The 72,089-nt window shown below is 38.3% G+C and overlaps 1 protein-coding gene across 8 annotated transcripts; it reads left to right on the top strand.

The window, feature by feature from the left end:
* Window positions 1-26,102: 26,102 nt before the first annotated feature.
* Window positions 26,103-71,830, top strand: LOC138165097 (DBIRD complex subunit ZNF326-like). Of its 8 annotated transcripts, XM_069093252.1 has the most exons (12): window positions 26,103-26,309; window positions 36,356-36,429; window positions 44,878-44,913; window positions 45,006-45,132; window positions 47,316-47,721; window positions 50,654-50,852; window positions 57,374-57,482; window positions 59,223-59,370; window positions 63,352-63,451; window positions 66,558-66,688; window positions 68,033-68,128; window positions 70,739-71,830. In XM_069093252.1, the coding sequence occupies exons 4-12, from the start codon at window positions 45,053-45,055 to the stop codon at window positions 70,916-70,918; spliced, it is 1,449 nt and encodes a 482-aa protein (XP_068949353.1). In that variant the 5' UTR covers window positions 26,103-26,309; window positions 36,356-36,429; window positions 44,878-44,913; window positions 45,006-45,052; the 3' UTR covers window positions 70,919-71,830. The 8 variants fall into 8 exon arrangements, with proteins under 8 accessions (XP_068949353.1, XP_068949352.1, XP_068949357.1 ...); XM_069093251.1 differs by lacking the exon at window positions 36,356-36,429; XM_069093256.1 differs by lacking the exon at window positions 47,316-47,721.
* The last annotated feature ends 259 nt before the right edge of the window (window positions 71,831-72,089 follow it).

Raw genomic sequence — 72,089 nt, 5'->3', positions numbered from 1 at the left:
TTTTGGCGGGTAGACTCCTAAATGTTTTATAATGTCTACAGTAACTTTAAATAGAATTTCTCTTTCTATTTCTTACTGTTGGACTTCATTGGAAATATATAGGAATGCCAAGGATTTATGTGGGTTTATTTTATATCCTGCAACTTTGCTAAAGTTATTTATTATTTCAAGTAGTTTTTTTACTTGATTCTCCAGGATTATCTAAGTATATCATCATATCATCTGCAAAGAGTGATAACTTAGTCTTTTCTTTGCCTATTCTAAATCCTTCAATTTCTTTTTCTTCTCTTATTGTTAAAGCTAACATTTCTAGTACCAAATTGAATAATGGGCGATAGCGGACATCCTTGTTTCACCCCTGATCTTATTGGAAGAGCATCTAACTTATAATAATAACATATAATACTTGCTAATGGTTTTAGGTAGATGCTACTTATCATTTTAAGGAAGACTTCATTTATTCCTGTGTTTTCTAGTGTTTTGAATAGAAATGGGTGTTGTACTTTGTCGGAAGCTTTTTCTGTACCTATTGAGATAATCATATGGTTTCTACTAGCTATGTTGTTGATATGATTAATTAAGCTGATAGTTTTCCTAATATTGAACCATCCTTGCATTCCTGGAATAAATCCTACCTGATCAAAATGTATTATTATCATGTTAAGTTGCTGTAATCTTTTTGCTAATATTTTATTTGAAAATTTTGCATCCATATTCATTAGAGAAATTGGTCTATAATTTTCTTTCTCTGTTTTGGCTTTTCCTGATTTAGGTATCAGTACCATATTTGTATTATAAAAAGAATTTGGTAGGATTCCTTCACCAGTTTTCCCAGATAGTCTATATAGTATTGGAATTAATTGTTCTTTAAATGTTTAATAGAATTCACTTGTAAATCCACCTGGCCCTGGAGATTTTTTCCTAGGAAGTTCATTGATGGCTTGTTCAATTTCTTTTTCTGAGATAGGGTTATTTAAGTATTTTACTTCCTATTCTGTTAATCTGGGCAATTTGTAGTTTTGTAAATATTCACCCATTTCCCTAAGATTGTCATATTTATGGGCATACAATTGGCAAAAGTAATTTCTAATTATTGTTTTAATTTCCTTTTTATTGAAGGTGAATTCGCCCTTTATATTTTTGATACTGGTAATTTGGTTTTCTTCTTTCTTTTTTAAATCAAAATGACTAAAGGTTTATCAATTTTACTGATTTTTTCACTGATATATCTTTTAGAAACCATAGACAGGTGCCACATTAAACATTTCTTATCATTGTATTGTATCTGATCATTGTTAGTGTAATGTATTAGTGGAGTGAGTGGTGGGGTAAGTTCTTATATTGGTAAAGCAGATAGCATCATATTTTTGTTTTTAATAGATGTTATTTTTTTTATTATAAGGCTGCTGGCTCTGTTATAGTCTATTCCAGGTCCTGGGTGGAAAGTTCTGTGCATTTGGAGATATTAGGGATGCATTAGGAGTCCTATGGTCAACCTTTTGCTTGAAATGGCTTTCCTTAGAATTATCTAGCTAGCTTATTTTTAAATGTTTCCTAATTTAGGCCTCTTCAGTTCCTGAATTTCAGACATTGGTAATAGCATTTTGTTAAGAAGCAAAAGAAAAATGACTGTGGTCAAAGTTTAAGTGATTTAAAAATGAAGAGACCCCGTTTCAGAATGCTGTCTCATTGACTTGATTCCCAAAGCAAATTCAGCAGATTTCTTTTCTTTCCTCTATTAAAATAGTGCTCAGTTTATTTTCTCTCCCTCTCACTCCAATCCAATTTAAAAGAAAAACAAAACAAAACTCTTGAAACAAATATGCAGTCAAGCAAAAAAATTCCCGTCATCATCTATATCCAAAAATGTCTCTTTCTGTAGCTTGAGTCTATCACTTCTTTCAGAAGGTACATATCATGTACCATCCTAGATCCTCTGACTGATCCATTGCATTGATAAGAGATCCCAATCTTTCAAAATTGTTTGTCTTCATAATATTGTCATTGTATACTTCACTCTGCATCAGTTCATTCAAGTTTTTCCAGGTTTCTCTGAACTTGTCCCTTTCATCTTTTCTTATGGCACAATGACATTCCACTCTATTCAGATACAATTATAATAAAACTTTGGAGCATGCCCAGAGTATCTAACATGGAGGCACCTTCTCTTTTTTCCCTATCTTATGAGTGGGAAAGTCTATTCAAACTCCTTTGATTGGCTGCATAGTCAGAACAGGCCACATCTTTAAAAGCTGCTAAACTGGAACAGGCTCTTTCTTTCCTGTGTGTTCTTTTCCTAATGCATCCCAGAGGGTAAAGATCACACTGTTTACCCACAGTGCAGAAGACATGAAATGAACTAGGAAGAGTTAAATAACTTCACTGCTTTTTAGGCTCTGTGGCTTCATGTGTTTCAGTTTTTGTTGTTTTCTTTGTCCTCAGTTTCAGGTGCCAGCAGTGATTCCCAGTGGATCCAAAAAAGTGAGCTATGACAACCTTGGAGCCAAGATTCCAGGTGGGATGCTATTGCCAGCCAGCCCAGCTGGGTACCTAGGAGTCAAAAACAAGGGTGTCTTTGCACTTGGAACTGTGCTATCTAGGAACCAAAGTAAGCTTTAAACATAATTCCCTTCCCCTCCCCAGAGACAGGTATATATAGAGAGATCCCACATGTTGGGGAGTAAGCTTGTGTATATTTTATTATACCTTTGAAGTAATTTTTTTTTGTAAAAGCTAATCTGGCTTTTAGAGATTAAATAAAACTGAGGTACAGGGGATTTATGCCCTATACTTGAGGGAAGACCATCTGTGGGGTCTGGAGCCATTAGTAGAGAGTAGATTCCCCTAAACCTCTTTAAAAGAAACAGAGAACCATATAGAAGGGGTGAGATGTAACATGTCTGGTCTTTAGGCAGTGGGGGCTAGAGTAATAAGGATTAGACCATAATTTGTCTGGTCATTTCCTACTCAGTGGGCATCTCCTTATTTTCCAGTTTGTTGCAACCACAAAAGGGATGCTATAATTATCTTTCCTAACATGGGTAATTTTCCTCCATCTATAATCTCTTTGGGGCATATGTCTAGTAGTGGTATTGCTGGGTCATTAGTATTGCTGGGTCACCCAGCAGATCAGCTGCTATTTCTGTTGTCAGGGAATAGATAGGTCACCAGAAGGAAAGCTGGAGAGCAAAGAAAGCTATTGCCTCCATACCTTAGTGAATCAGTAGTTCGTCCTTTTCCTATAAATTGTCAGAGGTGATAGGCCTGATTGACAGGATAATTCTCTGCCTGAGACAAATGTCTCCGCCAACTCAAACTCTCTCAAAGTGTATGGACGGCTAAGGAAATGTGTATTGACAAATCTCAAAATTTATAAAACATAAAATGTATTTAAATTGCAAGTCACAGAGCCTAAAACAAAGTTGCCCATCTAAATTTTCATATAGTTTGATTTTACTTATGCAAACAGATATATTTAAAAATTTTTATTAATGTATTTTGTTTCTAAATCACCTTCATTGTAGCAAAGAATAAAAAAGAAGGAAGGAGAGAGGGATTCAGGTGGGAAGGGGAGGAATTTTGCAAAATCAGGAATTATGAACTAAAACTGACAGTTTGCAATGCTTTTTTTTTTAAATTAAATCTATTTTTAAAAAATAATGGTTCTCCCTATCTCAACCAGGCTGGAAGATCAGCAGCTATTCACAAGGTAGTCTCATTCTAATCAACATGGAAGCTTTGATAGGCTCCATTTTGGACCAATTTATGCTTCCTTAGACAACCTGGTAGCTTGTATTTTCCCTTCTGGGCTCACTCTATTAATGCTGAATTTAGTGTGGACACCTGATCAACATAACCTACTGCATCTCAGAACTCCCAACTCAAGAAATCTGTCAGTGTCAGCCTCCCAGTGAGAGGGATTACAGGAATGAGCCACCATCTCTGGTGTATGCCTTATTCCATAACCATATTCTCCCACCTCTGCAAAGAAGGGAGGGTGATGCATTCTCTTCTCTCTTATTTGGGGCCAAGCTTATTCATCGTAATTACACAGCAGTTTCAATTTTTAAAAAGCTCTTGTTGCATTTTCCATTTACATTATTGTAGTCTTTGAATATATTATTTTCTGGATTCTGCTTACTTCACTTTGATAAGTACATACACGCTTTCTCATGGTGAAATAATAATCTATGAACACTGGTATACCACAGTTTATTTGTTTATTAACCTCTCCTTTTTTATATTTGTTGTTGCCCTTTTCTTTGTACAAAAAGAACAATTATGAATATTTGCATATGGATAGTTGATCTTTTCTTTTTTCTTTTCTTTCCTTCGCTCATCTCTTTTCCTTCTTTTTTATTTTTAACCTTAGAACATAATCCTAGCACTGCTATCAGTTTTATGAAATCTCATCTCTTCTCTCATAATAATATTAGTAATTAGATAATAATAATAATAACTAACATTTATATAGGACCTCTTATGTGCCACAGGCACTGTACTAATTGCTTTACAAATATCCCATTTATTCCTCATTACGATCCTAGGAAGTAGCTGTTATTATTATGCCCATTTTATGGATGAAGAAACTAAGACAAATGGAGGTTAGGTGACTTGCTCCGAATTGCACAGTAGCTGTTTGAGGACAGAATTTGAATTTGGGGATTCTTTTCTTGTCACCTAGTTTCATCTCTTTTCCCTTCTCCTCTGCCTTTTCCTCCTTCATACTGGGTTAGAGGGCATGATCAATTTTGTAACATTATGACAGTTCTAATAACAGTGTAATGGGATGCTTATTTCCCCATGGCCCTGTCAGTGTGCACAGTGATTTTGATGTTTGTGCAGCAATTATATCACACTCTGACCACTTCTGACTAAAGATGATGTATTCTTTCATTTTCTCAATCTGCCATCAAATTGTTTTCAAACCACCCCAAGGGTTCAACATTTAAGTGCAAACTGATCTATAACAGATGATCAGATGCATGCTTTTATTCTCTTTTTTGTTCTGTTCACAGCATTAAAGTAGCCCCTTCATTCTCCTGCTATTCCATATTCATATTTAATTAGCTGTAAAATCAAATGATTGGGATCTTATTTACATAGGTTCTTAACAGTGTAAATGTAAGACTGAAAACCAATTGCTGGGCGTTACAAGTGCCATCTTGAAGCCATTTTAAGCCATTGTGTACCATTATAAATGTTCTCTAGAAAGAAATTTTATATTGCCTCTCATTATACTATCAAGGCTGTTTTCTGATTGAAACTTATCCTCTGTTTCTGTTACAGTTCTTTTGTCTAGCAGTTTTTCAAACAAACTAATTGGCAACACTGGTCAGTCCTTCAGTAGAGTTTCTGTAAGAGTATAGTCAATATGTCAGTGGTAGAAGAAAATCATATTTGAAGAGATTATTTCCTTATAAAGATTAGTTTAATATATAAATATTATTCAATATGAAGTAGTCAGTAAGTCAGTAAACATTTATTAAGCATTTACTATGTTCTGGTCACAAGGGTAACCTTTTGAGGTACAGAGAAAGGTAAAAGAAAGCCCCTTCCCTTGAGAAGCTCACAATGTAATGGGTGGACAACATGCATATAATTATGAACAAACAAGTTGTATACACAATGTGGAAATATACAAGATAAATTGGAAGCAATATATGCAATTGAACTTTAAGTACATTTATCATTTAATATAAAACTTGTCATTAGCCAATAGAAAAGTAAATATTTTATATCATAACTAGCTGATCATTTTACATTATTAGGTGGTTAAAATTTTTTAAAATGAATTTCCATCTCAGCAAAAGATTCCTTTGCCATTTTTTTTACTGTGTATCGGTGTGAATGAGCATTTTCAATTTTTTTTCTTATTTTAAATGAAAATACAGCAATAAACCTGATACAGAACCAGATTAAAGACTGTCTTTGTCTGGTGTTGAGATAAATATTGCAGACCTTTGTTCAAATGAAAAGGACAAATATGAAAATTAAATTTGCACATGATTATTATAGTTATAATATGTTGAACATCTTCCAAGTTGTAAGTTTTTAAATTAAAATGTTATTTATGTTCAACAAAATTTTAAAACAAAGAAAATTTAAAATAAAATCTTGCACAGAATAAAAAATATATGAGGCCTTTCTGGATTACTTTTAATTCTTACAGAATGGTCCATATAAAATATATTTTTTTACTGAGTTTTATAATTTTATGTTTAGAGTTTTCATAATTATAGGTAAAATAAGATTTTATATATTAGAGTCATAATTACATAATGTAGATTTTATTTTTAAGCTTTTGGGGGCCCATAAGGGAAACATTGGATAGACTAGGAAATTGAGTAGACAGGATATAGTCAGTCATTGGGTTCCTGAGGATTACAGTGATTAAGTCACTTGTCCATAGTCACAGTGGCAGAAGCAAGATTTTAACCTAGGTAATCCAATTCCAATTCTAGCACAATTTTTGTCAATATGACTATGAGGCTCTGAGCATGTCAAAGGGACCAACATTCTCCTGGTTATACAAATTTAGGGAAGACCAGGAAGAGGAACAGGTTTTGAGGAAAATGTGATAATAGCCAACATCCTCACAGCTAGAGATAGGAATGTGCCAGGAAGTGTAATTTAATTGCTATAAGTGCCTTTTGTAGTCAATTCCATTATGTTAGAGTGGGGACTGATTTTCAATATGTATAACTGGAGACCCAGCATCTGAGGGCTGCTAATGATAAGAATGAGTCCCCTTTTCCTCAGGAAAAGGTGGGATGGGACACTATTGTAGGCCAGACCTAAGTCAGGTTGGTGCAGTAGGTTCAAGGTTTAAAATGAAATAATTACTCATGGACCAGAAATTCCAATTAAAACCCAACTTAATTAAAAACACAATGCTGGAATTTAAAAGGATATAATATACTCCTCCCCTATTCAGTCATCATCACAAACAATCAACTGGGTCAGGAAAGATTCCTCTAGAGAACAGTAAGAGCTAAGATAAAACTTCCAACAAAATTTTCCCCAGTCTAAGTCTCTTATTTTTCAACCAGTAGAACAGTTCCTTTCTTAAGTACTAACTACCTGAAGTTAGATACAGGTGTTTTTAACCTTTAACCTTTTTGGTATGTCATGGACCCCCTTGCCCATCTATTGAAACCTATGAACATGTACTCAGGATAGTTTTTAAATGAGTAAAAGAAATCACATGAGATCATAAAGGGAACCAGTTTTTGAAATACAGCTGCATCGTTTTTTTATGGTAACATGTCTTAGCACTAGAATATAGAATATAGGGCTATTCATAGAAGATCAAAGAGGTAGGGACAAAAGGAAAAATGGGAAAGGGTTTTATTCAAGACTGGGGCTGAGAAGGAAGCACAGATGTAAGCTGCCCTTGACTATGGCGGCCACATAACCTGGTGACAGTCATCAGTATAAAACAAACACATCTCCTACCACTGGAGCTCACAGTGGAACTCTGGGGCTGGGGAGAAGTGAAAAGAATTTACTTAGCTGACAGCTAGGAATAAGAACCTGGGAGCCATCTGTGAGGGGGATGGGAGTCAAATAATTGAGGTCTTGACAGTTGCTTTTATTTCCCATCCAGATGTGCAGGAAGACCTAACTAACAAAGTGTTGATTAGCTCCAGGTATATTGGCCTGAGGCAAAAATAGTCCTTCCAGAAGAAGAAGCAACCTTACCAGTAGACCAAACCTTTCATAGATGGCGGAAGTAGCTCAGGGCAGAAAAAGAGAAGGATTAAGGAGGTAGAAATGAGATATTACTAGGCACAGCTGATTGTGAAGAGATGGAAAAGTGAAAGTCACAACAACCTTCCCTCTGTGTCAGAGCAAGACCTTCCAAAGGAGGTGCTCCCTTCCTGCCTTCCCCACCCCCATGGGAATCTGATCAAACTTGCTCCTGTTTTAGAGGAGGAACAGGTTAGCTTGATCCTTTTGATAGTTTTTTTTTTCTGTTACTGACAGTAGGCTGACAATTAAACTTCATCAGAATATAAAGCAGTTTGTAGACTTGTCAAATAGGCATGGCTGAATTTTACCTCCTTTTACCAAACAACTCCCACTTTCTAGCCAGCGATCACTTTCTCTGTTCTAATTAACTGCTGTTATTGATTTAGGGCTTCTGCTTGTTCTGTTAGTGGAGTTTTCTAGGTATTCCTATCCCTGGAATACTTTCCCTCCTCCTCTTTTCCTCTTAGAATTTCTGATATTTTTCCAGGTTCAATTCAAGCATTACCATCCACAGGAAGCTTTTACTGCTCTTCCCAGATGCTATGGTCCTTTCCTTCCAAAAGCTACTTTCTTTTCTTTCTTTTTTTTTTTTAAAGCAATTGGGGTTAAGTAACTTGCTCAAGGTTACATGGCCAGTTATTTCTGGGTGTGGTGCTAAGTATCTGAGCCCGGATTCGATCCCCAGGTCATCCTGACACTGGGGCTGGTGCTCCTACTCACTGTGCCACCTGGCCTCCCCCAAAGGCTACTTTGTATTACTACAATTAAGAAACCAACTTCTGGGTTCAGAGGGCTGGGGAACATTGTGCCCACTCCTTTCTCTGCTAAGAAGCATGAGGTCCATACTAAGTTCAATCATTGGGGAGTCTAGCCTCCAATAAGAAAAGAGTCAGGTGTTCCCTCTTAAATAATCTTTGGCTTGTTTTGTCTACCATCCCAATCCCCTGGGGACAAATTATTTAAAGTTCATATTTTGGTTCATGTATAGATCTCCCCAGAAAAGGCAGCAGAAAGAAGTATTTACTTTCTATCTGTGGAGGGGAAAGGGAGGGGGAAGTGCTTATAGACACAAAGGACTCTACACTCATTGATAGTGTTATAGGAATATTTTATTATTTAGGACTCAGGGCCATCCCTCCTGCAAATTTTGTTTAACTAAAAGCCTGTCTTCATATTAACCTCATCTGATCAAAGCCTGACTCACAGAGTGATAATGATAAGGGGAGATTTGGGCCATTTCTCCTAGTTGAGACATATTGAGTTGACCAGAACCTGTCCTGTGGGGTGTGACAATTTTCTTGAGGCCTTAAACATTCCTTAGGTTAGAAGTCAGAAGAAGAATCTGAACTGTCCATGACTTCTTGGAAACATGTAAATTTTTCTTAATTAGACTATTTGTGAACCTTCTAAATGTCATGTCATTTGTAACTTGACTTAGTTTGCCCATAGAGTTTGTTTGATGAGGTTTGTTTCCTTAGGGAATGTGTGAGATTATATCTATTTAAGATTGTTCAACATTTATGACATCGAAGGAACTATGCTTGCAAGGAACTTAAGCTTAAAATTATTGATCACTCAGTCAACATACTAATAAATACTTAATAAGTCTAGGCACTGAGCACAGCATTCCCAGTACAAACAAAAATTGAAAATAGTTCCTGCCCTCAAGCGTCTTTACTTTTATTCAAATACAAAATGCTAGATACACTAGATAGCATGTCTGCATATGGTTTTATATCACAATTTAAAAATTAAATGAATACTTAAAAACTTTAATGTGGTATTTAAAAATGAAATCCACAAGAAATATAGTCTTCTCTTTGAGAGAGCACATGATAGGGACTCCACTAACATTGTCGTCCATAAATGGAGACAAGCCCACTTCAAATCTTCCTCTATATCAGTATCCCCTGGTAATCAATCAGTCAATTAATCAACAAGCATTTGAGCACTTATTACTTTTGAGGCACCACAACACTAAACAGCAGGATACAAAATGAATTGGAAAAAAAGATCCCTGCCCTCAAGGTGCTTTCATTCTAATGGGTCAGACAAGCTGTGCATTAAAAGGCACATACCAGATGCATGGAGAAGTAACCATACATGCATACAAGTACACAAGGAAATCGGGAGGGGAAGACACTAGCAGCAGGAGGGTCCGGGAAAGGCCAAGAGCCTGCAGAAATGAGAACTAGAGAAGCAAACCAGACACTGGGTTCTTGGCCTTAACTCCATGTGGTGTCTGCTGCCCTCTACCGGCTTTTTGTTGAACTATTTTGTTTGTAAGTGTTAAAGGGGTTTGGGGACATCCTAGATTTGGGGCCAAATGGGGTCCTTATAGGTAGTTTGAAAATGAAATTAAGGTCCACAAAGGTTAATAGACTCGCTAAAGGTCACACAGAAGACTCAGGATTTAAACCCAACTTCTTTAAAGACCACCATATGAAGGAGTGTGTGTATGTATGTGTTTGTGTGTGTACAAACTTGTTAAAAATCCTTCACAATCTTCCTCCTCTGCTGCCCCACCCTCATTTCCTTTGCCAGGTTCATTTTAGGTTATTTTACTTTTCCAGGTCTGTGTTTCAGCCAGACTATAGCTATTCTGTTTCAGAATAGATTATAGCTGTTCTTTGAACTCTACACTCCATCTTCCTTGTATTGGCAGAAGCCACTCCCATCCTACCATGATTGACATGCTTTCTTTCCTTGTTTTCACTTCTCAGAATTCATTGGCATGTATAGTTTGTGGGTCAGGTGAACCAGGGAGTATGAGAAAAACCTAATGCCCTTCTTTTAGGGCTCAGGCTTCCCACAAGGTATAAACCCAGTCCATTTGAGCCACTTAGTATCTTAGGAACCCAGTCCCATGCCACTTAGTAAATCAATAAAACTATTTATAGTAATCAATAAAATTAATCACAATAATTCAGGCTCTAGTGAAATCCAATGAAGGAATTAACTCTGAGTTGCTCAATCTCTACATACTTTATGTGATAGGGAGTGGACCTGTGATTATATGTACTCATATAATGAAACAATAATAATAATTCACATTAAAAAAGCTTTCAAGTTTGCAAAAGTGATTTTGCTCACCAGAACTCTGCAAATTTAAAATATGAGACCATATGTAGGAAGTTTTGCATAAACTTTAAAGCATTATATAAATGAAAGCTATGACCACAATGGATTATGATTTCCACACTGGATTCCATTCATCCATGTTTCATTTTGAAACCTCTAATTCATCATCTTGCTACTTCATGGTTTTTTTTTCTTTGTGAAGGAAGGCCTTGCAACACAAGCCTCCTTACCAGGTTAATGTAAAGGAGATTCCTACATGGGGAGAGGAGTCTAGATGAGGGGATTGCTACAATCTGTTCCATTCTCTTCAGAGGTCACAATATGATGGTGGCTTATGAATCATGACATGCAGCAAAGTGAGGAGGAGCAGGAGAGAGTTCTGTGCTTCATCTTCAGTCTTTATTATGTCTTTACTAATAATTAACACTTAAAGAGTGCTTGACGATTCCACAGAATCCAGGAACCTTGAGGTGAAAGGGACTATAGAAGTTATCAAGATCAATCTGACACTGGACAGGGATCCTCACCAACACTGCAGACTAGTGGTGAGTCATCCAAACAATCTGTTTGAACATCTCTAAGGGGAGGTAACCTGCTGCCTCCTAGGCCCAGCTTCTGTATGACCACCTTTTGAATACTTGTAGATCTAATCCAATTTATCAAGTATTTTTTAAATTCCTGCTTCATAGTTGGTCTTGATTCACCTGGGTTTGCAGCTAACTGTCTCCAACTTGCTCCAGGCCTTGCCCTGAGAGCCCTACATGAGCCTACATAGGGAGCCCAGTGTCAGCCCCCAGACCCAGTCACCTGACCCAGGGCTCTTCTTCCTGGGGCTTTTCCTAGTTCCTTGCCTCCTCCCACAACCTTATCCTCTTCCTGTCCCAGTTATACTGCCAATATACTAACCCCATGTCCTGTCACCAACTATTTACTCCTTTATCCCATCTTCTAAAACTACCTTCCTTCTTCCATGTCCCACTCCAGATCTTTCTGCCCCTTCCAATATGCTCTCTGAATTGTGCTTGCTTTCATCTTATACCTTTTCTTTTCTCCTTTATTTATTTTATGGTATTCACTGATACCTAACTTCATCATAACCCATTAGCTATGGTCATCCTTTCCAGTACTGGTTGCAATTTTACTCATGGCCCTGGTTCACTGGTCATGGTGGGTGGGATGGGGTATATAGGCTCTGGGAACCCCCTTGAACTCTCCTTGAATCTTTCCACTTGATCTGGCTTTTCGTGCTCAAAGTTACCCTTAACCTAGCCTAGACCTCCTTTGCCTCTGGATTGCTTCCAGCTACTTCCCAAACTTGATCTCATCAAAATCCCATTTTCTTGGTTCCTGGTGTCTGACCTCTAGTTACCTCAGCTACTGGCCACTCCCATCAAGACCCTCCCTAAACCCCTCCTCCCTTCCCCCCCAGACTACTTGGTCACCCCTAGATTCCTCCCACAGTCTTTCTGTATATAAGATCCATCTTGCCTCCAGGAAGGTGCTCAGATTTATTCTGGCCGGCTTGTATAAGTGTCACAAATGCTCAGATTCCTCAAGAGTCTAGCCAATGGTAAGAGTTCTTGAGAGTCTGGTGGATCTTTAATAAACTTTGTTTTTCTTTGACTGAAAGAAAGCTCGACTCCGATCCATTGAGGCAGGACCTGGTGTGTCAGTATCTGGGGTCCTGAGCATCCCTAAGCCGGAATCCTCTACTCCCAGACTCTCTCTCTACCACCATCATTAGCAACCTCTCCTCCTTTATTGGTTCACACGATTCAAATTTATGACCCAATCTAGATCATAGTGGCCAACATGCAGCAACCCCCAGAACATTCTCCTTATTTTACCAATGACGTTAGTGCCTGGCTCACAGTTTTTCTTTCCATCCCAAATTCTGCCTGCCTTCTACTAGGAAACATTGTGCCCTTAAAGGTTCTTCAGTCTACTCATTTCCCATGACCTCCATTTTACATCATTCTAGGTTGTAGGCATAGATGATTATGATGATGCTAGTGCCCATGACAGTTATAGAGAAGGTCAGAAAGGGGTAAGGTTTGGGGTGGCTAGGTGGCACAGTGAGTAGAGCACTGGCCCTGGAGTCAAGAGGACCTGAGTTCAAATCCGGCCTTTTAGACACTTAACACTTACTAATTGTGTGACCTTGGGCAAGTCACTTAACCCTAATTGCCCTGCCCTCCCCCCTCCAAAAAAGCAAAATTAAAATAAAGGGGAAAGGTTTGAGGGAAAAGACTTTCAATATCAGAATCATTTTCAAGTTATCAGGCACAGCTATTTTTTTCATGTGAAAAATTCTAGGACATGTTATATACACTGTGACCAAGATAAAATGATCTCCTTCTCTCTATTCAATATAATTTCTCCACAGCTACAGTCCTCCTGGTTAAGTAACCCAAGGTGATTGTGTGTGAACAGCTTAACTATCTCAGACAGTTTATCTGACATATATCCCTTCCATATCCAACTGCAGAAAATGTCATTCTCTAATCCCACTTAGCTAATTGTTCAGTTTAAAGAAGTGGATAAGATCTAGCATTAAAACTTCCAGGATTAAGTGCTATAACATAATTTGGAATCTATAGAAAGAGATGGCTCAGAACAACTGTGTTAAATGTTGCTTTTCAAGACCAGTAGAGTAACACAAAGCCATAAATGCTGAACAGAAACCTGAGTTCTCCATCCCTTTTTGGTATCTGAGTCTTGTATTTACTAATATTTCAAAGTTCTTATTCAGCTCTGGTCCTTTCATCAGGAGTGCTTGAAAAGCCTCTATTCCATTAAAGGTCATTCTTCCCCCCACTCCAGTATCATTCTCAGCTTTGTAGAATAAATTATTTTGGATTATAAATATATGTATAGGAGTTTTGAATATTGTATTACAAAATCTTTAATTTTTAGTAGAAGATGATAGGTCTAGTGTGATCCTAACTTTTTTTTTGGTATTTGACCTTTTTCCTTCTGGCTGCATGTCTTTTTTCTTTGATCTGAAGTTCTGGATTTTGGCTATGACATTTCAGGGTCATTTCCTTTTAAAATAAATTCCATTGAATGTGATGGGTAGATTCGTTGTATTGTCAGTTTTCCCTCTAGTTCTATATCTGAGAAGTTTTTCTTTATGATTTCTTGAAATATAGTATCCAGGGTTTTTTTTCTTTTCTTTTTTTTTTAGTCAGGTTTTTTTTTTGTGAATACAGTGATTCTTTTTCTTTCTTCATTTTTTTTTTGAGGCAGTAAGGTTTAAGTGACTTGCCCAAGGTCACATAGCTAGTAAGTGTCAAATGTGTGAGTCCGGATTTGAACTCAGGTCCTCCTGACTCCAGGGCCTATGCTCTACCTACTGAACTGTCTACTTGCCCTAAGTACAGTGATTTTTAAATTGTATCTCCTTGACCTATTTTCTAGGTTGGTTATTTCTGATGTTATCTTATTTCCCCCCATTTTTCAATAATTATAATTCATTCTAATATTTCATAGAGTCTTTGATTTCCTTTTCATCTATTTTAGCTTTTAGGGAGTCTTTTATTTTGGTAAGGTTTATCATTCTCACTTCCTTTATTTATTCTCCTTGTAATTTTTTCCTAAAGAGATTTAATTTCATTTTGATCTCTTGCATCATTTCTTATAGATGTTCATGAAGTCCTTGTGGGAAAATCTGTTTTTTTTTTCCTGAGTTTCTGCTTGCAATTGTTATAGAATTATTCTCTCCTTTTAGGTTGGAGTTTTGGGTAGTTCTGGATTTACAATAAGTTTTTATAGGGTTGATGTCTTCATCTGTTCATTTATCTCTCCAGCTTTAGAGCCAAAATTGATATTTTGTGCCAGAGCCAGGCCCCACCCCCTGCATACTTTTAGCTGGAATGGACAGCACCTTGCATTTCACTTTTGGTTACCTAGGATGCTGTGCTAATCTCTACCTCTTGGACCTTTGATATTCAGAGCATCTTTTCTTCTATAGCATTTTAGGACATAATGTTGCAGATCTTGATTCCCTTGGACCAGAATTGTTGCAGTCATGACTACACTGGTCACTACTACTCCCATTGGCTTCCAAGTTCCTTGCCAAGGAACTTGTACTACCATGAATCTTTCTTAGGGCTCTGATTCTGGATTCAGAACCTGGAGGAATCAAAGTGTCCCTGGCTTGCCTTGGGTGGCTAGTGTCTTTTTTGCTTACTTTGGTACTAGCTTTTCTAGAGGCACCATTTTTGATGGTCCATGGAATTCTGACTTATATTTTTGGTCTTTCTAGGGTGGAAAAAGTCAGTTGCAGTAACTTTGCATTGTATTTCTTGAGCATTATTTGGCCTCATGTAATTTTTGGCTTTTTACTAAAGTAGATATTTGGGAGCTGTCTGACTGCTTCTATTCAGGCAGCAATCTGGACTGAAAGTCCCTTAGAACTCTTTTTCACCACTTTTTTTTCTTCTTGGACTAGAAACAAGAGGAAGTGGTAGACATTTCTCTCCTGTCCATCACTCCAAGAATAGCTTGTAGCAGAAGAATATGTCAGTAGGAAACATATGCATACCTAGGCAAACCTTAGACTAGACATCAAGTCTAGGGATTCCTTCTGTCTTCTTAACATTTCGTTTTCTCAGCCTTGGTCAGTGAACAGAAATGATGAGAAACACTTTTCCAGCTGTGGTAGCTGTGGTTCCATTTGGGTTGAGAGTTCCAGAGATTGACAGTCAGACACAAGTGGAAACATATTTCCCTAATAGAAGACTTCTCAGACAATGGGGCTGACAACAGGAAAATTCTGTAGCTGGAGGAGAAAAGAAAGCCATGTGGTAGCTGACCAGGAGATATTGTCTTTCTGAGAGGCTCTGGTATTGCAGGACTGAGATGAATTGAAAATATCTGTTTTACAAAGGGATTATAATAAGATATAGGAGTATATGTTTTTTTTCTGACATTTTATCCTGAATTAACTAATTTACACTTTAATTTTATTTTTTAATCGACCAAAATCTGCCTTCCCTGCTTCCTATCCACATGACAATTGAGAAACAAAAAAAAAAGAAACCTCCTATTATAAATTTATGTAGTCATGTAAATCAAATTTCTGCATTAGTCATGTTAAAAATATGCCTCAATTTGCACGGAATTCATTATTTATCAGGAGGCAGGTAGCATGTTTCATCATGAGTCCTCTGGAATTATGGTTGGTCATTGTATTATTATTAGAGTTCACAAATTGCTTGTCTTTACAATATTGCTGTCATAATATAAAATGTTCTCTGGGATCTGCTCAGCTTACAATTTACATGTCTTCTCAGGTTTCTATGAAACCATCTCCTTCATCATTTCTTATACCTTATACCTTAATAATATTCCATCTACCATAACTTTCTCAGCCATAACCCAATCATAGGTACCCTCTTAGTTTCCAATTCTTTACCAATGCAAAAAGAGCTTTTATTTTGTCCATTTTTAGCATTTGTTTTGTTTAGGAATAATCTCTCCTTTAATCTGCTCTCACTCTAATACCTTCCTCTTTCCTTTCCTTCTTGTGTCCCCATTGAGTGTAATGCATTTCCATATCCAACTCAGCATGTATATTTTTTTTCCTCCTTTGGCCAGTTCAGATAAGAGTGACCAAGAATCAACTGGTCCTCCTACTTCTTCCTTCATATTTGTGTTGACTACTACTTCTGGACCCTGATTATGTGATATAATTTTCCCCATCCTTTCTCTCCCTCCTCCCTCATCCACCAGTAAATGTATCCCTCTTCTCATTACTTTTCATTCTTCTTTCAAGATCATCTAGACATAACAGAGCCACTTCTAGGCCCTCTATGTTATTAATCTCTCTATGACCTCTGTTTATGATAAGGTTCTGAGAGTACTTATGTATCATCTCTTAATAATAGGATGTAAATAGTTTTTCATTTTTTAGCTCCTTGATTGTTCATTCATGTTTACCTTTCTGTAATTCTCTTTACACCTGTGTTTGCACTTAAAAGTTTTTATGTAGCTCTGGTCTTTTCATGAAGAATGCTTAAATGTATATGTGGAGCCTATATAGAATTGTTGTTCACTGTCTTGGGGAGGAGGGAGAGAAGAAAGGTGGTGAAAACTTAAAACTTAGGGAAGTGAATGTTGAAAACTAAAAATAGATAAATGAATTTATATAAAACAAAAACAAAAAACAAGTGCTTGGAAGTCCTCCATCCCATTAAAGATCCATTCTCCTCCCCTCCCACTATCTCCCTCCCACCTCCCCCCGCAACCTGTTAGATTATTCCTGGTTTCCTGGGCAAGCTCTTCTTGGTTTTAATCCTATACACTTTGCATTCTGGACTATTCTTTTTTGCAGCTCTCCACTCCTTTTTGTGGTTGCTGCTAAATCTTGTATGAACTGACTGATTTCGCTGTACTTGAATTCTTTCTTTCTGGCTGCTTGTAGTATTGTTTAGTTTGACCTAGGAACCATGACCATTAGCTATAATGTTCCTGGGAGTTTTCATTTTGGTTTTTCTTCTGGCGTGACTGATGGATTTCTTTTATTTCCATATTACCTTTTGGTTCTAAGAGACTGGAACAGTTTTCTTTTAGGATTTTTGTGAAATATGGTGTCTAAACTCCTTTTTTTCATGGCTTACAGGGAGGTCAGTGATTTTTAAGTTATTCCTCCTCAATCTCTTTTCTAGTCCAGTTGTTTTTCCTTTTAGGCACCTCATATTTTCTTCAATTTTTTTTAGTCTACTGGCTTTATTTTAATATTCCTTGCATTCTCATGGAATCCTTAACTTAGGGAGTTTCTTGCTTAGGTAAGTTTTTGTATTTCTTGTGCTTAGCTGGTATTTCACTTTTCAATTCGTTCTTTCATAACTCCCATCTTTTTGTCAATTTTTTTTCCTCTAGCATTCTCATTTCATTTACAAAAATGTTGGAACACTTTTTGTAAACTCTTGCTTCATCTCTTCCAGGAATGCTAGTTGAACTTGTGCCAAAACTGTGGTTCTTTTTTGAGGTTTTCCTTGTAAAAGCTGCATTTTAGATAATTTACTAGGAGAATCCAGATGCATTCATCAATGAGCCAAAGAAAATGTGTTCTTCCAGTGGGATCATGTTCCTGGGGTAAACCTTGACCATATAGGTCCAGAATTGCTGATGAGAGCCCCTGAGTGAGGGTTTCGAAAATGTTGAATTGGAGATCCATGGGGGTCATAAAAGGACAATGTATTGACAATATCTAGAAGCCATCTGGAGATGTGGGACTGGAACTTAGGAGAGACGTGGGAGTAATCTGCATAGAGATGGTAGTTGAAGCCGTGGTAGCTACTGAGATCATGAAGAGAGAGCATATAGAGAAAAAAGAGAAGGGCCAGGAAAGATTCCTGGGGAATACCCATAAAGAGAGTCTGGGATATGGTTGATGATGCTGTGATAGAGACAGAAATGGATCTGCCAATTAGAAAAAGAAGCACAAAAGAGAAGTGTCTGTATCAAGCCCTAAGGAGACAGTCTATAGTTAAGAGCTGTTGATATGAGCTGATAATTTATAGACTAGGAAACACAAATTGATAATAATGACTTGGAAAAAAGGTCAATGAAAAAAGGCTTCCAAGACAGGCAAATTAAGACTCAGTACCTTTGATTCAATATTTCTATTCTTGAGATATACCCCTAAAGCAGGGGTTCTTAACTTGTTGTGTCATGGGCCCCTTTGTCAATCTAGTGAAGCCTATGAACCCCTTCTCAAAATAAGGTTTTTTAGACATAAATCAATTATATTGAAATAAAATATTCAAAATATTTTTAAAACAAACCCACAGACCCCAAATTGCGAATCTCCGTCCTAAAGTTAAAAAGAAAAACAATCACAAAAAAAAAAACCCAAGAGCTATCTATTCAAAGATTTTTATAGTATTATTATGTGTAAATGCAAAAATCTGGAAGCAACCTATATACCCTATGGGGAAATGATTAGGTAAGTTATGATACATTGATATAATAGAAGACTATAATAATAACTAGCCTTCATACATTACTTTAAGGTTTACAGAGCACTTAAAAATATCTCATTTTATCCTCACAAAAATCCTGAAAAGTAGGTGCTATATTACTACCATTTTACAGTTGAGGAAACTGAGGTAAGTAGGTTTAGTGACTTGCCCTAGGTCATATAGCCAGGAAGTGTCTGAGGCTAGATTTGAATTTGGTCTTTCAGATTTCAGATCCAGTATGCACCATATACCTGCTTTTCTCTGTTTCTGTCTCTTTTTCACTGTCATTGTCTCTATCTCTGTCTCTCACTGTCTCTGTCTATGTTTAGAAATTTTAAATTATATATAATTTATAATGCAATTTGGATTTAAATAAGAGGACTAAAAAGTTATCTGAGAGAACTTTTATAAAGTAATACGTAGTCCAAGGGAATCTTGTCTTGTTTTATTGCTTCTAAATCTATGGTAGGCATGATGATTTACAGAGGGGCCTTAGTGGACCAGATTCTCAGAAATGACTTTGTCCCTCTGGGATCACAGTGATCCTTGTGCAAAATGTGACAGTATTCAAAGGGAAGTTTTCTGTGCCTCTACCTTCATCTTCTTATTTGGACTTCTTGGGGAATGGAGTGAAGGAAGTTAAGGCTGAGCTGTGGCAACCAGCTAGCTACTAATTTATCCCATCAGTGAGAAGCTGATGGATGGTATAACCAGCAACACCCAGAGTCTGGAATGATGAACTCCCGGTGAAAGAAGAGGGGAATCCTTGTCCCTCTTCTTCTTCCTTTAGTTCTCAGAAGGGAGAGTGAAATCTCTCTCCTCCATTATTTTAAGGGGGCAGGCAAGGATAATTCCCCCTCTTCACAGAGCATCCAAGTCAGAGAGAATGGGTCTGAGAGATAATTAGCAATGACTATCTTTGATCCCTAACGTAAAGGACAGTGTGCCATATTTTCATTTTCATCTGTCTGCAATTAACTGCCAACATTATCTACTGAGTATCTAAATCTATAGGTACTAAAGGTAGAAATCAGAATGAATTACCTTAAAGAAGATATGATTACATAAAATATAAAAGTCCTGGGGGCTGGGGCCAAAATATAATTTTATTTCCTATTTTAATATTTCATTTTCTCCCCTACATAAGTATTCAAGACAGTAAGAACCTAATATACCCCATCTGAATTGATAGGGCAAAGGAGTTACTGCCATTCTGAGATGGGAAGTGCTTTCTAGTATGCATGAGATCTAGACAGGTATTTGGAGAGGACTGCTCCTTGAGAACAGGGATTGTTTCATCTTTTGGTCTTTGTAGCCCCTGTTTGACAAACCTGGGCAGTCATTTTTAGTAGATTGCTACCTGGTGGTAGTGATATTGCACTCTGAGGTAATTGATATTCTTTGATTAGATTATTTGTTTGATAGCATGTGCAAGCAAGTACTACAAATGAATATTCCCTTCATGTATGCCACATCTGATGGGGGTTTAGCACATGCTCAGATCATCTAAGATGGTGTTATCCATGTGGAAGACTCAGGGCACCTGCTTCTGGGAGAAAGAATTGGTGAGGGTATGGACATTCATCACTGGCCTGACCTCATAACGAAGCAGCCCTTTTTCATTGGCTATGTAGCTAGGATTGTCCCTGACTGTAAAACTGACTGAGCACAGGCTGGCTCATTTCTGAATTCACATCTAATAAATATGAAGGATGCTCTCTCTCACAGCAGGTGACGCCATTGGGTAAGAGGGTAGGGCCTGAGGACCTCCAACTTAGACCATGTGGATGCAAGAAAAAGACTCTGGGTTTTGGTCCTTTTCAGTTTCAGGTGCAGGAAGTAGAGTCCCTGACCTGGACACTCAAGCCACAGGGATCTGGGAATCCAGGAATCCAGATCAGGCATTTCAGCCAGCACAGTACCAAAGCCCATGAGGCGTATGGATCCATGATGCCAATCTGGGGGGCTTTGGACTTGGACTCCATGGGTCTTTACTTTGTACGAACTGAGTTAAATGTTGAGCCTGAAACTCCTTCCCTCCCCAGAGACCAAGGTGATGTAGTAAGGGGAATATGTTACCAGGTGTCGAGGGAAATGTTTGTACCTTTGTTCTTTCTCTATCTTTGAAGTAAATATCTCTTTGTAAAAGCTGATCTAACATTATGTACTTAATTGGAACTGGGTTGCTATCACTAACCCTTAAAAAAGAGGGGGAATACCATTGATGGAGGCTAACTGAAGCTGATGGTAGAGAGAACAGAGACTCCCTAACACCTCACTCCTCCACACACACACATGCTACACAGGAGAAGTCTGAGGGGTAGGGTTAACATAGAACAGAAACTCTCAGTCAGTAGGCACAGAGCACTCCATTTTACATACAAGTGCAGAGCGAAAATGAATAAGGAAACTGGGGAAACTAGAAGGACAAAACACAGGATTACAAGTTCCTTTTCAATGAGAATGTACAAAGAAATTGAATGGAGACAGAGGGACAAATTATGACATTTTATCAAGAGATGCATTTATTCAAAAGTAAATAGTACAAATCAAGTTTTTCAATTGTATTGATATTTAGAACTGACATCAAATAAAGTTTTTAAATGAACAATATGACGACGTAAGAAATGACAATGTCACAAAGGGGTAACTTATAGGAGTGGAGATGTTACTAGAGCAGGAGTTTGGAGACCCTGCTTTAATTTCCAGGCCTTTCAATAACTACCTATATGACCTTAATAACTTCACTTATTGGAGCCTGTTTCTTCATTCTCAAAAATGAAAGGACCAGACTAGATGACCTGTAAGGTGTGAACTCCTGGGGGGTGGGGTGGGTAGGAGGCATGAGAGACACTTCAGGGAGACTAAATAAATAGCTCAGTAAAATAGATCTGAAACATGTAGTAGAGCGTGAATTGGCCTCCAGAGGCCATCTCTGGGAGCATGTATCTAGAGCTTCCCAGGGAGACAATTCAATCTCCATCATGAGTATCTACTCTAGACAAAATGTTTTTCATATATAGGTATTATTGTTTTTCAAATGTTAGCAGATGTGAGTGATAAGTTCAGTGTATTATATTCATGGTAGCCTTTTGTCATTATGTATTTTCTCAAAAGATATAGTACAGTTACCATCATGAACTGAAAATTTTACAAAAGAATCACCTTACTAAAAAAAAGTTTGTGAACAACTGCTTTAAGGTCTACTCCAGCTATAACTTACTATCAAGACACTGTGTATTTCTTGCTTTATCTATGTTTTCATGTTGTAAGTTCCTCTAGGGCACAGGCTGTCCGCCTTTTTTTGTATTCTTAGTATTTAGCACATTTGTTGTTTGGTTGTTTAGTTGTGTCTGAGTGTGATTTCATGGATCATAGCATGCCAGGCCCTTTTATCCTCCACCATCTTCCAAAGTCTGTCCTAGGTTCATGTTTGTTGCTTCCATGATACTATCTATCCTTCTTATCCTCTGCCATCCCCTTTTCCTTTTGCCTTCAGGCTTTCCCAACATCAGGGTCTTTATCTTGCCTTTACATTATGTGGCCAAAGTATTTAAATGTCAGCTTCACTATTTGACTTTACAGTGAACAGCTGGAATTAATTTCTTTAAGTATTGACTGATTTGACCTCCTTGATGTCCACAGGTCTCTCAAAAGTCTTCTCCAGCAGCACAATTTTAAAGTGTTGCTTCTTTGGTGCTCAGCTTTCCTTATAGTCCTACTTTCACAACCATACATTGTTACTGGAAAAAACATAGCTTTAACTATATGGACCTTTGTCAGCAAGGTGATGTCTCTTCTTTTTAAATATGCTGTCCAGATTTGCCATAGCTTTCCTTCCAAGGAGCACCTTTTGCTTTTATGGCTGTAGTTGTCTGTAGTGATCTTTGAACGCAAGAATATAAAATCTGATGCTGCTTCCATTTCTTCTCTCTCTATAACCAGGAAGTGATGGACCAGTTGCCAAGATCTTAGTTTTTTTGATATTAAGCTCCAAGTCAGCTTTTACACTTTTTTTTTCACTCTTATCAAGAAACTTCCTGATTCTCTTAACTTTCTGCCATCACAGTGGTATTGTATGCATATCTGGGATTGTTGATAATTCTCCTGGCAACCTTAATTCCAACTGTTGATTCATCCAGCCAGGCATTTTGCATGATGTATTCTTCATATAAATTAAATAAATAAGGTAAAAATATACAGCCTTGTTCTACTTCTTTTCCAATCTTAAACCAAGAAATTGTTCCACGTCCAGTTCTACTTGTTGCTTCTTGCCTGGAATAGGTTCCTCAGGAGAAAAGTAAAATGATCTGGTACTTCTGTCTGTTTGGGGAGTGGCCACATTTTGTTGTGATCTACAATCAGAGGCTTTAGTGCAGTCATTGAAGCAGAAGTAGATTTTTTTTTTTTCCTGGAACTCTCTTGCTTTCTCCATAATCCAGTGAATGTTGGCAATTTGGTCTCTAGTTCTTCTGCCTCTTCAAAAACCAGTCTTCTGTTAATTCCCGGTTCACATATTACTGAAACCTAGCTTTGAAGAATGCTAAGAATAACCTTGCTAGCATGCAAAATTAGTGCAATTGTTTGGTAATTTGAACGTTCCTTGGCATCACCCTTCTTTAGAATTGGGATGTAATCTGAGCTTTTTTAACTTAGTGGCCACTGTTGAGTTTTCCAAATTTGCTGGCATAATGAGTACAGCACTTTAACAGAATCATCTTTTAGGGTTTTAAATAGCTCAGCTGGAATTCTGTTGTGTCCACTGGCCATATTGCTAGCAGTGCTTCCTAAGGCCCACTTGACTTTATTCTTTAGCATGTGTGGATGTAGATTAGAAACCACACCAGTGGTGGATATTTGTGATGTTAAGAACTTCATAATTCTTTTGTGTATTCTTGCCAAGTCCTCTTAATCTATTCTACTTCTGTTAAGTCCCTACCTGTCTTTTATGATGTCTGTTTTTGCATGAACCTTTCCCTTGATATCTCTAATTTTCTGGAAGAGATCTCTTGTCTTTACCATTCTGTTCTTTTTTTCTATTTCTTTGCATTGCACATTTAAGATAACCTTATCTTTCCTCACTAGTTTCTGGAACTTTGCATTCAGTTGGGTATATCTTTCCCTTCCTCTTTTCCCTTTTACTTTCTTCCTTTTTTCCAGCTATTTGTAAAGCCTCATTAGACAGCCATTTTGCTTTCTTGCTCTTCTTTTTCTTTGGGAAGCTTTTTGTTGCTTTCTCTGGTACAATATTGTGACCCTCTGTCCAGAGTTTGCAGCTACTCTATCTACCAGATCTAATCCCTTAAATCTGTTCATCACTTCCACTTCATCTTCATAAGGGATGTTACGTAGTTCATACTATATGATCTGGTGGTTTCCCCTACTTTCTTCAATTTAAGTCTGAATTTTGCAATAAGAAGCTCATGATTTAGCCAGGTAATTATATAGATTTTTTCAACCTTTGGCTGCAAAATATATAATCAGTTGGATTTCAGCGTTGACCATCTGGTAACGTCCATGTGTAGAGTCACCTTTTGAATGGTTGGATCACTGCCTTGTTGTGGCAGAGGAGCTTATGTAGCTCAATGAACCTATAAGCTATGTAGTTAGTGCAGGGTTACCTAAGATGAACAGGTCATGGTGAAGAGTTCTGACAAAAGGTGATCCACCGGAGAAGGAAATGGCAAACTACTTCAATATCTTTGACAAGAAAACCCCATGAACGGTACTAACATGAGAAAAGAGATGACATTGAAAGATGAGGCTCTCAGGTTGGAAGGTGTGTATAGGCTACGGGGGAAGAAGAGAGGACAACTGCAAGTAGCTGCATTCCTAATGAAGCTGAAAGGATGCTTCTGGTGGCCAAAGGAAAGTCTCATGCTGTAAAAATTAATATTACATAGGAACCTGGAATGGAAGAGCTACGAACCAAGGTAAGCTGGATGTAGTCAAATAGGAGATGGAAAGATTAAACATCAGCATCTTGGGAGTCAGCGAACTTAAAATGAACAGGATGGCTGAATTTAATTCAGGGGATCCTTACATGTACTACTGTGGACAAGAATCCCTTAGGAGAAATGGAATAGTCAATAAAAGGATGAGAAAAGCAGTACTGGGGTACAAGCTCATAAATGACTGAATGATATGTGTTCAAATCCAAGGCAAACTTTTGAACATCACAGTATACAAGTCTGTGCTTCAACCCCTAATACCAAAGAGACCAAAGTTGATTAGTAATATGAAGATCTACATCTTCTAGAAATAACACACACACACAAAAGATTGTCTTCATCCTACGGGAATGAAAAAAAAAAAGCAGGAAATTAAAAGATAATTGGAATAACAGGCAAGTTTGGCCTTTGACTACAAAGTAAAGCAGGGCAAAGACTAATAGAATTTTTGCAAGATAGCTCAATGGTCATAACAAACACCCTTTTTACCAGATGGTCAACATCAAAATCAAATTGATTATATATTTTGTTTAGCATAGTGCCCGTCACAAACTAGATGCTTATTAAATGTTTATGCTTACTGTGAGATGTAATATATATATAGACATATATGTCTATATGTAATACACACATATATGCACACTGATTCCATGTTATATATATGTATATACATACACACACACACAGATTTCATCGGCTCCTGGTGTGGAAACTCCCTTTCCCAATGCAGACGCACCAGCATCTGTGACTTAGCAGAGACGTCCTCTGAACTTCTGGGACTCAGGACGCGTCTTACAGGGTCCGAGCGGGATCGGAACCTAGGTCTTCCCCGTTCCAAGCCCAGCACTACCTAGTTCGTCGCCGCCACATTAAGTGACATCTGTGTAGCACTCTGACAGTGCTTCTCACCCACTGTCTCGTGGGGCCCTCACAACGACCCCTCCGGGTCGGCGCCACAGGTCTTTGACAGACGCAAAAAGTGAGGCGCAGAGGGCTGGGGGGTGTAGGAGGCAGCCTATGGCCCCAAGTCTGGCACTGTTTTTTCTTCCTGCCCCTAAACAATAGGCCTGAGGATCCCCTTTATGGCATTTGGATAAATCCGAGGAGACCCTCCCCCCTGGCAGGCGCCCCGCCCTTCCCAGGCACCCCAGGGGCGGCCCATTGCCCACCCCTCTAGCTCCGGCCTCGCCTCCTCTCCCCGCCTCGCCCCTCCCCGCCCCGCCCCCACCTGTTGTGGGGGAGGGGGCCGGGCTGGGGAGAACCCTGGAGTGACGTAAGCAGCATCTTCCCTTCTTTTCCTCCCCCGCTCGGCCCCGCCCCTTCCACGCGCATCTCCGCCAATCGCGGGCCGCGCTCCTTCGGTGACCTTTTCCGGCCCGCCAGGCTCCCGCCCCCTCCGTCCCCGGCAGCCTCATTGTCGCGGGAGGCGCCTGAGGTGAGAGCATCTTGTTCTGTCCCCTTAATCACCTTAGTCGCCTCAGCCCCCAGAGCCGGAGCCGCCGCTTGGGGTCTCCCGGCCCGACGCGCCCGCCCGCCATGGAGTACGTTAAAGGTGAGCCCTCAGGAGCCCGCGCGGGGCCTGCCTGGCCCGGCCCCCCTCAAGATGGCCGGGGCTGCTTGGGTGGGGGGAGGGGGTCTCAGTGTGGCGCCCCGGGGAGGCCCCGCGCCTAGGCCTCGGCCCGAGCTGGGGAGGGGGTAGGGAGATTGGTGCGTAGGAGCGGGCGAGGCCGTCCCGACCTCGGCAGTCCCCCCCGGAGCCCGCCCCGGCCCGGTCCTGCGGGCGCTTTGTTTCCGAGGGGCGTCCGATCCCGGGGGCGGGGTGACCCTTTGGTGGGCCCCGGACCCCCGCGGCGGACCCTTCCTGAGGAGCACGCCCTTAAAGGCGCTCAGTAAATCCCAGACTCACAAGGAGAAGAGGGCCAGGGCTCCAAACACTGAAGGAGAAACGTTCCCTCCCCGCCCCCCAGGATAAAGCCCTCCTCCCCGGCACAAAGACGGGGCGCTCTCCGCGCGTTCGCTCCCTGCACTGTAGGAGCCTTGGAAGGTCGCGAACCCCCAGGGTCCCGGGCTCCCTTGCTGGGGCGACTTGGCCCCCGGGACCCTTCCCCTCCTTTGGGTGTTGTCTGAGATGGAGGCTGGAAGCGACCTGGTAGTCGAGTCATTCAGCTCCTTCCGTACGCCCCAAACGGGCAGGCCATGCCCCTCCCTGCGCGTCCAGCTGGAGAAATAACCCGCATGCAGGTGCATAGAAAACACCCCGAGAGCCCCGAGGCACCGCTCTGGGGGAGGGGCGCTGACGGCCCGGAGGCCTCTGGAAGGAGGCCCCGTCGGGTCCGAGCCCTCCCGGGCCGTGAGGATGAATTATCTGCAGACTGAAGATAACCCCAAGTGTCCCCTGGCTTGTTGGTGTTTGGAGCTAGCCAAGGCTTACTGCCTCAGTGGGCCCCTAGGGTGAGCTGGGTATTTCACCGATTGTCCCTCTGGGTGAGTTTTTAGAAGGCCCTTTATCATAAAGTCCAGTAGCAGTGCCAAGGACAGAAAGACTGTGATGTGTTTATGCCGGCTTGCAGGGTGGCTTTGAAGTCAGTGGCTGTTGTAACAGGCTTTATTGCTGAGGTGGGCAACATCCTCTAGCTTTCTTCCTGGGGTAATGTCCTTCAGTATCTGGATATATGTCTTTATCTGTGATAAAGCCTGCTTTGGAGTCATTAGTTCTAGTACAGTACCACTGATAGTGCTCTGCATGATAGTGCTGTGTGTGTTGACCAACCTGAAAAGCAGCCTCTGGTCAGATCAGAACTTTAAAAAAGTGCCCTTCACTACTAGACATGTTCACAGACACAAAGCAGGTCATTGTTGATAGCCAAGTAGTCTTGCAAATGATCAAGAGGAAAGTACACAAAGGAAAGACATAATTTTAGTGTTATGTCCTTGTCACATCACCCAACCTTTAGACAAATTTCCAAAAAAAGAGTATTGATGTGTTTGAATTTCCCTTCGTTTCCTTGCCCACCTTTTATTGAAGCTTCTTTGCTTAAAATAAACAGCAAATGAAGGTCAGCGTCAGACAAAATGCTGGGACAATTCACAGAATTAGTCCTGGAATAACCAAAAATTTTGATTACTTTTCTAGGAGAAAAAAAAATCTATTGTCTTAATTGGTTGTAAGGAAGAAAAGAAAACAATTTTTCCTGGTTTTCTTTTGCATTGAAATGGAAAAAAGTATCACGTTCACTGAAAAATAATTCAAAAGATTACTTTTTAATCTGTCCTCTTTTGTTTGCATGCTTTAAATTAATAAAAATTATAACATCTGAGAATGTGTCTGGAAGTACAGTAGCATTGTTGTGTATCTTTCAGAAATTATTATTTGATGTTATTTGAAGTAGGTTTTTGTGTCACTCTTTTGAAGTAGGAAATCCATTTGCCATTTGTTGGCAAGGGCCTCTTGTTTAGTCTTTTATATCAAGAACTAATTTGATAGATATAGTTCCAAATGATGACAGCTAGAAATGGTTAGAGTTAGGAGCAATTTTTAAAAAGCATTTTTCTTGCTGCTATTGGGAGATGGACCTGAGACCAACTGTAGTTTGAGTACCAACTTCGGCTAAGTACCATGAAATGATCAGTTTATTTTTGTAGGTTTAGAACTGGAAAGGTCATTAGAATTCATGGGGGTTAATAACTATCTACAAAATGTTACGAGCTCCTCCACCCCCAATTTTTTGCTTTCCTTTTAATTTTGGTTGCATTGGTTTTGTACTTTGTCCAAAAACTTTTTAATTTTATGTAAAATTATCTATTTTTCATTTTGTAATGCTTTCTATATCGTGTTTGGTCCTAATTCTTCCTTTATCTATAGATCTGACTAGTAAACCAATCCATGCTCTCTAATTTGTTTATATTATCACTGTTATGTGTAAATCATGAACCCATTTTGACCTTATCTTGGTATAAAGTGTGAGATGTTGACAAATATACTGAGTTTCTACCATACTGTTTTCCAGTTTTCCCAGCAGTTCTTGTCAGATAATGAGTTTATTTGGAATTCAAAACTTATTAAAAAAGTTTAAAAATTATTTAACATGTAATTGGGGGAAAATTAAATATTACAAAGTAAATTTTTAAAAAGTATAATTCGTCTTTTGCATGAAATGTACGTTTTATTATGTATTAGTATTGCGTTTAAAGGTTATGGTTTACAAAGGATCCTACATATATTATTTTATGTCTTTTTAGCAATCTGGTGAGTAGGTCACGCAAGTATTTTATATCCAATTTACAGATAGAGAAATGAGACTCAAGGAGGTTCAGACTTGCCTACTCTCTTACTTCACCACAGCCATAATCCTCTTACTCTAAAACTAGTATTTTTTCCATTACATCACAATGCATTCAGATTTTAAAGGGATTTTAGGCTAATACAGGAATTGTTATTTCCTGAGGTAGAGAACTGTGTCTTGCAGTTTAGATTACCATTAATCTATGACTTAGTAAGTTAAACTACTTTCTTTAGGTCACACACAGCTGGTGTCTGAAATGACATATGAATCCGGATCTTCTCCCAAGCCCAGTGCTATGTCTACTATACTCACACTGTGTCTAAGACAGGGGTTCTTAACTTTATGTGTGTCATGGACTTTTGTGGCAGTTTAAGCCTCAGGACCCCTTCTCAGAATAATTGTTTTTAAATATATAAGATAAAATACATACAATTACCAAGAAAATTGATTATGTTTAAATAAAGTTATTAAAATATAAAATGAAAGTATATTCACAAATCTCTCATGTTAGGAACTCCTACTCTAAGAGAATTTTTAACCTGGGCTTCAAATATCTTCTTCAGTTCACCAACTCCATTTGTTATTTGAGGGCTTTCTATATCTTACCCCCCCGCCCCGCCCCGTCCCGTTCTGCGGGACCAAGTTATTCGTGGGGCCGAGGAGGAGATAAAATGGTAAAAGTCAAACTATTATCATATTGATCTTGGTAAAGCCGTAGACCCCAAGACACACCCCGGTCCCAGTTAGTATATTTTTTACCAGAACTAAATTGGATGCGCAGGGGATGGCACCACCCTGAGCACTCCTGGCTATTCCTCCACTCTGTACTATGGGGGAAAGGGTGTGTATAGTTAGCTTTAACCGTAATAAAATCCCAGGAGGAGGAGGGATGCCAGTAGGTGTCCCCAGTGGTTTCGCAGCTCCAGCTGTAGCAGTAGTAGTCTGCTAAGCCTCCGCACTTGGAGTTTAGGGCGCGATTTCTATGATAACCAGGGCAGACATAGAAGGAATAGCCTCTTAACCTACTCCTTCGCCCCTGACCCCCGCAGCCTCCCCATGCAGGAAGACCGGCTCTATTTGGAAAGGATGTGGGGGGTATCTTTCTACATCCCAGTCGGCTGGTGCCCCTAAAGCTAATTTGCAAAGATCAGGGTATAGGGTAGGCCACCAGTCTTCAGATGTTATTTTTGACTCACTCCACACTGTATCACCTACTCCATTTATTACCAGCCAGGTATGGTTGAGAAGCTGGTACGAAGGTGCCAGGGATGGCCCTGAAGATGACAAACAGGCAAAGGATCATTGTGATGTCTGGCAGGCTCGTCTGGTTCATGACGTCTCCTGAAACAAAGCACAGTTAGAAGACTTCTCAGGGAGATTCCTGGGCGAGTTGTGAAGTTTTATCAGGCGCTCTGGAAGCCATCTGGCGTTTTGTGCTTGTGTATCATAGACGCAGGCATGTCCTTTGCCCCAGATAAGGACCGGGTCGGGGCCCTGCCATTTATTGGACAGTGGATCTTTCCACATGGCCTGTGCATAAGTGCTTGCTGTGGATGAATGCCAGAGGCGGTCGGCAGCGGTTTTGCCATTAGCGTCATAAGTGAGGAAATTCAAAACAAACATTGCATGGTTTAGGAGGGTCTTAAAATTCCCTGCTCTGGGGTATAACATATCCCCCCCTGATTGTAATTTTAAGATCATATTTTTTAATGTTTGATGAGCTCTTTCAACTATGCCTTGGCCTTGAGGATTATATGGGATGCCTGTGATGTGCTTAATCCCCATTTGGGCGCAGAACTGTCGGAAAGCAATGCTAGTGTAACCAGGCCCATTATCAGTTTTGATAGTTTGGGGCTGTGGGAGGACCACTAGGGAGGCAAGAATGTGATAAATCACATGTTTAGAAGCTTCGCCCGTTTGGAGGGATGCAAAGAGGAAGCCGCTAAAGGTGTCAGTGGAGACATGAACATATTTCAATTTACCAAAAGGTGGATAATGGGTAACATCCATTTGCCATATTCCCCCGGGGCACTAACCCCCGGGGATTTACTCCCAAATGAGGTTCAGGTAGGAGGGTCAGGCAGCCCTTGCACTGACGCACTATTTGTCGTGCTTGTTCACGAGTGATGGAGTATCTATCGCAACCTAAGGGTTTGTGCATTAAGATGGTGCAAGGCATGGGCTTTTTGTGCAGCGGAAAGAGGGGAATCAGTGAGATCAACGGCCACCAGTTGAGTGGCTTGATCGACTTCATCATTTCCTTCTGCCAATGGACCGGGCAGGTCTGAATGGGCCCGGACAGGACCAATGAAAAAGGGGCAATTCGGGCAAGAATAAGATGTTGAAGTTCTGCAAATAAGGGAGAGGCATTAGTTGAAGGGCGAATGAAAGGAACTGTTTCCAGAAGGGGGACAGAGTGTGCTATATAAGCACTATCAGTATCCAAATTAAAAGGTTCTTGCAAGAGCTCAAAGACCTAATAATGGCTACAAGCTCAACTAATTGTGCAGATAAAAAATGGGTATTAAAGCAGGATACCTGACCATCAATGCTAAATGCAGCAACATCCGTGGAGGAGCCGTCGGTAAAAACCAAACGGGCTCCTTGAATTGGTGTTGTTTTTGTTCCTTTGGGGAAAACCACAGGCGTCCTTTGCAGGAAATGAATCAATCTATTTGAAGGGAAATGATTATCAATAGTGCCATGAAAGGAAATAGAACTAATAGCCCAATCATCATCATTCTGAACGAGCCACTGTACTTGTGCAGCAGCATAGGGGGATACAATATGATTGGGGTCTTTACCAAAAAGTTTTAAGGCAGCCCCCCTGCCAAGGCGCAAGAGGGTAGCAACCAAATGGGGATAGGTGGGTAAAATCTTAGAGGGGGATGGGCAAATGGATCCAAAAAAGTGGTTCTCGTTGCCAAAGCAATCCCGTGGGCACAAAAAGGGTGGGAAATATGAGGAGCCAAAGGGGTTGAAGGGGTGCATAATACCCTATGTGCTGATCACAAATGGCACGCTCAACCGTAATAAGAGCTTTGCGCGCCTCAGGAGTAAGGTGGCGGGGGGAGGATGGGTCAGAGTCCCCTTTCAAAATGTCAAACAGGGGCCTTAACTCCCCTGTAGTGAGTTTCAAATAAGGTCTCAGCCAGTTGATATCTCCAAGGAGCCTCTGGAAGTCATTAAGTGTGTGAAGGCAGTCTACCCTTAATTGGAGTTTTTGTGAGAAGACATGATTAGTGAGGAGCTCAAAACCCAAAAACAACTGGGGAGGCTGGGTTTGGATCTTTTCAGGGGAAATTAAGAGCCCGCGGGACTGTAGAGCCGCAACGAGCGATTGACAGATTTTGGACAGGTACGGCTCATCAGGTCCTGCTAGGAGGATGTCGTCCATATAGTGGATAATATAAATCTCTGGGTGGCGCAACCGGAATGGATCTATAGTCTGGGCCTCGGGGGAGGACCCTCCATTGGAAACGGGGAGAAGGGCCCACACAATTAACTATAGGGAGGCTAAAGGCAAAACGTTTGCAATCATCAGGATGTAAGGGGATGGAAAAGAAACAATCCTTTAAATCAATAATGATCTTAGAAAATCCTTTCGGAATGGCTACAGGGGAGGGGAGCCCCAGTTGAAGTGCTCCCATAGGGATCATGGTTTTATTAACTGCCCTAAGATCATGCAGTAAGCGCCACTTTGCTGAACGCTTTTGTATAACAAAAATGGGGGTATTCCAAGGTGATGTGGAGGGCTCAATGTGCCCTGCAGCCAGTTGTTCCTGCACTAATTCCACAGCTGCAGCTAGCTTTGTTATGGATGAGGGCCACTGGTCGATCCAGACGGGAAGGTCATCCTTCCAGGTGATTTTGTCTGCCTGGTGTGCAGGGGGACCAGTGGCCCTTACAAAAAATGGTTGTGGAAACCCAAGCCTGCACGACCCACCTTAGGGGCAGTCGATATGGGGGTCAAACGTCCCTGTTTGTTTTTTTCCCAGGCCTTGTCCTGGAAGGAATCCCTGGGAGAGCATCTGCTGGGCCACAATCGCATTGGGGCTGCACATAATGACTCCCATCTGAGAAAGGATGTCCCTACCCCAGAGATTAACAGGCAGTCCAGGGACCACAAATGGCCAGACAGTACCAGCATTTCCTTCATTATCCTTCCAGGGTAACCATTGGGAGCTTTGGAGGGTGTTCTTGGACTGACCAATGCCTTGTAAGTGGGTTATGGAGGCCTGCAAGGGCTAAGCAGTGGGCCAGGCTTCTTGTGACAAAACGGTAGAGTCAGCCCCAGAATCTAGAATACCTTCAAAAATCCTACCCTGTATTGTGAGCTTAAGAGTAGGGCGTTCTTGAGAGATGGCCTGGACCCAGTACAGGTCGGATGATCCGGGCCGGGATACTCCGCGCCTTTTGACAAGGGCAGGGTAAGCAGTATCCAGGGGGAGCGGCAAGGCCTGGGCCAAGCGTTGTCCCTTATCAATCGAGAGGGGGCCATAGGGGGTGGTAGCAAGCAACTGAATCTCCCCGGTATAGTCATTATCAACCAGGGAGGGGTGAATCATCAGGCCAGCAAGGGTGGAGGACGCGCGACCCATAATAAAGAAATAAGAATTCAGTGGGGGAGGGCCAAAGACACCCGTAGGAATGGTCTGCACCCCATCTTCTGGGTTCAGTATTGTGGGGGAGGCAGCACATAGGTCCACCCCTGCGCTCCCTGTTGTTGCTCGGCAAAGGGGGGGGTACTGGGCGAGGCTCGTACAAAGGGAATGGGTTGAGGGGCCCGGGGCTGGCCCCTCTGGCCATTTCCCAGATGGGAGGGTGAGGGTTGGCCGCAGAGACGGACTGACAAGTATTGGCCCAATGTTTCCCCTTACAACAACGAGGGCAAACAGTAGAGGGTTGATTTAACTGTTTTGGAGGGCCTGCAGAGGGTGGGGTGTCCCCAGGGCATTGGCGAGCAAAATGACCAGGCTGGCCGCACTGGAAACAATTTCTAGGAGGCCCGCCTACTTGGAATGCCGCTCCTATAGCTAAATGCACGGCATGTGACATTTTGGAAGCAAGGGGGTCTACATTGCGGCACAACGAACCATCTCATCAAGGGATTTCTCTCTCCATTTGCCGGGTAATACAGCTCGGCAGGCATTATTAGCATTCTCATAAGCTAAGCGCTTAACAAGCTGGTCATTAGTAGCCTCCTGCCCCAGGGTCCTCTCAGTGGCTTCTAATAGGCGGCTGACATATTCAGAAAAATCTTCCTGCCCTCCCTGAAGGATCTTATTAAGGGGGGCAAAGGGGGAGCCAGTGTTGGGCGGGGATCGCCATGCGTCTGGGCCAAAAGCCCCACAGGGAAACGCCGCTGTAGGTCTTCTGCCGCATATTTCCCTTGTCCACTAAGTTTCTCATAAGTCTAGTTCGCAGAAGGCGAACGTGGAGATTTCAAGTTAGCAGCGGCAGCAGACTGGCAGCGATCGAAAAAATCTGCCTTCCAGGTTAGGAATTGCCCGCGTGAAAGGACTGCTTGAACTACACGGACCCATTCTCGGGGGAGCATATGGCCTCCACGGGACATGGCTTCAAGGGCTGAGAGTGTGAAAGGCGCATTAGGTCCGTAAGATTTGACTGCAGCGTTCAGATCCTTTAAAGTCTTAAAATCTAATTTACGGAACCCTGCAGGGGGAGCACCTTGTGCCGCATGAGTCTCATCCTCACTTTCGTTTTCATCCTCATTCTCCCCCTCACTATCCGATTCCTCTTGTGAGTCATCAGTAGCGGAGGGCTTTACGGCAGAAGTGGAGGGGCCATCGGAAGGAGGGGCGGACTTATCGGAGCGGGTTACTACAGGAAGGGTTAACCTTACATCTTTGGTTTTATGAGAGGGTCCCTTCTGGCAGGGAGGCGGGGGAGGACCAACTGAGGGGCCTGAAGCCGGGAGGAGAACAGAATTATGCAGCGTTTTCTGTAAGGAGGAGAGCTCAGTAGAAAGCTGAACAAACTGCTTCTGGAGGTCAAGGACCTCCCGAAGTTCATTAACCTTGGTGGAATGCTGATTTCTAGCTTCTATGAGGGTGGCAGGGGATAAGGCAGGCGAAAGAAGGGCAGGTGCACAAGTCTGAACCACATAAGGAGGAGAAATTTGATGGGGGCTTGTGTTGAGGAGAGGTCCAAGGGGCCCATCAGGGTCATTATAACGAGCTGCCTCATCCTCCAAGGTTGCAGCATCCCCAGGGTCTAAAATATCACTGCTGGATTTTTTTGTAAATATTGGAAAGTTAAGGGAGTTGGCCGTAGATGGCTCCTCCTTGGGAAGGGGGGGATAGAGGGGTTGTCTCGGGGCTGCGGGAATGTCTATTACCACCGACGGGGGCCATTGTAAAAACATCAACAAATATTACCTGTAATGGGGATAAGCTAGAAGCCTTCCCAATAAGACCAGGGGTGAAGCAAGGATGCCCATTATGACTACTATTATTCAATATAGTAATAGAAATATTAGTTATAGCACTAAGAGAAGAAAAATAAATCAAAGGAGTTAAAACAGGCAATGAGGAAACAATAACTATCATTCTTTGTGGATGATATAATCGTATACTTAGAGAACCCTAGAGAATCAACTAAAAAACTACCTTAAATAATTAATAATTTTAGCAAAGTTGCAGGATATAAGATAAACCCACATAGATCATCAGTATTTCTTTATATGACCAAAATTTTGCTGGGTAAGTGATTCTTGGTTGTGGTACTAGCTTTGCCTTCTAAAATATCATGTTTCATGACCTCTGATCTTTTTTTTTTTTTTAAGCAATGGGGGTTAAGTAACTTGCTCAAGGTTACACGGTAAGTTATTTCTGGGTGTGGTGCTAAGTATCTGAGCCCGGATTTGATCCCCAGGTCATCCCGACACTGGAGCCGGTACTCTTACTCGCTGAGCCACCTGGCCGCCCCTAAGCAATTGGGGTTAAGTAACTTGCTCAAGGTTACACGGCCAGGTGTTTCTGGGTGGGTGCTAAGTGTCTGAGTCCGGATTCAATCCCCAGGTCATCCTGACACTGGAGCCAGTGCTCTTACTCGCTGTGCTACCTGGCCGCCCCGACCTCTGATCTTTTAATGTTGCAGCTGCCAACTCCTATGTAATCCTCATTGTGGTTCCCTTTATTTGAATTGTTTTTTTCTGGCCACTTGTATTTTTTTCCTTGACCTGATAGTTCTGAAATTTGACTATAATGTTCCTTGGGGTTTTTATTTGGAGATTTCTTTCCTGAGGTGATTAGTGGATTCTTTCAGTGCCTATTTTGCCCTCTGGTTCTAGGACATCAGGATGGTTTTTCTTGATAACTTCTTGAAAGATGCTGTCCAGATCCTCCTTTTGATTATGACTTTCAGGTACTGTAATGATTCTGATACTGTCTCTCTTGAATCAATTTTCTAGGTTAGTTGTTTTTCCCATAAGGTATTTTAACATTTTCTTTCCACTTTTTTTCCATTCTTTTGAATTTGTTTGATTGATGTCTCATAGAGTTGTTAGCTTACATTTGCCCAGTTCTGATTTTTATGGTGTTGTTTTCCTCAATTAGATTTTGTACTTTCTTTTCTATTTGGCCAGTAGTACTCTTAAGGAGTTATTTTCTTCAGTGGATTTTTTATATCTCCTTTTCCATTTGGTCAGTTCTGCTTTTGATGCCGAGCACTTGAAGGCAGATCTTAGCGGGGATGGCTGTAGTTTGGGGGTGTGTTGAGAGCCAAAATATTTGATTCAGGGCTCAGATTATGTGGGGAGCAAAGGAGGCCTGATCCAGGACTCAGATAAAAATCTTGACAATGTGCTCCAAAGAAGGTCCTTTGAGACATGGCTTTTTTAAGCTTGCTCCTTGGGTTTTTTGATATGGGCTACACTTAAAAGAATGTTGTTTGAGTTTTGAAATCAAAGGCACTACCCCAAGACTTAAGTCGTTGAGGGTCAAAATATTTGATTCTTAGATGGTCGGCTCCTATGCAAATGTCCTCTATGATCTCGACTTTGGCTTCGGTCTTGAAGCCTGCTCTTGAGAGCATCCTTTGTAATGTGACTGCATATGAAAGGAGTTCACTGACTTTTCCTAAGACTTTTTGGCACCTGGATAACAGATCCTTACCAAATTATCTATTCTGTGCTACTTCCAGGATATAACAGGCTAAGATAATGTTAGGAAGACTTGAGTCCTTTTTTCCTTTGTCTTATTTGCTCTATAAAAACCTTGTTCTAAAAATCCATAAATGGAGTTCTTAGTTCTTCCTTGAACTACCCACATGGTCTGGTCATTTCTTAAACACATCTCCGACCATGCTTAGTGCTAGACACTCAGCAGCCTATGGCAAGGGTGGAAGATTAACAAATGAAGGGAAAGGATTGGTCAGATACATAGTATATATTTTGCATTTTAAAACAATAATTTTTTGGGTAGGTTTTTAGATTAATTTTGCAGCTTTAAAAATGGTATGATTATTTTGTTTATTAAAGATTATGAAGCAGAAAGTTGTGAAGCCTTTGGGAGGCAGATCATCTTTAATTAAACAGATATTTGGATATTTGGTTATTTAGTCAGGCAAAAACATCTGACGTTTACATTGCTTTTTTCTTATCTAAGCTTACCAATTTATTATAATACATTTATTTTAAACAAATATTCACACAGTTTTTACTTTTTAAATGCAACTGTGATCTGATTATTACCCATCCAAGTGTTCTTTTCATGTGTGCTGCTTGCCCTTGTTGTATATATCTTTGCAGGGTGATCACTAAATATACTGAGTACATTCTTGTATTTTTTTGATGTGTAGACACATATATATTTCTTAGTCATACCTCTTTCTGAAGACATCCTTTTTGCTTGTTTTATTTATTTTTTGGTACTTCATAGGTGGTAATGTGTTGCAGGATCATAGATTGCAACTTGGAAATAACTTTATGCATGTTCTAGACCAGCTCCCCTTTTTTATGGATAAAAAGCTGAAGCCCAGAGAAGCTCAGTGACTTGCCTGGGTTTGCACAGGTAGCAGGTAGCAGTAGCTAGCCTCTCTCCAGCTGTACCACATGCCCACTCTATACCCCTGCATTGCCTTTTAGGTGACTTTGAAGTCCAATTCTTTAGAGACTTTGGTTGTCCATGTCTTGTAGCCACATAGTACTACTGGAAGAATATCATTGTTATAGGTGTTTGTTTCAGAATAATTAAAGGCACTAATTTTTCAAAGTCAGTCAGTCCAGGCTGTTGTCTTTCTTTCTTGTTAAGTTCTGAATGCATTACATTGTTCTATGTGTATTTTGACCAACCTCTGTGGTTTATCCACTTAATTACATATCGACTAAAGTTAGGATTTTCACCACTGTTTTATTACTCCATGGTTTTTCTTGTGTGATTATGGATTTAGAGAAGCAGTGTGATATAATGTATAAGGACTGAATGAATTTGGAGTCAGAAAAACCTGTGTTCTCATCCTGGCTCCTGTCCAAGTAAGCTGTGGCACAAATCACTGGACAAATCACTTTATCTCATTCAGCCTCTCTTATCTGTAAAATGGAGATAATAACACTTACTTGATAGTTTTTTGCAAAGTCTAATATAATGCAAACTCATAAACCTCTAAACATTTAAATTGTTACCTCATTTTGGAGGCTTTGTTGAGTCTCTGGCAAGGGTCAGGGGTGGGAAATTTCAGCCTAGAGTTCATGGCCCCTGGTTTCCCACCCCTGGGCTAGGCTAATCAGTTTAGTTTTATGCCAGACAATAGTAGGAGATCATTACAGGAAATTCTTTTTCCATTTGGTCTTTGCATTTGACCTCCTTTCTGACAGAGGCAGACATCTTTGACATCTTGTTTTATGCCTCATTTGACATCAATATCAGAGCATCGCTAAATTTATTTGTTACATTTAATTTTTCAAGTAATGCATGATTTTATTAGTTTTTGTTGTCGTCTTTGTAAAAAAATTATTTTTAGTTTTCATCATTCACTTCCATAAACTTTTTGAGTTTTCAATTGTTGTATAATTTTAACATGTGCATAGGAGACATCTTGTTAGAGATCTTTGTAGTGGGGTTTTGTTGTGCCAAATCAAATGCATTTTTATAGTCATCAAACAGTAAGTACTAATGAGATCTTTTAATTGCCTATTCTAGTCAATTGTGTTACTATAAAAATATAATTTGGTATAAAGTAATACTTGCAAAAGCCTGCCTGTTCTAATTTTATGCTTTTATCAGGGATGCCCTTAATGCTTGCATAGATTATTTTTGTGAAATTTTGGTGGAGATGGGAAAGTAGATATAAAGGTCAGTATTTGATATTTTTTTGGTCACCTTAGTTTTTTTTCTAAACTTTTTGTTTTCCTTCTCCACTCCCTTTCAGTACTTTAAAGTTTGATCCTCTTGTGCTCTGAAAACTATCCTGCTTCCAGTATGGATGTCTTCTCCATCTTTTAAAATTTTCTTTAAAGATGTTGTTTATCATTCTTGACCTCTCTGAAACTTTATATGATGTCAGTTCACATCTCCCCCTAGATATTCTCTCTCTTCCATGTGTTTTTTTTTTTTAATGACACTGCACTTTTGTGGTTCTCCACTTGTCTGACTATTCCTCTTCAGTGACATTTGCTTAATATTCATCCAGGTCATGCCCCATTGTTGTCCCCAAAGGACATGTCTTGGGCCTTTTCCTCTTTTTGTTCTGTATTACCTTATTTGATGATCTCATCAGCTCCCATAAATTTAGTTAGCACCTTTATTAAGATTAAGATATAAATCTTAAAGCATAAACCTAAAGCATAAGTCTTACCCATTCCCTCTGCTAAATGATCTCCTGTGATTTAATGTTACTTCCAAGTATTATAGAATTCTCTTTTATCATTTAAAACTCTTCACAAAGGGCCCACTTCCTACGTTTCTTCAATTTTAATCACCTCTTCCAGTCTGAATCCAGATATACTAGTCCTTGTTAGTCCCCCCATAAGACATTCTGATTCTATTCCTTATGTCTACCTTTGAACTGACTGTTTTCTTTGTCTGGAATGTTCTCCTCTGCCCTCATCTCTGGGTAGAAGTGTTTATATTTTAAAATAGGGACCCCCTTCCCCCCAACTGGGCAGTACTTAATTCTAAGAGACAAAACTGATAATAGTAGAATTTCTGGTTATCAGTGACTTTGTAGGGAAATTTTTCTTTTTTTGAAAGGTGGTTACCTTTTTGGCACCACATAGATGGCCTTCCAGTGCCGGTGGTTAGAGAGCATCCTTGCATTGTATTATTACATAGCTTCATGATTCTCATTAACAGATCAATGAACATTTTGGATTTGAATTTAGTATTTATGTATTTGATAGTTGTAAATAGAAAATAGATTTGAAATCACAGAATCTGGTTTCAAAATACCTGATCTTCTGTTTACTAGCTGTGTGGACTTTGTGCTTAACCTGGGTTTTAGCATTGTTTTATGTGAAATGAGTATATTAGATTAGATCAGAGGGCGTCAAACTCCTGAGTGCTGCCCAAACTAGATTAAAATGTAATTGGGAGGTGTTTAACAAAATAAATAAGAATATAATACAACAGAGAGTTAATTTGTTGTTTGTAAGTCAATATGTGGGGTAGCAGAGATCTGTTTCCATTTGAGTTTGACACCACTGAACTAGATAAATTGTTTCTAAGGCCTTTTCTTCCTTAAAACCTATGATCCTGTGAATTGGTTTATTTTCTTGAGTAATGGATTATTGGACATATAGTTCAAATTTAGAGTATAAGTAATTAAATTAGTATTATGTTATGCTTAGCCTTTTTATCCCCTTTTCTTCCTCTCTACAAGTGTTGCTACAAAAGTAAGATTGAGAGTCATTTAGTATTTTGTTTTGTTTTGTGAATTATCATGTTCTCCAGATTCTTCACCTGGTTGCCTCATCTACTGGTGACTAGCCTTCTCCAGTTAGCTAGGCTGGCTGGTCCTTAGATCAAGACAGTCTGTTACTGGGACTGTATGTAAAATCTTTTCCAGTTTGGCAGAACCTGCCAGAACTTGCTGGTGTTCCACTTGGAGCATCTTTCAAGAACTTAGGAATTACTTCCTTGTCTCTGAGGCATCAAAGTAGAAATTTTTTTTGAGTTGACAAGTTTGTGAACTTACTGTGAACACAATTTCCCCTTCTCTATAAACTGGAAAACAAGTAATTTTGGCTTTTAAGCCATAACATCATTTTAGAATGAATTTCTTTAAAATGAATGAACATCTTTTTCAACATTTCCTGACTAATTTACCCATAGATTTTGTAAAGTGAAATGCAGAACTTTTTTAGGAGGAAAAAGGTTGAATTTTGTTTGGCAGGGGCAGTTTTGAGAAATTAGAAACTAAGGTTTATAAGGATAGGATTTTTTTCACTAAAAAAAAAAAAAAACCCAAACCTGTCTATTTGTCTTGTTTGTGCTTCTCTGTAGAAGGAAGGTTATTAGAACTGGAAGGAACCTTAGAGATCATTTAGCCCAACACATAACCCTGAACTGCTCCTATAATAGAGGAAACGTTTTGCTTGGAGCTCAATTTTCAATTGTTGAGGATTGACCTAATGACTAAATATTAACTAGAAAAGAAGATGGATGAAAACAGTATGTAAAACTTTTTTTTTACAAGTATACAAGCATATATATAATGTCATATATATTATGATTAGAAGTTACAAATCTCCATTGAAGATGAAATACTTGAATATCAATGTATCTTAAATGAAAATTTTTTTGTTTATAAAATCATTTTAATTGAAAACATCTAATTAAAAAATTTAAAACCCAATATTTTATTTGATAAATTATTGCTGCTTTCAATATAACTTTGATAATATGTGCTTCGGTAAAAACTGAAGAAACCTTGCCTTATAAAACATGTTAATAGTAGAGAGATGTTTTCGTTAGTAGATTATGTGGCATAGTGGGCAGACCACTGAATTCTTGTCTTAAGACCTGGATTTCTAGTTTCCCTTCCACTCTTTACTGGACTGTATGACTTTGGTAAGCTGCTTACCACTCAGTTTATGTTTCTCCATTTGTAAAATGGGGATAGTACTATGCCCCCTCATTTGCAGGATGGTGGTGCAGTGAAAATGAGTTATTATGTGACTTTTATAAATTGTAAAAATGTATGCTGAAGTTATAGAAGTTATTATATTACATAAAACTTATTAATGAAATTAGTCCTCTTAACCTCATACCAGCACCAAACTGCTGATATTTCTATACAACTTTTCAAGTTTGCCAAGAGTTATATTGTATGATGTATGCAAATTGTAGTAGATGCTTGAGAAATGCATGTAGACTTAACTTTTTTTATTTGTCCTCATTTCAACCTCCTAAAAACTGTTTTGAGATTGGTGTTTCAGGTATTATTATCCCCAGTTTCAGATGAAGAAACAAGCTGTAGTGCCAGTGCAATATTTATAGCACCCATTATCATAGTAAAGACTGTGACTATAAACATTGCATGACATTCGATCACAAAATATACCAGATTCTCCAGGTAGAGGACAGAAAACCGAATCCCAAAACCAGTAAGCTGATTCCATCATAGTACCAAAGATATTAAGAAGCCATAATGCTGAGAACCACAGCATTCTTCAACCTTCTCACAAACCAATACAAGATCAATATCTACTCACAAGCCTATCGACTCCTTGCCTGAGCCATCCTCTCTCTCCCACTGTCTTGCTAGCTCTTACTACCACCTTCCTGTGACTCTGTTTCCCTTCAGCAAACTCCTTCTACCACAGGTTCCATGTGACTGTATTTAGCCTATTAGGGGATAGAGTTTATATTCTCAGCAGGGAGGCTTCCTGTGGGCTCTGCTGTATCCTCCATCACAGGCTCCATGTGATTACATTTAGCCTGTTAGGGGGTAGAGTTGACTTTCAAAGCAGGGGAGGTCTTCAGACCCCCTGCTAGGTCTGTGAAGGGGCAGGGAAGATCTTCAAACTCCCATTCCCTTTACACAAGCCTAAACAGATTTTAGGTGACTTGTGCAGAGCCAACATAGCTTAGAGGTCAGAATGGTGGCTTAAAGCCTGTTCTTCCTTACTCCACATTCAACCCTCTAGTCCAGTTGTGTCAAACTCATATTGAAATAGGCCACTAAGGCTGCATATTGATTTACAGTACCACATATTAACATTATCTATGTTATATTTTATTTTTATTAATATTTCCCAATTATATTTAATCTGGTTCTGGCCACACTCTCCATCTTTGACACCTGCTCTAATGATTATGCCATACTTTCTGAGCCAGAAGAGGATGGAATTAGGGCACATAATATAATATATGCTGGGGAATATTATTTTTTTTCTAAATAGAAGTTCTGTAACAATACTTTGAGGACAAATGTATGCAGTTTTGGAACTAGAAGGTACCATATAGGCTGGACTATATGGTTTGACTGTCCCACTCCTACTTGTTTCTAAAACACCTGCATCCTTCCCCCAGGGTAACTGAAGCTATCTCTAAGAATATTCTTTGAAGTGAAATGCACAACTTTTTTAGTGGAAAAAAAGTTGAATTTTTTTTTTGTCTAGAGGCAGTTTTGAGTAATTAGAAAGTAAGGTTTATAAGTAAATTCTCATTAAAAACCTATATATTTGTCTTGTTTGTGGAGCTGTCAGGTAAGGGAAGATTAGAAAACATAGGCAGTGACTGATTTCTTTTGCATTTGGCAAGTATGTGAAGCTGAAAATTGTCTGTTGGTTCTTTTTTTCATTTTTTTTCTTTAAATGGAGTTACAATTTAAATAGTGATTTCAAACATGATAGTCTTATTCATTGTACTTCCTCTCAGGGTCAGAGGTGGGATTAAGTTAGGATTCTATTCTCTTGTATTCCTTGAACCTCTAGTTTCAATCATCATCATCACCACCATCATCATAACTAACATTTACATAGTGCTAAGCCCTTTACAATTATTATCCCATTTGAGCCTCATAACAACCCTGGAAGATAGGTACTGTTACCCACACTTTATAGGTGAGGAAATTGAGGTATACTAAAGTGATGTGACCTGTCCAGGGTCGCACAGCTAGTAAGCTTTTGAGGCTGGATTTGACCTCAGATGTTCCTGACTCAGGCCTGGTGGCCTATCTACTGCACTAGCTACCTCAGAGTATGATCTGACAATCTCTTTGGGTCCCTGAGATCCTGGGGTTTCTGGGTTTGGGGTTTCAGCGGTTCTAGTAATTATGAAAATTGTTATTTACATAATAATAATGAGATTTTATTTCAAATATAGTGAATGATGATATCTATATAAACAGAAATTCTTCGGGAGTCTTCAATAATTTTAAAGAATATAAAAGGGGTGAATTGATTCTCCAGTCTATTGTGGAATCTTAATAAGGTAACTACATTGCTAAGAACACCATTCTCAGTCTGTAGGACCTGAAGATAAAGATGATGAAAGCTGTGACTTTTGTCTAAAAGGAGGTTTTCTGAATATTTGAGTTGTGACAGATTGAAATGTTTTAAGCAAACCCATAAAGTAAAGAGAAAGCATAGCACTTGGGACAATTTCTTTTACACATAGATAAATTGTTTAGGAAACTCTGATGGAGCTATTTTTCTTTAATTTTTTTAAAAATTAGTTGCTTTTCTTTTGCTTATCAGCATGCTGGGGTTGAGCTATATGCTTTTAATTTTTGAAATTCATGAGCAGAATAATGAACTCCAGGGTCAGATGCAAAGGACAGCTCATTTTATGCTGGTCTTGAATTTGTATGAGTGCTAGAAACAGTCTTGCCTTTAGAGTGAGCAGTAATGACTTTTTTTTTCTCTTTTAGGATTAGATCGGGATTACCGCCTTGGATTTTATGGAGGTCTGACATTTAAAGTTATTTGTCCAAAAATTCTTCATTTTTGTGCCAGTAAAGGTGAGCTTAATTTAGTTTTTTTTTTAAATTTTTTATAGGGATCGATCGTGACTATGGCCATAGCTCCTATGGGGGTCGAAGATCCATGGACTCCTCCTATCTAAACCAGTCATATGTCATGGACAGTCATAGTGGTGGTGTTGGTGGTAGTAGTAGTGGTAGCAGGTAAATCACTTAATCACTTGAACAAATGATTCAACAGCTTAAGATTCAGAATAAATTCTTTTAACTTAAATGTTCCTTAGGTACATTGTCTGATGCTTATCATCAACTAATTGACATTAAATTGAAAATTTACCATGAATATCTAAAAGGTGTAATGAATAAAGAAAAATAACTGACAGATAATACTCTTTGTTTCTGGGAAATCCTAAATAGCGAAGAAATATTTTATTGTATTTCTAAAGTAGAGCTTAATTTAAAAAATTGTTCACTTATCTAACCAAGTGCTGGTTTGATTTTAAACAATATCTACTTATCAAACAAGGTACTGCAGTCAGCTGTGATCAAAGATAATTTTGGGCCTTTTATTACTGGCATTAATACTTTTTGAAGCTTTGTTAATTATTTTTCTCAATCTGCAGTTAGTGGGAAAAGCAGCAAAGCATTTTTAACTAGTATGATTTTAAGTCTGTTTAGTGTTCCACACCTAAGGAACATTTAAAATAACTTCATATTTTTTTTATTTTAATATACAATTTGAAGAGTATATTGTAATATTAAACTTTGTCTTTCTTCAAATCATATCCAGGTTATTTTATTGGCAGGTACTGCTTACACCAAAAACACATAAGCTCTATGATAAATGGCATACTTGCTTATTTTTAATTAGGTACAGTGTTATTTATATTTTAAATGTTGCTACTACCTAAGACTTAAGCTTTAGTTGACCTTCTGCAACGTTTAGGTTAATCACATTCTGGAATAAAGGGGTCTGCTGTTCCTTTAAGGCACAAAAAATCCTATTGTATGTAAGTAAAAGTAGATGGGAGGAAAGGGAAACTTGGTGTCCTCTTTCCCAAATTGTAGGGTCTGGGTTCCTTAGTGGTGGGCTGGATTGGTACTTACTTTTCCCCTGATGTTTAATGTGTGCTTCCTCTTAGTGTTTGATAGTCGTCAGTTCTTTTTGAGGGGAAAACAACTTTTTTGTACTTTCTGGGTTTCTGAAGTAAATAGTACCTTCCATTTAGTAATCTGTAAATGATTGAAATAATGTAACATGCTTTAATGTTTTAAAATGTCTGTTATTACCATATTATATTGAAAATCTGCATAGACTATTTCTGTAGACATTTTGTGTTGTTTTTGCATGTGACTTGGGGCTTTTCTTCATAAAACTAACTTCTGAATAAAATCTCAAACACACTTGTAAATCATGTTTTTAAAAGTTTATTGGCAATTGGTTTGCTTATATGAGTGATTTTAACATCTAGATTTGTATGATGAAAAAGGGTTTGTTTTGATTTCTTCTGGATTTATCTTTATTAAAAACATGAAGAGAAGGGATTGTAATTTTTTTGAGGAAATAATTTTTAATATAATTGATGTAATTTTAAAATAATTGATGACATGAGCTGTCATCATTCATAATGCATAGCCTTTCCCATCTGCCTTAAATTTCATATTTAGAGAGCATGTATTGAAGAAGGATACCATTTTTCAGTCCTGTATCATGTGCCTTACTTTTGAATTTGTTAGACTTAGTAGTCTACAAGTGGGAATAGGCTGAGGCTTGATTATTGACCTTGAAGATCATCAGATTGTTACAATTTGTTAACAGGGTTAGCATACAAAATTTTAGACTGAGGCCATCCAATAGTTTGGTGACATAGACTTTTGGCGTGTATAAGGTTCAGTTCTGTGTTCGAAATGGCATATATGTGTAGCCCAGGATAGTTTCCCAATTGAAAATTAAGGTGTTGTAAATGCTGTGTATGTTTCAATGTTAGGCATGAATTCACAGAATGTTAGGCATGAATTCAAAGAAGGAAGAATTAACTGAGTATCTGGTGACCTTTAGCAAGTGACTTTTTTATTCTTGAGACTAGGGCTGGGCTTAAATAATGCCAGGAAAACATTTTCTTTTTAATAGAAAAACCACTGAGAAGTAGATGCACCAAGTTAAGGCTTATGAAACTTGACTCTTAGAAATTGTCAGTGATAGCTTTCTATGTGGTCATGTGCCAAATTGCCCAGCCCTAATCATATTTAAAGAGAAGCAGAATTGTACAAATCAGTATAGCATAACTGAATTTTAGTTGATAAATGTCAACTGATAATTTGTGTTTGAAATGTCTAACATTAGTAAGCTTACCTTTTTTTTTTCCCTCACTGTGCAACTTTTCCAGGTTTGGACCTTATGAGTCTTACGACTCCGGGTCTTCTCTGGGTGGGCGAGATCTGTACAGATCTGGCTATGATTTTAATGAACCCGAACAAAGCCGCTTCGGAGGTAGTTATGGTGGTCGATTTGAGAGCTCCTACCGGAATAGCCTTGACTCTTTCGGAGGTAGAAACCAGGGCGGGTCTAGCTGGGAAGCACCTTACTCCCGTTCAGAATTGAGGCCTGGGTTTATGGAGGACAGAGGAAGAGAGAATTACTCTTCCTACAGCAGTTCTTCTTCACCCCATATGCAGCCTGCACCTGTAGGCTCTCGGGGGAGAGGAACGCCTGCTTATCCTGAAAGTACGTTTGGAAGCAGAAACTATGATGCTTTTGGAGGACCATCAACAGGCAGAGGCCGAGGCCGAGGAGTAAGTACAACAGAATCTTTTCAGATTCTTTTTGCTAGTCACTCTTTTAAACCCTTTCAAGACCATAGTCTTAACATGCATCACACACTGTTTTCATCCCACTCTACTTTGGCCAAGCACAAGCTGAGCTGTAAACAAGTTCTTCTTAAGTGGACAAAGTGTGTTTTCTGGTATCTCTTTGCAAATGAATGGTGGTAGGAGAGGAGTGGTTCCTGAAGTTTTTGCCCAGTCCTTTTATTGAAAAGGTGGGGATGATACAGGTTTGGTCTAAAAGGGGTTAAAAGGAGTTGCATTTTCCTTGTAAACACAAGCATTTTTGCTAGTGTGATATTCTTGGATTATTGTAAAAGGTAACTGAAACCTTTTAAGCTTTGAGTAGGTTAAAGGTGCAATGTATAACCCAAAAACGTTTTGTTGATAAGCTCTGGCAAGCATAATTCTCAGCAGTTTCCACATTAAAAAATAAAGCTAGTGGGGCGGCCAGGTAGCACAGAGAGTAAGAGCACCGGCCCCAGAGTCGGGATGACCCGGGATCGAATCCGGGCTCAGATACTTAGCACCACACCCAGAAATAACTGGCCGTGTAACCTTGAGCAAGTTACTTAACCCCAATTGCTTTAAAAAAAAATAAAGACTAAAAGTTGGAAGCATTTCATTTTTATTTAATCATATTTCTCTCTTGGGGCAGTGGGTGGAGGTAGGATTGCTTGGAGAAGATGTGTAAAATAGGTTGCATTATGTCGTTCTTTGTTCCCTTTTAATTCATTAATGCAGTCTCTTACTGTATGCCACTGGTCGACTCCCTCCCTTTTCTCCCCACCATATAACTAGTTTTACCAGTGAGGATTAGTTTCTTATGTATTTTTATTGCCTTATTTTACAATAAAGGGCATTGTTTTGGGCAGGTAGGTAGTGCAGCTTGCAGGCCTGGAGTCAGGGGCAACTGAGTTTAAATTTGGCCTCAGACACTTTCTAGCTCTGTGACCCTTGGCAAGTCACTTAACTCTTTTTGCTCCAGTTCCTCATCTGTCAAATGAGCTGGAGAAGGAAAATGGCAAACCACTTCATTATCTTTGCCAAGAAAACCCCAAATATGATCACAAAGAGTTGGACACAATTAAAAATGACTGGTTTGAACATAACAGAAAGCAAAATATCATGCACTAGGTTAAAATTTAAATGAGTATATTTTACTAGGTCTAATTATTTAATTTCAGAATATAATAACTTAAAAGTTTTTTATAATTATATTCATAAGTAACTTGATTGAGAAATTTTTTATAGTAAGTGTGTAGATTTGGGGGTTATAATGTAGCTTGGTCTATAGTATTTATAGAATTGGGGGTCATATTGTAGCTTGGTTGTATAAGAATATTGCATCTCTGTCATTGTTTTAATTAAAGAAGTCAGGTGCTTTTTTCTTTGCAAAGGAAAATACTTTGGAGCAGATATATGTTTTGCTTGTTAACAGCCAAAGGTACTTCAATAAAACTTGGTGTTCTTATTTTGAAATTTTGCATTTATAGCTGTTTACTATTATGTAAAATGCATTGCACCTTTAATGGATAATCAATGAAGTTGCTTTTTTTAAAAAAAATCATGAACCTGTAAGTCATCTTGGAAACTATTCATTTGTTAATTTAGTTAGGTATAGTTCACATACATAACATGCAATTATAAACAGTATAGCTGTTTCACATGCCATTATATTTTGTAAATAAGAGAAATTGAAAATAATTTTGAGATTTTAGATGTTAGATTTGAAAAATCAAAGTCAGTGACTTTGCAAAACTTGTGTTAAAAATTATACAATATTAAGAATGTTTTCTCCATGGTTTGGTTTCTTATTTTACTTCAAATAGGTTTTTTGGTGGAATTTCATTTTAAAAATAGTACTTTTTAAAAAAACATCAGTTTTGTTTTCATGGCAGTAAAACAGATGTTTCTGTTTGGATTCACTAGTCCAGTCTGAATGGGCTCTCTTTTTCCCCTTCTTTAGATGAATTAAATAGACCGTTAAGACTTTTCTTTTTTCCCCTATAGTACTTGTACAGTTCCCATTGGTTTCTTCTCTTCAGATTACTCCTGTGTTTTGTATTAGAAGGTTGTAGTTGTTTAAGTAAAACTCGGTGAGGCATTTGGCCTTTGAGAGTTTGGTAGTGGCTAGAGAAAAGAAGGAAAAGGAAGAAAAAATTATTTGGATTTCTGTTCATCTGTAAGCTTTTTTCCTACATGAAACTACTGTTAAGAATCTGTTTTCCAGGTGAGGGATGCTTAGAGAGTAGATGAGATGCGATTACTTTATACTCTGTGCTGAATCTGGAGGATAATAAATGATCCTACTTTAAATCTGCATGATCCTGGGCTGGTTTCTTAATCTCTCTGGGATCTCAGTCTTTTCATGTGTAAAATGGGGTATGGGAAGAGGTGTTGGACTAGATTGTGTCTGGGATCCCTTTCAGCTCTGAATCTTTAGCTTGGGAAGATTCTTATGGATTTTAGCACCTTTTTTTTCCCTTTCATAAAGCTACAAACACAAGCAGCTTTTCTGCTTAGTTAAAGGCAGAGTTTTAGCAAAGTAAAGATTCACTGTAAGGTATTTTCTTGGGCTACTTCAATTGGGAACTCTGAAGAGGAGTTGTCAGAGAGAGTTGTACAAGTTTTAGCCTTTTGATAGGCATGTTCACGATCAGGGTTAATCATTGTGATTAATCAGAAATCCAGCATATAGGTAGGAAAAATCCATATTCTTTTGGTGGTAAAAATATATACTGATCCATTGAATGTTTTTCTTGGGTGCTGCATACATGAAAATACAAATTCTGGGGATTTTTCAGAGTAAACATTAAAGAATAGGAAATGTATAACTTGCTTATGAATTAATATTTTTATATTTGGTAATTTCCTAATTACTGGTTTCACAAATTTACAGCATATGGGTGATTTTGGAGGCAAGCGTAGACCTGGAATTGTTGTAGACTATCATAAGAAACCCAGCAATTTAGCAGCAGTTGATGCGAAAGGAATCAAGAAAAAACTGATGCAGCCACCTAATAAGCCTGGAGGGACATTGATCAAGAAGCACAAACTGACAAAACTGATTGAGAAAATAAACCAGAAAAAATCACCTAGTAAGTAGTAAAGAAATGATCACTTTGGCTTTTTTATTTTTAAAGGAGTTTTTTTTCCTTGATGCTGTCTAGTTTGAATTGCACAGAAGTTTTATTTAGAAAATTGTATTGATTGTCTTATATTCAGTACTGATTGTTGAAAGTTAATTCTTAAACTTGACAGGTACTTAAGATTTCTAAAATATTTTCAGTTTTTCTGTTACAGCAATACAACAGCTATGACATTGGTCTAAGTGAATCTTAAGGGGGGAGGTGTTTTCAGCAAATTAAGTTTAGCAAGTTTGATATGTTCAGCTTTTCATTTCTACCTAGTTTTAGATATATTTTTTCAGATGCAATAGAAAAATATATTTATTAACATGTTTTCATAGTTATTCTGTATTATGATCTAAAATTCTAAAGAGAATTATGACTATGGATAATTTTTACTTTGGAAGATTAACTTTTTTCTAGGAGTTTCAGTAGGGTATCTCTGGACCATCCCTTTGATTGTATGCTCAATTGCTTTAATTAATTTGATATAATATAATAATAAGCTCATATTTACTATTTATATTTACTAAGCAAATAAAGAACATTGAGGTATCATTCAAAACTTATCACATTTTATTTAATAGATACATTTATAAAATCTAAACAAATATATGAATTCTCATTTTGTGTGAATTATTCAGTTTTTGTGCTCTGGTATTTATTAAATTATTGCTTTTTTATTTCTTGCAAAATAAGAATGAATATGAATAGAAATAATAACTAAATCAGTGTGAGTAAATGAGTATGGCAAAGAAGAGGGTGTAGAGAAAGAAGAAACACAGATCATAGGAGTATAGACACACTAAGGAGTTTTACAATGGAAGTGGAGCCCCTGAATAATGTGTTAGAAAAATCATCAGGGTAGTATGCTGTGGGTGTGAGTTGAATGTTAAAGATTGAATATTTCGGAATCTTCAAGGAGAGTGAGTTTTTGGAGAAGGGAAGGTTATTAAATTTGATCTCTGAGATTCGGTTTTGAATTGGTTTATGAAACATATTGTCATCAATATCAAGGGTTTATCACAGTGTTGCCCCAGAGTATTAAAGTGCCACGTATTTGTTCAGAGAGGAAGAGCACAAGCCAGGCACTAATTTCATAGAAAGAGTTGGGAATAGTAGTATAGCTTGGCAGTTAACAGTAGCATGGATGGATAGAAGGGTATATAAATTGTCCAAGGGACCAAAGGTCATAAAGATGAAGAATAAGTTTGTGTAAATAAGAGAGAAGTTTAGTAAGGATATTGTGATCAAAGTGTAGAATTTCAAGATTGTGAACCTTGAAAGTAGTATAATTTCAAGAGCCCAAGATGTGATGTTTACCAGTGCTGTTATTTGGTTCAAGTCTGATGGAGAAAGAGATTTTTGGATTAGGCATTTAGGTTATTTGTGATTTTTGAGAGAGCAGTTTTAGTAGAGTGCCAAGGGTGGATTCCAGATCCCAGGGGGTGCAAGAGAGATTTAAATAAAAAGAAATGGGTGTAGAAAATTTTTATTTCTTAGGAAGTTTAGCAGGGAAGGGGAGAAGGGAGATGAGATCCTGATAGTTGAAGTAGAAGTTCAGATGAGGGCTTTTTAGGATTGAGGAGACCTGAGCATGATGGGGCAGATGGCAAGAAGCCAGTGGTAAAGTAAAGGAAGAGACTGAAGAATATTTTTTGGAGCAAATGTTGGATGAAGATCACAGAATCTCAGAGTTGGATGGAATCTCAGATGATAACAGTTCTTTAGGAATCAGCAATTACACCTGCCAGATTTTTATATTTGGGTGTGTGCTTCATTGATCAGCTTGGCCACTTGAACTTGAGAGTAGCTAGGTGTTCTCTTTCTCTCTCTGTTGGATACCAAGTCCCTACTGGCTGTTTTGTACTTTGTGCTCCAGTCCAGAGGTTGTTCTTATGGACAGAGAATAGAAGCAAAGTAAGTTGAGTAGCTCTTCCCACTCTGCTTCTTCATCTTGTCACCCCTGGACAGCTGTCTTTTACCTTCTTTGATCCACTTTGACTCAGTATTTAAAACACCAACAACAAATGCCAGTGCTTTTTGTTGTCCTTTAATTTCCTCCTGTTCTCCTCCCTCTAAGATCTTCATCAGCTTTGGGGCATCCTGAAGCCTTAGCGTTCCTTTATTCACTTAAGATGCTGCCACATTTTTGTCTTTACCTGCTGTTTTCTGCCCTCATTTCCTTTTGTTGAGCGTATTAAAAAATCTAAGTTCGTGGAGGAGGTTTCCTGATGGAACACCAGTGCAATATTTACAGTGCCCATGATCACGATAAAGACGGTTACAATAAGTATCGCATGATGTTTGATTGCAAAATATACCAAACTCTCCAGATAGAGAATAGAACTGAAGCATTTATTTAGACACCAGAAAACTGAATCCCCAAACCAGTAAGCGATTCCATCATAGTACCAAAGATATTCAGAAGCCATAGTAACGCTGAGAGCGGCAGCATCCTTCAGCCTTCCTACAAACCAGTACAAGATCAGTATTTACTCACCAAGCTCTCTATCTCCTTGCCCCAACCTTCTCTCTCTCCCAATGTCTGGCTAGCTCTGACTAACTTCCTGTGGGCTCTGCTTCCCTTCAGCAAACTCCTCCCACCACAGGCTCCATGTGACTACATTCAGCCTATTAGGGGGTAGAATTTATCTTCACAGCAGGGAGGCTTCCTGTGGGCTCTGCTGCACCCTTCAGCAAATTCCCTCCATCACAGGCTCCATGTGATTATATTCAGCCTACTAGGGGGAAAAGTTTACTTTGAAAGCAGGGGAGGTCTTCAAACCTCCCATAGGTCTATTAAGGGGCAGGGAAGATCTTCAAATTCCCATTCTCATTACACCTGGGCATTCATATTTGTCTCTTTAGGCAACTCCATCTTTTTCTATTGGGAATTATTTCCCCTTTTGTCCTTATAGTGACATTTATGAGAGCTTTCTGTTCCTTTTAGAGGCAGCTTGTGGCTCATGCAAAGGGAGCTGGGTTTGGAGTCAGAGCAACTCAAGTTCAAATCTGGCCTCACTCTGACTAAGACACTTAACTAGTTGCCCTATAAAAGTGGCGATAGTACTATCTCACAAGATTGTTGTAAAGAGCTTTTGCAATTCTGTACATTGCTCAGCATGTAGTATGCTACATACATTCTTATTCTTTTCTCTTTCCTTCCCTTTTGGGCTGACTTCCCTTCTGGAATTTTAAATTATGGAATCCCATTTGTTTTGATTTCAGAACTCTTTGAATTATGTCCTTTCCAGATTTGAGCTGCATGTCAGACTATACCTGGCTTTTTTCTCCTCTGTTACATGAGCCTTGAGTCCGTGCCATGAGGAGTGGTTGGAGGGTCTGGGGCTTGTTAGCCTGGAGGGGAGAAAACTTAAGTGGTAAGGAGGGGTTAATGGGGAAATGGTAATTCTGTTGAAGTATTTGAAGGGCTGCCATGTGGATCATGTCACCCACTTACTTAATAAACTTCAGTGGCTTCCTTGTTGCCTCTAGGAAGAAGTATAGAATGCCCAGTTTGGCATTCTAATATGGTGCCAACCTATCTCTCCAGTCTTTTTACACTTTACTCCTCAACATGTATTCTTTGATGCAGTGGCACTGGTCTCCTGGCTATTCTGCAGATGAGACATTCTGTCTCATTGCTCTGGGCATTTTCTCTAGCTGTCACCTGTACCTGGAACACTCTCTTTTCTATTTTGACTACTTTTCTTTCAGGCTTCCTTTAAGTCTCAACTAAAATCCTACCTTTTATAGGAAGTCTTTTCTAACCTCTCTTAATTCCAGTGCTTTTCCTTTTAATTATTTCCTATTTGTCCTCTATGTACCTTGCTTTGTATATATTTGTTTGTATGTTGTCTTCCCTATTATATTGTAAACTTCTTGATGGCAAGGACTCTCTTTTGCTTTTTTTAGTCCCCAGTGCCTGGCACATAGTAAGCACACAAAAATGTCTATTGAACAAATGAAAATTACTTCTGTTTGACCTCAGGGATGAGTATCTAGAGCAATGGGTAGAAGTTCCAAAGGGCTAATTTAAGCTGAATGTGAGGAAAAACTTGTAAGAATTAGAGCTATCCAAAAGTAGATTAGACTTTTCTTCAGAGGTGGTAGATTCCCCCCTCTTTGGAAGGCTTCAAAACAGAAGAAACCATATGCTAAGTTATAAGGTGGATTCCTATAAGGGTTGTAATAGATAGCACCTGAAGTCCACTCAGATTCTGATGTTTTTATAATTTTTGAAAAAGAAGGGTAACTTCTTCAATTAAGTTCCTGTTATTTCCACTTCCGTTAAGTAGTTCCCCCTTGTTGGTGAGCACCAGGTCCAGAACTGGAATTTTGGTGACTGGTTCATTCACCTTTTGAAGAAACAAATTTTTATTAAGGCAAGCCAGGGAATTAGTAGCTATTCTGTTTTTGTCTGAATGAGAGCTTCAGCAGATGTCTAGACAACTGAAGCCCCCCAATCAGTATATGTCATGCCTCAGTGCCAGGCTTGCAATCTGTTTTCTGAATTTCTCATCTATTTTATATGTTTAGGTGGTTTGTAGAATTTGTCAGTGATAAATTTGATGATTAGGATCTATACAATGGTGGTTGGTAGTAGGTATAGAGTCCAGCTGGTATATATCTATATCTGTGTCTATATATTGCCATATTGGAAGTGACGGGATGATAACTCAAGTAGCTATGAAAAGTGAGAGGGGGAACCATCAATTATCATAAAGGTTTAGTCAGACTAGTTGAATTGTGGGACCACAGACTGAAAAAATAAAGTCTGAATGGAGAAATGAGGTGGGGGGAGGAAGGAAAACAGGTTTTTGTACTTAGTAAACAGCAGAACACAAGTAGAGGATTATATATGAAACAATGAATCTCCTTTTCATGACACTTTAAAAAAATATATAATAAATTCCCCACATTATTTTTGCAGTTATCCTGCTTGTCTCTGCTTCCTTCTGAATTTCATTCTGTTCTCTTCTGTGCATTTTGAAAAAATGTTTTTAATGCCCCCCCCCAATTTCATCAGTATTAATTAACATTCTCTCCCAATTTGACTCTCAAGTTAAAAAAAAAGAGGAAAAAAAATCTTGTGACAGCAAATCATTAGTCAAACAAAGTGAATCTTTTCAGTGATTATGTTCAAGAATGTGTTTCTGCACTTTGAGTCTGTTTCACCTCGTCAGTAAGTGCTTAATGTTTTCTCATGAGTCTTCTGGAGACATGGTGGTCAAGTTGATCCGAATTCGTAAATGTTTCTACTTGTAAAAATTATTATCCTGGTTCTATTCCCTTCACTCTGCATTACTATCCAGGATTCATCTATCACTTTCATATACCATAGTTTGTTTAGCAAGAATTTTCCAAATAATGAGCACACCCTTAGAGTTGAGTTCTTTTCTTTCCTTCCCCACCCATCTTTTCCTCTTCCTTCAGATTCAGAAAGTCAGTTTTGATTATAAGTTTTCCTTCCTAGTATTATCTTCTTGCTTAATACCCCCATTCCCACTTGTGTTTCCCTATTGGATTTGATAATATTTCTCCACAAAGTTGTGTGTGTGTTGTATGGGTTTGTGTGTATGTGTGTGTATTTTATCCTCCTTTGTCCATTTCAGACAAAAGTAAAGTTCATTTAATGTTCACTCTCCCACACCTTACTTCATGCTTGTATTTTCTTCTTCTCGTGTACCTGTAGAAATAAGAAATAGCAAGTTCTATTCTCATCTTCCTCCTTTCTACACTTGCTGATCCTTTTACTCTCCCTTCTCTCTCAAAACCTTTACTACAGAAGTAATCCACCCTCTGATCCTCTATTTTTTCTTACTTAACTACCTCAGTCCCTTTGAGGATATTTAGGTTCTGAAAGGACACTTGTTTCTTCCACTGCCCTATGTTCCCCTCTACCATTAGATCATTAGTAGCTATGTCATCATACAGCCCTTTCCAGTTTCTCAGGTATATTTATCTTTCCAGGTTTCTCCTTATTTCAGTGTTTTTACGTGTAAAGCTCATACTCAGCTCTAGTCGTTTTGTCAGAAATACTTCAAAGTCTAAAGTTCCATTTTTTCCCCCATAGGATTATACTCACCTTTGCAGGGAAAGTTATTCTTGATTGTAAGCTTTTAACTTTTGCCTTTTGGAATAGTGAATTCCAAGATCTCTTCTCATTTTGAGTTGGAGCTATGAGATCTTGGGTGATCCTGACTATGATTTCTTGGTATTTGAACTGCTGTTACTGCTTCTTTTTTTTGGAAAAGAAGAGAAAACCAGAAAAAAAAAAACTTTAACCTCAAACTCTCCCCACCAAAAGACCATTTCTCATACATAACACAGAACACATTCTAGCTAGTACAAGAAAGTTAGTTTGAAGCATCATCACTGCTAGCCTAAAACAAGTTGTTTTCTGAACCTGTTGGCTAGAAGAGAGGGGAGAAATTTTATTAAATGTTCTTTTAGTTTTAACTGTTATTATTCATATAATACACTAGCTAAAATGGCCCCTAAAAGTGAAGAAGAGAAGCGACGGTTTGAAATACGAAAAGAGAAACAAAGGCGGAGAAGAGAGAAGATCAGTGAGAAGTATGGTGATCTGTACAGGTCTGTGCTTAATGGGATAAAACAATCAGACTTTGTTTAAGTAAACTTTAAGTGCCTAATGTGTAGGAGGCGTGAGTCACGCTAGGCGCCAGAAATTGTGTAGGAGGCATCACGCTAGGCGCCAGAAATATATGAAGTAAAGGTAGTTGGCTTTTCAGAGAAACTGAGTAATTTCTTCCTTATTTGGCATTTTCTGGAAATTTTAAAACATGATTATGAAGCAGGTACAGGACTGAAGCAGCCATGCAGACCAATCCATAACTAACCGAAGCATCCCCTTTGCAGCATACCTGGGAAGTGGTTCTGGATGAACGCACTAAGAAGCATTTGTTAAGTGTGTAATGTCTGGTGGGCAGTTTGCTAGACATTGAGCAGACAGCCCCTTGCCTGAAGGAGCTAAGACCCCATAAGTAGGGGAGCGGTGGCAGTGGGAGGGGCAGTCCTAGCAATGCTGGTGGAGTCCTAGGACTGCCGAGTGTTGTATCCTTTCCATCAGCAGTGAGAGGCACTGTGCTGTATCTGGAGAAGATGCTCAGGCTTGGTGTCTGAGAACAAGGGCTTAGATCTTGGTTTGGCTGCTTCCTGCATCATACTGGGCAAGTCCCTCAGTCTCTGTGAGCCTCATTTTCATCATCTGTAGACCCTGTGAGCTCTAAATCTGTGATCCTCTCATTTTGATTACTGTTGCTCATGCAAGAAGTAGAAAGTGGGAAAGGAGAAGGAGAGCTAGGTACATGGCCCAGAGGGTGCCTGGAAAGATGTCCCAAAATGTTGAGCATGGTCTGGCATTGTTAAGAGACAGTTGGTTAGTGAGTTTGTATTCCTTCACCAAAGTCACCTCTAGGGTGGGGTTCCAAAGCTGAGTGGGTTAGGTCACCTGGGGAGCAAGGCAGGGTTTCAGGCGTAGAGAGAGGAGGTTGCTTTTCAGGTGAGTGGGGGAAAGGAGTGGCAGTGGTCAGATGAATGACAAGATGTGTCAAGATGTCATTCAGGTTTTACTTACATTTTCAAGGGAGGGGGATTTCTTTAGCCCCTGAGGCAACTCCTTCCACTTGTGGATAGCTTTTTGTTTTCTTCTTGTAAATTGTCATCTGGCCCCATTATGCTTGGTTCTCTTATAACTGTGATCCTAAATTCTAGGATTATTTCAGAGGCTCTGAATAAATGTGTGGGTCTAGATGGAGGTAGACTCAGTGAGGCAGCAAGTCATTCTGGAGTGCTCTCTTTAAAGAAGGTTTATGGTCTTCAGAGACACCCAAAGAAATGACTTATTTCTGAAATTTGAGTGATGCTGCTTTGGTCCAGATTTCCTAGAACTTCTCCTAATTCATCTAGAAGCCTAAGCATGAAATCAAAATTAGGGTAAAGAATTTGGTCTTGATAACACCCAGTTAGAGAACTGGGGGTTCTGTAGTATGACCTTGAAGTGAACATCTCTGGACTCTGGCTTAACTTTGCAGCTCAGTACAGGGATGGTTGAGACTTTTCAGTCATGCATTGATTGAGGGATACAGACCAGAAACACTGAGTTGTGCAGTTACAATGATGAGACCATAAGTGGTGAACATTTCTTGACTTGGCAAACTACTGTAAAAGTGGTATTGTTTCCCCTTGTCCTCAAGTGGGACTTCAGAAAATTAATAACGTGTATTGTATCAATTTCATTGGTACAGTCTTCAGAAACCTCGAGTATCACCATTTTCTTAAAATAATGCCTTTTTGATTTTTTTGTCCTTGTAGGATGGCATTCACATGTTCATTTTGTAAATTTCGAACATTTGAAGAAAGAGAAATTGAAGGTCATCTGGAAAGTTCTTTTCACCAGGAAACTTTAAATTATATTCAGAAAGAAACCAAATTTGATAAAATAGTTTTGGAATTTTTGCATGTAAGTAGCTTTTTTCTTAACTATGAACACTTCTTCCCTGTTTAGCATTAAGATAGTGGAAATAATATTAAGCTAATAATCAGAATGCTGAATTCCAAAGAGGTAGGCCTTAATAACTTTCAGGTTATTATTTATTGAGTGTCTGTGAGGAAAGCATTCTCTTAGGGTATCAGAGATGGGGTATGGATTCAAAGCTAAGCAAGGTGTAAAGCAAGAACAAACAAGATGCTGGAGAATAATATGCAGGAAGCTGTACCTGGTCCTTCATTTATCAGGCCTTTACTAAGTGCCCACTGCATGTCAGTTATTGTGCTATTTGATGGGCATACAAATAGAAAAGCAAAGCAGTCTCTATCTTTAGGAAACTGCCTAAGCATGTGGGGTCAACCAAGGTTAGGCTGGAAAATGGGAAAAGGAATGTGTAATGGTGGTCCAGTTTTTCGAAGGCTTTGCAATAGGGGAGCAGTAGATGCGAATAGTTTGTTCCTCCCAGCTTCTCTGTCCACTGTATTGGCATTTACTGGGCCTAAATACCATCCCTTCCCCTGGATTGTTTCCACAGAACTTGTACCTGTATCATGATGCTGTACTATAGTTTTGGAAGGTCTTTACAGAGTGTATGTTTGTTCCCTTGTCATCTCTTTGGCACATGTCCTAACAATCAATGAGGTACCGGAAGCAACTGTGTTAATTCCATGAATCTTGGCATTTCTGGAGTATAAATTGTTCAATATCTATGATTAATAGAAGGAGTATACAATATTGGTAAGTGAATCAAATGATAGACTATAGCAAGAACTTCCTTTGGGTGGACAGGTGAACTGAACTCTTCTTAGGAAGTTGCTTTGCTAGGAGTGTAGCATCTGACAGTTCTGTTCTTTTGCTACCTGCCCATTGGACTTTTAGTGATAAGCCATGAAAAAGTGAACTTTTACTTAGGTGTCATGAATACTGCAGCTCAGAAATAAGAAATAAATTGGGACTCTGATTAATGCTATGTGAGATGAAAGTCTTTAGAATCGAAGCATTTTTATCAGTATGAATGGGCACCTTTGGTGAGAGTGAGAGATGTAAGATAGAGAAGGAAGCAAGCCATCTTAACAGTTTTTTTTTTTTTTAAAGCAATTGGGGTTAAGTAACTTGCTCAAGGTTACACGGCCAGTTATTATTTCTGGGTGTGGTGCTGAGTATCTGAGCCCGGATTTGATCCAGGTCATCCCAACACTGGAGCCAGTGCTCTTACTCGCTGAGCCACCTGGCCGCCCCTAAGCAATCGGGGTTAAGTAACTTGCTCAAGGTTACACGGCCAGGTGTTTCTGGGTGGGTGCTAAGTGTCTGAGCCCGGGATTCGATCTCCAGGTCTTCTCAACACTGGAGCCGGTGCTCTTACTTGCTGTGCTACCTGGCCGCCCTCATCTTAACAGTTATAATGGCTACACTCCTGAGATGAAAGCATGTCTTTGACAAAATTTAGATTTATCATTGCTCCAGTTTGGTAGGGTTGCAGCAAGCTTATCTGTATTGATATAAGGTTCTTTGCTTTACCACAGATTTTACAGGGTTGGACATATTGGCAAATGTGTAACTAATGTGGCCGTCAAAAGTTCCAGTCATCAACATGTAAAGTTTTAAAAGGGCTAACTTGTCTTCTAGTACTGTTATAGCAAAGGTAGAAACTTGTCCCTGGAATATTATGGTGAAAGCTCTGTAGTCATGAACTGAGATGTAGGTACATATTTGATTTATGTAGTTTGAAATTAAGTGAATCCATCACAGTAAGGATTTCTTTGGGCTTGTTGAGAGTCATGACAACTTGGAATGTGAACAAGTGGGTCTTGGATATTAGCAGATAAAATTTAGTATGTCTTATAGAAGTTGAGGCAACACAAAGTTTGTCATTGGTCAGAAACACCTCTTTGCTGTAATTTATTTTCCTACTGTAAAAATGACAATTTTCTTGAAAACACATAAATACTGGTGTCCTGTAAAATAGATGTTGCTAAAATTGAACCTCCGAAAAATATGTTGGTTACACTACTAGTTTCTCTGGGAGTTCTTTTGTTTTTTTATGGTTGGTGTAGACAGTGATGAAGTCCTGTACTCTCTCAGTATGGCACCTTCACAGATCTCAAATGTTTCTATTTCTGTGAAAAACTCCTCCCATATCATGTAGGTCATTTGTGTGGCAGTCACCTAAGAGGTCTGTGTCTCGGGAAAGTTGATATGTCTTGGGGGAAGATGGCTCTCCAGATGATGTTTTTGTAGCTTCAAGGAGATAAATTTGGGACTAGGATAAACTTGGTTTTTTAAGTTCATGGCAGGTATATTCTGTCATTGGATCCCTCTGGAAAACTTTGTGCTGATTAAGCACAAAGAGATAGAATCACTGGAAAAGCTGGTGATAAAGTGACTTCCTATGAAATTGTGGAATTGTTTTCTTCAGGAATTTAGACACTGTGGGCATCATCCCTTGCAGTATAGGTTCTGCCTTGTTTGGACATCTTCTGTATTGGCCTGATCCCATCACCTTTTGGAATGAGCACTTCTCTAACTTGGCAGATGTACAGTGCATAGCCACTAGTCAGTGCCACCCTGGAGGGCTGAAGCATGGGTTTGACCCAGTTTGGTGTGCTGGCCTTAGTCCTGGTAGTAGTCTAATCACTAGCCTCTAGTCAAGGCTTTTATCAGTGCCCTGCCTCAGAGCTTTTGTAGCCAGTGCTCTCAAAAGTTTTCCAAAACAAATACAAAAATAGAGTCTAGGAGTCCATACTGTATCTTTTATAACTTTTTTCATTCCTGCATGCTTTTCCCCCTGTATTTCTTTTATTTAAAGAAAGTATATGAACCTAACCAAAATTTAGGTAAATTTGGTTTTTCTAGAGTTTGAATTTGTTAGCTTATTAGGTAGAACATAAATTTAATTCATAGAATATTTGCATCTAAAATTACTTAATGGTAAAAGCCTTAGGCAATAAATACCTGTATTTATTGCAGAGGTATCAGAAGAAATAGTCAGTATAATAATAAAAAAGTAATCATTGAGTATTTTGACTGTTTGCCCTGTCCATAGTTAGCTCTAGGTACTCAGGCGATTAGAACAGAAGTAGAGAATGTAATCCATAACCTTGGACCTTCTTGTTTGGCATAAGAGAAGAGATGAATACACTGAAAGAAGAAATAGGTAGGTATAGGGTATGACTGGGCTAAAATGAGTACCGTTGAATGGAAGAAAGCTGAAAGAAAAAGGAGAGCTCTTGGTGTGTAGTGACCAAGGAATAAAGACTTAGGGCTTGGAGAGTTGGATAGGCCTTTGAGAGATAGATGAGTATGGTAATAACTTAGACACTTGGCATGCTCATTGTTGCCCCCACCTCACTGTACCTGTAGTGTTCCTTCTTAATTCACTGGCCCTTTACCTACTCCAAATCTGACCCCATTATTTCCCTAGCTCAGATCTTCCTTACCTCCTCTGGGAAAGCTTCAGTTAACTGTTGCAGCTTGTATTGGCTTCCATTTAAAAACAACAATAACAACAAAACCAAACCAAAAATTCCTTCTCAATTTGTGATCCATTCAGTATACCTTTGTACTTTGTTAGATTATGTTATTTCTTAATTATGTTATATCCTTGAGGACCTTATACATTTCTTGAGTGCTGGGACTACTTAATTTATTCATTTTGTAGTCAGGAATGACTGAGTTGGAATTCCACTTCCAGTATGGTTAGCTATGACCTAGCCATGGCTAGGTCGCTTAAACTTTTTGAGCCTCAGTTTCCTCTTCTTTAAAATGAAGATGATAATACCTATAGTCCTCTTCTTTAAAATGAAGATGATAATACCTATAGTTCCCATCTCACAAAACTCAAGTACAGCAACAGATGTCAAGTGCTTTGTAAAACCTTAAAAGTACTATATGAATGTTAGCTGTTGTTATATATTTATACTACTTGATCTTATTTCTTAATCGCTTTCTTTTTAGGCATGTATGGTGAATAAATTCAAGAAAACATCAATGCGTAAACAACTGACAACTAATGATTCAGAAACTGTCAAAGCAACTGACAGGATTGTAATGGAAGGTGGGTATCTTCTGACCAACTGAGTTTTCTAAATTGTTGCTACAAGTGTTTGATAAGCTTGGGAGCTTGTTGTGCTCCCTTTCTTTCTCCCTTTCTGTCTCTTTTGATTGATATTCAGAATTTCATGCATTTTTCAATTTTCTAAAAGAGAATTGGGACAAAGTCCTTTTTATCCAATTAGGAGAAAGATTCAGAATGTGAAGAGAAAAGATATTTGCTAAATACTTAAACAGAAAATCATTTTAAAGGCAGAGATCTTATTGTATGTATTAGATTTTCATATCCCCAGTATATAAGGGGTGGAGTATTTTGCAAAACATCCTTAAAAATCTTTAAGCCAGATTTATTGAAACTTCCTTTTATAAATTCAGATATTTTGATTTAGATATAGGAATAAAGAAGAAAAATGAAGAATCACGGTGAATAATTAATTGCATATTGTTATATGCTCCTTGATTAAAGCAAGTCCCAAAGATGTCTCTACGTGACTTTTAACACCCTCATCACCCTTTATTTCCTGATCTTTTTGACCTTTTCTGTGAATTTAACCTGGGTTTATTGTTCTTATTGTGCAATTATAGTTGTAGAGTATCTATCATTATTCTTTTGGTTCCATTTTACATTATATGTCATCCTATAATTCTTCCTAAAGTTCTTTGCATTCCTTTCTTATGGTAGAGTAATATAACCACCATGGCTTGTTCTGCCATTCTTCAGTGTCTGGATATTTGGGCTTGTTGCTAGTATGAGTAGTGAGTGTTACTGCTGGGTGTGCTTTTATATAGACTATTGTTTTTTTCTCTCATCATAAGTTCATGATGTTAACAGTCTCAGGCATAGAATCATTGACTTAAGGGGTGTGTATATTGTTTTAACACGTTTTATATAATTTCAGGTTGCTTACCCATGGTGGGGTGGGAATTGATTTGCAGCTCCACCCACAGTTCTTGATTTTACCATGGTTTGCCCTAGTTTGTTGTCTTTACCAATTTGATGGGTATCAGGTCAAATCATAAGAATTTTAATTTACATTTCTCTCACTTATAGAAATTTTTGGACTTTTTGATGTGATTATTGATAATTTATGGGTTTGCAGAACTGCCTTTTCAGTTCCTTGTGGTATGGTGGGACAAGAGCCCTGGATTTGGAGTCAGATGACCTGGGTTCAAATCCTGGCTCTACCACTTTGTGGCCTTGGGTAAGTTAGTTCATTACCCTGAACTTTTGTTTCCTCATCTGTAAAGTGAGGTAATTGAAAAAGATTGCCTCTGTGGTCCATTTAATGCAAATTTTTTGGTATTTTTTCTTTTTAAGTGATCAGATGAATCTATTTTGTCTTTTATTTTCTCTTAAGTAGTGCCTTGTTGAAAGACGTTATTTTCTCCTCCTTTTAAAAAATATAATTTATTAATATGGCTTTATCCTCTCTCTGTAATTTTCTCCACAGAAAATTATGAGTTACTTTTTAAACTCTTTAAACAATCTTTTTTAGGTTTAATTTCTAAAGTTCCATTTAGTATTACAGCAATAAATATTTTGGTAGTCTAAATGCTTCTAGTTCATCATCTTTTAAAATGAGCTTATACTTTAAAATAAATTTACAGAATGTGAACCCTTCTAAAATGAAAGAAAACTACTTATTTTTCCAGTTCCTAGCTTATATTCAATTGTTCAAAATAATTGTATTAGGTCAGGATTTCTTAACCTTTTTTGTGTCGTGAATTCCTTTGGCAGTCTGGTGAAGTTCATGGACGCCCTTTTCAGAATAGTGTTTTTAATTGCATAAGATAAAATGTATAATATTAGAGAGGAAAATAATTATATTGAAATACTTATTAGAAAATATTTAAAAAAACAAAAAAATAGTTCATGCACTCTCAGGTAAAGAACCTTGCATTAGATGATTATCATTTTTTGTATTAGGCATTTACATTTGCATTTACAAATGCAAATTTGGTATTGGGTCTCTTAAGGGTTAATGGTACTCATGTTAGGGGTAAGAATTTTTTTTTTTTTTGAGGAGAGGTTAAGAGTAGATGGCCAGAAATGAAATGGTTTATTCTGGAATGAAGTTATGTTTTAGTGTTTTGTCTTGGATAAAGAGATGATACATGAGAGATTTGAAGGAAATTAGAGGTGAGACATTGGAATCCTAAGAGAATTCTCTTTTGCACTTTCCTTCAGTTTGTCCTTTCTTCTTTCCTGAATCCTGCTGCAGAGAAGCTTCTCATCACCTTTTATTTCAATATTTAGTTATTCTCTGTCTCTTTCTCATTCTTTGAAATTATTGACTCACTGAAGAGCTCACCATATTCCTTTTTCTTTTAGTAGGGAAGTTAGATTGTAAGAACATCAGTGATCCTATGATCCATAATACTGGGTCAGACCCCCATAGTCTCTCCACATTTTCTTGGGTTGCTTCATAATGACACCAGAGGGAATTGTGTAATAAGGCAAATTGTCCTGTGTTAGCATTGCCTTTAAGTTTCTAATGTAACCCCAAACGTGCCTAACTCACTTTCTGCCTCATTGATACTCTGTTGTCTGCAAATTTATATAAATCTTGGTTAATTCTATTTTGGTTTATCTTTGACCTCTTCTGCCTTGTAGGGTAACACTGTCCTTGCCCTACTTTGTAAATTGGTAGTTGGCATATAATTTGGAAACTTGCATATTTTTGTTTGTATTAAGGTGTGCCAGACTGGTATACTGGGATTTGGTGAATTTATATTCACCCTGTCTATCCATAGTCTTCATAATTTTATGCAGTTTGATTGTATTTCTTGGTGGCCTCCATCTTTGCAAATTTGAGCATTGTAGTTTTTTTTCAGTCTATCCTCCTGTGTTATGGAATAACTTTTTTTTCTGCCCTGCAATGTTATATGGGGATGAAGCCTTATTCGTGTGAGGTTTCTCCTATAGAGAAAATGTTTATGTAAATCCTGTTCTTTTCTGATGTGTGTGTTCTTTGATCAACATAGTGGTTTCTCATATTTATTGAAATAACAGTATTTGACACATGATTTCGTCTATTACTCGCAAGGCAACATTTTAATGTTGCATTATGAGTTATTAATTCTCTTTAATAGTTGAATGTATTTTTTAGGGATTACTGCAGATGACCACATGATGAAAGTAGAGGCTGTACACTGCAGTGCTTGCAGTGTGTATGTACCTGCCTTACGCAGTTCGGTTCAGCAGCACTTAAAATCTCCTGACCATGCCAAGGGGAAACAAGTATGTTTGAATCTAGTCTAGTAAGCCATTGACTTCTCTTACATTTGTCCTACTAAGGGCTGGTTTCACACTGATCCCTGTAAATATCTTCAGGTGTATTGTATCTGAAAGTTTACTCAGATTTGTAGTTTTTACAATCATAATGAATGATTTTAAGTCTTTTATTTTTGAGGAGAGGAAAAATAAGAAAACAAGTAATGCTTTTAAAAATCGTTGGGTTTTCTCTGTGACTAAAAGTCCACAGAGCTCCCAAATCCTAAAAATACCATCCTTCACTGAGAGAGTAAAAACTTAGAATTTTTTTTAACTGACTCTGGTGATCTGTAGGTAGAGAAGACTTGTTAAAAGGAGGAAATGCATTAGAGTTATTAGATACTTGATCATTATATCATCTTTAGAAAATTGAGTTGCATTCTGGTTCAAGTAGTTTTGCTTCTCTGCTGGTCTAGCATTCAGCCATGTTGTATTTCATGCAAGGTCGTTATTATTAAGGTCAATAAGACGGTTTTGTAGTTTTGGGGGGTCAAAATTAGAACACTGTCCCAAGGATAAAGAAATTTAATACATCTCTTTTTGCTTTCTAGTGGAACATACTTTGAGAGTATTTGTCAATATTTTCATACTGATTCCTCAGGGATAAGACCTAAAACATTATTGAATCCACTTTTTATTCTGTGAATTTCAGGTTTACCATCCCTGTTCCAGCCATCATCCCTTCTCCTTCCCTCTTTGCTTTTGCCCATCTTCCCTGTTCTACTTTTTTGCCACTAGAATCTTCCCTTTAAACACCTTAATTCCTATACCCAAACCCAGTTTTAGAATGACTGTAGCTTTAGTGAGAACTGTTGCTCACTCTTCATGATAAGAAGTAAATCAAAAAAAGAGAAAGAGACAGAAAAGGAAAAGAAGAATAAAAGGGGGGAAAAGAACGAAGGTGGGGAAAAGGGGTTGAGGGCAGAAAAATTCCCTTACAGCTGTTACCTCTCAAGACAAGTCTCCCTAAACTTTTATTATTGGAACGTTATCAGGAATGTCATAAAGGAGAGGCAAATTTATTTCTTAATAATGAGCATATGTATGGATTCCCAGTCAGAAATAGGATTTATTTGTACAAGATAATAAATGATTAGTGATTTTTATTTAATTGTATTAAGGTTCAGAACCTTTTCAAATCTAGAAATCCTGTAGATTAACAGTTAGCTTTCATATCTACTGTTAGACTTTATCAGCAATTTTCAAATGTTACTGAAAAGGATTGATTTGAATAAAAGTGTTTATGAATCTGAATACTTTAACATGGATTACATCTTTTAGTATTTATGGGTGTTTTTCTTCTTCTTGTAGGCATATAGGGAACAAGTAAATAGAGAGAGCATCGTAACTGCTACCAGCCTCTTGAATAATCCAGTTGTAAAAGCCCGATATGAACTTTTTGTTAAGGTAAGAGTTTGAAAAGATTTTCCAGGTGTTGATATAATGCGGTGATGATTAAATTGCTACAGTGTTCATGTGTTACCATATTTAGATTTAATAAATTATGTTGGGGAATTACGCTGAGTGTTTTGAGTACAGATAGATAATAGGTAACTTTTTCTGTTTCTGAACCGTTTTATGGTACTTGAATGTTGCTTTGTATTACTGTACACAATTTTCCCCAAAAAAAGTGAATCACAAGTAATTGCTTCAGAAATGAGAAACCCTGGGTTACCTTTATGTCATGGTAAGACAGTAGAGTAGAAATTTGTGGAGTGATATCTCCTTTTCCAGAGAGTTATCTGTTGTAACAGAGGATTTAAAAAGAGAAAAAAAGTTCAGTATAGATTAACTATGCCGAAAGGATTAAATGCGAGTATGTATGTAAAGTGTTTTGCCAAACTTAATGCGTATATAAATGTTTGTTGTTTTTGTTGTCAGTGTCATATAGTCCACCCAAAGTATAAAAACGCTTTATTACCATTCCTAGACCATGGAAGCCCTCCAGTAACAGGGAAGTCGTACTTTGTAGAGCTTTACTCTTCCCATTTTAGATAGCTGTGAGAAAGTTTTGCCTTTTTTTTTTTAATGTACAATCTGCCTTTTAAAAATTTCTATATACTGGTCTTCTTTCTGCCTTTTTGGGCTTAGCAAAAATAAGTATGATTCATCTTCCATGTGACTTTCCTTTGAAGGAAGCTATCAGATCCTCCCTTGTTTTCTGTTCTTTAAGCCAAATATTCTCATTTCTTTAAGTAAATTCTTTTATGTCTTGTTTTCCAATTTATTTTCATCTGGCTCACTTTGTCTAGGTAAACTGCTGAAGCTCTCAGACTTTTGTAAAATGGATTCAGATCTTGACATAGTTCACTACCTGTGGTATGACCGGGGCATCTTTTTCTCTGTGACCTGTCCTTCCAGCAATGCAAATTTAGATTGTGAACTTTTTGGCCTGCCACATGACAGTGCTGACTCTGATTGAGCTTGTAGTCTCCTAAAATTGAATTAACCTCTAGAAGTAATTTACCCATCTTATAATAGCAGAGATGATTTTTGAACAGAGCTTCAGAATTTTATATTTATCCCCATTAAATTCCAGACTTTTGAAACCTTGTTTTATACATCCTGTTGACTGTTCTTCTCCCTAAGTGAGACAGCTGTGGTCTTGACAAGACTGCAGAAAAATCTGGAAGATTTGCTGTAGGAAGTGTCATGTTAGTTCCTAATTATGATATTGACTGACTATAGCTAAGTAGGCAGATTTCTATTCTGTCTTTTCTGGAAAAAGCAGTTATTCCTTTTTTGTCATTGCCTCAGTTTTTGTAATGTTTCCTGTCTTAGGTTTTTAGATGAGAATTTTAGGTGAACAGAAATCAAAGACTAAATTGTTAGCTATAATTTTTATGTAAATTATCTAATATGGTTGATATTTTAAACAAAACGATTTAAAGGCACAAATGTAGGTATTTTCAGTGAATACCCTTATCTTAGTTCTTAATGTTAACCAGCAATCATATAATCTAATAGAAAAGAAGAATGAAGTTCCAAATTATTTTGAAGGATTTCTATAAGCCACTAAGTGAATGTGTTTCTATCTGAATCTATTTCATTGAGTAGAGGAACATGAGAATGAATACCACATTCCTGTGAAGTGGCTGGGCTTTGTGGGCCTTTTCTGAGGCTCCCTGCAGAAATCCCTTGAGCTTGTTGACTTTAACGACTTTCTTGCTCACATCTACTCTTAAATGTTCTTGCGGTGGAAATGTAGGCTGAGCCGGTAGAACTGAAGTCCTACTGGTGAAGTAAAACCCTACTTTTTAGTCCAACCAGTGTAGTAATTTGTATTCTAGGTTCCTTTCAAACTTTAATTATCTAAAAGATGGTAATGATTTTTTTTTTTTGCAGAGTAGGACAGTAGCTCTGAATTAGTACTATAATTTGGAATGGAAAGCCACCTCCTTAGACTGCTACATGAAGCAAGTGAAATAGGCTTAAGTTATTAAGTGTTAACTTTCGTCAAGTCACTTTTGAGTTGTTAAAATGACATATTCCATTTTGTAAATATTCTCTTATTTTTGATAGTCTGTGTTTTTATTCTGCTTAGACCAATAATTGAGACATCCAGATTGTGTGTCTGTCATAAATTTTTAATAATGTTGACAAATTATGAAACTTGATTCATTCAAATGAAGTTTAAGGAGACTTATAAAAATATATTGACTCTGATTAGGAGTTTGCCTTCAGTTAGCCTTTATAACATTTGCTTTGTTTTTACTAAAAATTAATTGCATACATTAAAAAACTATTTCACATGGATGTGTTTAGAATTTCATTAGGAAGAAGGCAGAGGCTGTAGAGAAATGGGAAATAAGGTGGTATTTTCAGTAGTTTCACAGACCTCCTTGGTTGCTTTTTGTTGATAAAAGTTGAGATAAAAGGCACAAACATGCCTTATTCATGCTATGATCACAGCAGGTCACATGTATCTACAATTTTAGAGTGTTCAGAGGGCTTTCTAGGAATTTGATTCTCATAAAGTGAAGATATCACTTCCATAAACAGATTGTGATTTTTCAGGGTAAGAATCCCTTCGAAGCTGCAGATCAGAGTCAGGATCAACAGGGAGAAGAGTCTGATGAGGAAGAAGAGAAGATGGATGAACCTGTGGAGGAAGAGGAAGAAGCAGAGGAAGAGGAAGGAGCAGAGGAACAGACTGACTTCAGCACTGAACAGCCTGAAGAGAATCAACTACAATAAGGAGTTAGATGTAGCCGTTTTTTTTCTTTCCAAAATTGGTTAAGTGGAAGACTTTAAATAGTTTAAAATCTGAGTTGTTTAATACCCTGTGCATGCATTCCCTGATTTTAAAATTTGGTTATATAAATACAACATGTTTTGGATTTGTTTTACAAAAATGAAAGTAAGACTATTTTAGTAAGGCTTTTATAATAACCAAACTTAGATCCAGCAAATTGTATAATTTTTACTTTATTGGATGTGGAGGCTGAGATGTATAGTATTAATATGTCTATTCTAATCATTTTAACAGAAATGCAGCTCATGGGAGTAAATATTCAGAATGTATAAAAAACTTGTTGAATACTTACCCTTTGGAGAGATGAATGGGATGAATGGGCCAGAGCTTTTTGCTTCAAGAGTATGGCTACTTTTAGACTGCATTTCTCCGTGTATGCTTGTTTGTGTTAGGGTATACACTTAATAGCCTTTTTGTGACTGTGTACCAATTTATAGCAGAAAATGTTTTCTAGAAACATTTTTTTCCTGAAGTAACAACTTTAGATCAAATGTAATTTATCAATGGAGTATTTTTAAAATCAGGATTGTGTAGCTTCTATTCAGATAGTTAAAAAAAGGTGGAAAGAACTTCACTTATCTCAGTAATCATTTTTTTGACAAGTATGGATATTTCCAAATTTCATTTTAACCTGCATATAAAGTTAGTTTTGAATATTTTGCTGATGTTTAGAGATTTTTTTTCCGTGCCAAATCTTGATTTCCTTTTGATTATGTGTTTGAATACAGAATTGTATCATAACTGTTGTGAGTTCCTTTGTCATGCCTCCTACTGGCTGACACGTTCAGAATTTGTCATATTTTTGTGAATGTTGTCTTTTTTTTGGAATAAATAATCACTGAGTTCTAAAAAGATATTCTTATGTTTGCTTTTTTAAAAATAGCTGTGGTGAAGGGGTGGGGTGGATCTTAAGTTATTTTAACCATTTTTTTCTTTACTGAGTAAGTAAATAGAACATGAATGTTCATAACTGTTCACCTTTGATAATATTTAAAAGTACCATTGGTTTGTCTCTAATTGTATGTTTTCTCCAGTAATCTTAATGTAATTTTTAATTTAGGTATAAGGGCTCTCATTTTTTCCCAAAGATATGAAATATTTTAGATTTTGGGA

The sequence above is a fragment of the Petaurus breviceps genome, unplaced genomic scaffold (genome assembly GCF_028583685.1).
Source record: "Petaurus breviceps papuanus isolate PSGF00001 unplaced genomic scaffold, PetGlider_PUasm1.0 207, whole genome shotgun sequence".
In the NCBI taxonomy this organism is placed as follows: domain Eukaryota; kingdom Metazoa; phylum Chordata; class Mammalia; order Diprotodontia; family Petauridae; genus Petaurus; species Petaurus breviceps.
This window is presented reverse-complemented; position numbering and strand designations above follow the sequence as displayed.

Excerpts from the sequence above, each read along its gene's own strand:
- LOC138165097 (XM_069093251.1), top strand. Across the intron at positions 63,452-66,557 it reads TGACAGGATTGTAATGGAAG|GGATTACTGCAGATGACCAC; the intron begins GTGGGTATCTTC and ends TGTATTTTTTAG. Across the intron at positions 68,129-70,738 it reads GATATGAACTTTTTGTTAAG|GGTAAGAATCCCTTCGAAGC; the intron begins GTAAGAGTTTGA and ends GTGATTTTTCAG.